General features: G+C 40.5%; 2 protein-coding genes and 1 long non-coding RNA gene across 4 annotated transcripts; 1 reads left to right on the top strand and 2 right to left on the bottom strand.

The window, feature by feature from the left end:
- Positions 1-16847: 16847 nt before the first annotated feature.
- LOC148851657 (uncharacterized) lies at positions 16848-18162 on the top strand. Its single transcript, XR_016099596.1, has 2 exons — positions 16848-16976; positions 17888-18162. It is a non-coding gene; the product is annotated as an uncharacterized LOC148851657 (long non-coding RNA).
- Positions 18163-40203: 22041 nt separating this feature from the next.
- Positions 40204-47204, bottom strand: LOC148851656 (putative Histone-lysine N-methyltransferase ATXR5). Its single transcript, XM_088947888.1, has 6 exons — positions 46560-47204; positions 46364-46450; positions 41418-41647; positions 41198-41298; positions 40899-41111; positions 40204-40704 (listed from the first exon to the last, which is right to left on the bottom strand). The coding sequence occupies exons 1-6, from the start codon at positions 46993-46995 to the stop codon at positions 40545-40547; spliced, it is 1227 nt and encodes a 408-aa protein (XP_088804014.1). The 5' UTR covers positions 46996-47204; the 3' UTR covers positions 40204-40544.
- A 2148-nt stretch (positions 47205-49352) lies between these two features.
- On the bottom strand, positions 49353-55779 carry LOC148851655 (ABC transporter G family member 22-like). 2 transcript variants are annotated; one of them, XM_088943073.1, is made up of 11 exons: positions 55618-55779; positions 54897-55366; positions 54600-54703; positions 54234-54472; positions 53676-53831; positions 52115-52298; positions 51719-52027; positions 51333-51618; positions 50916-51196; positions 50720-50827; positions 49353-50618 (listed from the first exon to the last, which is right to left on the bottom strand). In XM_088943073.1, exons 2-11 carry the CDS (start codon positions 55351-55353, stop codon positions 50361-50363), a joined length of 2382 nt encoding a protein of 793 aa, XP_088799199.1. In that variant the 5' UTR covers positions 55354-55366; positions 55618-55779; the 3' UTR covers positions 49353-50360. The 2 variants fall into 2 exon arrangements, with proteins under 2 accessions (XP_088799199.1, XP_088799198.1); XM_088943072.1 differs by having other exon boundaries at positions 50916-51224; positions 51337-51618; positions 55618-55754.
- Positions 55780-72089: the final 16310 nt, after the last annotated feature.

The following is a 72089-nucleotide window of genomic DNA, read 5'->3' as shown; positions in this document are numbered from 1 at the left end:
GGCCTGACCTACCAAGGTCTTCATCAATTCAGTGTTTTTAGCCCTTAGGCTCTGGGAGCGACTTACAGTCCACTCTCCTTGGTTTTGTCTATGCCAAAGAGGTGACTTGGTCTTGTAGTATTTTAGCCCTTAGGCTTTTAGGAGTGCCTCGAATTTCACTCCTGGATTTTACCCATGCCGAAGAGGCGACTGGGTCTTATAGTGTTTTTAGCCCTTAGGCTCTAGGAGTGACTTAAGGTCCACTCTCCTTGGTTTTACCCATGCCGAAAAGGTGACTGGGTCTTGTAGTATTTTAGTCTATAGGCTTTTGGGAGCGACTCGAAGTCAACTCTTGGATTTTGCCAATATCGAAGAGGCGACTAGGTCTTATAGTGTTTTTAGCCCTTAGGCTCTGGGAGTAACTTAAGGTCCACTCTCCTTGGTTTTCTAGGAGTGACTCTCAGTCTGCTCCCCTAGTTTGACGATTACTGGTAGTATCGTCTTAAATTACTGATTTTCCAAGCCCGAGGTACCTATTCTCCCTCTAACATTTTGAGCTCGTACATACCTTCCCGGGTGCCCACTTCACTCGGTAGGGACCTTCCCAGTTTGGTCCGAGCCTACCCACACCAGGCTCAGGTACCATAACTTTCTGAAGGACCATGTCTCCGACATGAAAGTGTTTTTTTTTACCCGTGTGTTATAGTACCGAGCTACTCTTTGCTGGTACGCTGCAATCCGAATATATGCAAAGTCCCGTACTTCTTCTACCAAGTTTAGGTTGGTACAGAGCTCGTCATCATTTTCTTCTCCATCGTATGCCTCTAAGCATAATGTAGGTACTTCAATTTCGGCTGGAAATACTGCTTCCATGCCGTAGGTGAGGTTAAAGGGGGTTTCACCTATGGTGGTCTTGATAGTAGATCGATAGGCCCGTAGCACACTGGGCAGCTCATCTATGCATAGACCCTTAGCTTGGGATAAGTGAGCTTTTAGTCCTCAAAGTATAGCTCTGTTCATGACTTCTGCCTACCCATTTGTTTGGGGGTGCGCTACTGAAGTAAAGTTCTGTTGTATCCCTATCTCGGCACACCACTTTTGAAATTTGATATCTTCAAACTGCTTACCGTTGTCGGAGATGAGGACTCTAGGTAGGCTGAAGCAACATACTATACTTTTTCAAAAGAATTTTTTTACACTTCGAGTTGTGATTGTTGCCAGGGTTTCCGCCTCCACCCACTTTGTGAAGCAATCCACCGCTACTACCAGAAATTTCCTCTGTCTTGTCACTGGCAGGAATGGTCTAAGAATGTCGATTCCCCAATGTGTGAAGGGCCATGGGCTAGTGAGGTACTTCAGGTTGGTAGCAGGTTGATGATGGATGTTGGCATGTCTCTGGCATTTATCGCACTTCTTGATGAGCTCGAGTGCATCTACTTTCATTGTGGGCCAGTATTACCCCTTCCGTAGTGCTTTCTCAGCGAGAGCCCTGCTCCCTAAGTATGCGCCGCATAGGCCTTCATGAGTGTCACAAAGTGCAACCTACGTCTAAATACATCTTATTTTTCATTCATTCAGATCTCAACCGATTATATAAATACATCTTATTTTTCATTCATTCATGTTTCACAAGTGCAACCTACGTCTAACAAGATACTAGTGGAAAGTTCTATAGGTCCATACTAAGCATGGGCAAAAGAGAAACCGATAAGCATTGGTGGATTATTTAAATTTGATTATCTAAATTGACTATCACTATTATGATATCAACGGTCATCATACACCACTATTTGCATGAAGAAGAATCCATTCACCACAAATGCCATCATTATTATGGCCCCGTTTGGCATATCCTTTCATATGAACTGTCAGTTTTTTAGAAGTTTGGAATTCTACAATTTTGTCTTTTTCTATTTGGTTGAGGGAAGATTTAAACGTCAAAAGACATTATGCCAAAAAGATGTAAGTAGCCTGTTTTCAATGATTTTTGAGAAGCTTTAAATGGTGTTGTTTAGTTTTTATCAGCTCATTTTTGCATGGAAAGACAAGACTTAACCAAACAATTTTCAAACTATCAAGTTCTAAAGCAAAAGCTCACTATATCTTTTGATTGCCACAGCTTCAAGGAGATCTTTCAAAAATAACTTGCCAAAGGACCCCATATTGTGGTCAAATTCCATGAACACTATCATAACTACTCTTGATTGATTTGATTGGCTGAATTGTGATCAGGCCCCTAGTTGGTTCAATCATGCCCTAAAATTTGAAGCTCAAGGGGTGGTTCATTGGTATGTTAACTGGTTTGTTCGAGCATTGACTCAAAATTAGGAAAAAAGAAGGGCTATTAATGTTGCTGGCATGAAATACCAATAAAAGTTCAAAAGTATGGAATTAAAAGATAGAATGAATATATAACAGGTTTTGGGCTTTGTTCCACACTTTTGGGTTTTATATTAGGGTTGGGCTCTCAGGCTCAAGAATTGGCCCAATGATTAGGCCAACCTTGGATTTGGCCCTTATAAGAATGGTAATTTAATTTACATGGCATAGTACATCACTCTTTATGTAGCAACATTATATTTTTTCTGAAAGATGGATTTGGGCGGTAATTCAATTTACATAAGCCACCACTCGGTTGACATTTATGACAATTCAGGATTTGGTTTTGAGAATGATATATATATATATATATATGTGAAAAAAGCATGGACATAATTCATAAGGTCCACCCATACCTGCTCGTGAATTGACATCAATTATATAGAGACACAGAGATTTTCAGAAGGTCCACCCATACTTGTTCGTGAATTGACATCAATTATATAGAGACACATAAATTTTCAGAAGGTCCACGCATACCTGCTCGTGAATTGACATCAATTATATAGAGACAGAGATTTTCAGAAGGTCCACCCGTATCTGCTTGTGAATTGACGTCAATTATATAGACAGGGAGATGGATACATCTTTTCAAACGTCAAACTTTAGATCAACATAAAAATGACACTTTGGTCAGGTCTTTTCTATTTTTTTCTCTCTCTCTATTTTACTTGAACAAATATTTTTTATTTCTCTCTCTCTATTGTAATTTTTTTCTTTCTTGACTTGTATTGACTACAGAAAAATTACATGTAATTCTTGTGGCATGAATTGAACATATAATAATATCGAATATTGAATGGAGCTCTCATTATTCTTCAAGTTATTTGATGAATATTGAATTATTTAGTTCCACGTAGAATGTTTGCCTTGCCTCCTTTTTAATTATCTAATTTATCAAAACAATAAATTTTTGGATGATCTTAGTACTGTATATAGATTTGCTAGAGGAATATGGCTTTTACATCCCCCCATCCCTTAGGCTAATACAAGAAAAAGGAAGGGAAAGATTAAAAATAAAAAAAAAATAAAAAATAAAAAAACTTTACAAATCTTGTATAGGTTTATCTGATTTTCCCTTCCTTTCCCTACCTTTTCCTTTAAACCAAACATAGCTTTAGTGATTAGTGATGGAATTAAAATTCTAGTTCAGAGTATTGCTCATGCAGCACTCTTCCAACCAATCATCTGGACTCATGTCAATTAGACTAGTAGTTAGCCTAGAATTGCAGCTGGGACACCTTGGTCCTAGAACCACAGGACATTGAATTCGCATCAACGGTTTATACTACAAGATTTGCAAAACTTGTTCCATTTTTAGTTTTGTGTGGTAAAACCCAGTTCTGGTGCATCTCATATAAATACTACTTTGTCTTTTGCACAAGAAGTAATCTTGTATCTTGACCAAGAAAGAGAGTACACAGGTGTGTGAATTATAGAGAGAGAGAGGGAGATTCAGATTTATTGGGAGCAAGACAAGTGTATGTTGGGAATAAGCCTGCTACCTCACAATAGCCAAATAACACTTAATCTAAACTGAAGTAAAGTAATTCTCATTCTCTCTTTGTGCAATTAAATGAGAATGCAAGGCAAACAATATCAACCAAATAGAAAGTGTATGCAATAAGAAGAACACAATCCACACATAAAGACACAAGATTTTAACGTGTAAAACCCTCCAAAACAAAGGAAAAAACCACGGGCTACTAGCCACATAAAACTTCCACTAATAAATTTAATGGGATACAACAAAGTTCTTCTCTAGCAGTAAATCTTGAGGATATCAGCATCAACTACCCACCCAAGAAATGGTGGATTTCATCATATATTACCAAATAACTCAGAGACAAAAAAATAAATCTCACCAAAATGATAATAGAGGAGAGGAATAACAAATCAAACCAGTAAATATGCAGCTTGAGGCGCCATTGACAGCATACTAAAATCCCAAGACGATTGGAGAAAGGATCACTATGCAAGTTCATATTCTTCACCCATGAGAACTCAAAACTTCTCTTCTTCTTTCCCCTCACTCTCTCTCTCTCTCTCTCTCTCTCTCTCTCTCTCTTTTGTTTTTGGTGATTGATTTCACCGAACAGGTTCAGTTCGCCCAAGTTCTTTTCCTGGATTAGAGAGAAAGCGACTAACAAAACCAACAACATGAACTATATCTGGCCTTGTACATATCATAGCATACATCAAACTACCAACTACGGATGCATAAGGCACATCCTTCATTTCTTCCTTCTCATTCTCACTTGTAGGACATTGCTTGAAGTTAAGCTTGAAATGACCTGCAAGTGGAGATAAAACCGGTTTTGCTTTGCTCATATTGAATCTCTCTAAAGCCTTTTCAATGTACTTTTTTTGGGATAACCAAAGCTTCTTGTTCTTTCTATCACGGATGATTTTCATGCCAATGATCTGTTTAGCTGGACCCAAATCCTTCATGCAAAAGCTTTACTGAGTTCTTTCTTCAACTTGTTGATTTTAGCAACATCATGAACAACAATCAACATATCATCCACATAAAACAGGAGAATAACAAAATCATCATCAGAGAATTTCTTTACAAACACACAATAATCAGAAGTTGTCTTGCTATACCCATTAGCTTCCATAAAGGAGTCAAACTTTTTGTACCACTGTCTGGGTGCCTGCTTGAGCCCATATAAACTCTTTCTCAACTTACAAACAAGATCTTCTTTACCTTGTCACACAAAGCCTTCAGGTTGCTCCATGTAAATCTCCTCCTCTAAGTTATCATGGAGAAAGGCAGTCTTCACATTAAGTTGTTTAATTTCCAAGTTTAAGTTGGCAGCCAATCCCAAAACAACTTTGATGGACGACATCTTCACAACAGGTGAGAAAATTTCTTCAAAGTCAACACCCTTTTTTTGATTAAATCCCTTCACAACCAATCTTGCCTTGTACCGTGGTTGTGAGCAATTTTTTTCACTCTTCAATCTGAAAACTCATTTATTCTTCAAGGCCCTCTTACCCTTTGGTAGCTTTACCAAATCATAAGTATGGTTGTCATGCAAGAATTTCATCTCATCTTGCATGGCTTTTAACCATTCTTGTTTCTTCTCATGAGACAAAACCTCCTAATAATTCTCTAGTTCTCCCCCATCAGTAATCATTACATACTTAGTAGGGGAGTATCTTATAGAAGGTTGACGCACTTTGGTAGACCTTCTCAACTGAGGCTTTTCTGGTGGCTCTGAGTTATTCTGTTCATCTGCTTGCTCTTCTTCATTTACTGGCTCATTATCCACTAGAGAAGTATTTTCATCTTGATCTTCTTGTACATGTCTTCTAATTCCATTATTTGCAACTGGTGGACCAACCATACCTAGGTCAACTGGTTCATGAGTTGTAGACTTTGGCTTATCTGGCCTTTCAAAGTCTGCAATAGTTTGATCCTCAAGGAACACTGCATCTCTGCTTCTGATGAGTTTCTTGTTAACTGGATTTCAAAACCTATATCCAAATTCCTCATGACCATACCCAAGAAAGATACAATTCTTCATTCTGCTGTCAAGTTTGGATCTCTCATCTCTAGGAACATGCACAAATGCCCTGCAGTTAAAAACTTTCAAATAATCATAAGATACATCTCTTCCTTTTCAAACTTTTTCAGGAACATCACCATTCAAAGGAACCGAAGGAGAAAGATTTATCAAGTCAACTATTGTTCTCATTGCCTCCCCCCAAAAAGACTTAGGCAGTTTTGCATGAGAGAGCATACATCTAATTCTGTCATTAATAGTATGGTTCATTCTCTCTGCAATACCCTAGAACTTGCATTGCCTTCTCAAACTTGATCCCATGAGTTCTACAATATTCTATAAATGACCCTCTGTATTCCCCATCATTATCTGCATGGACACATTTCAACTTCCTTCCAGTTTCCCTCTCAACTACACATGAAAATACTTGAAGACATCTAAAGCTTGATCTTTAGTTTTCAAATAATAAGCCCAGACCTTTATGTATTGATCATCAATAAAGGTAATATAATAGTGAGCATCTCCAAGACTCAAAGAGTCCATAGAGTAAACATCAGTATGGGCCAAATCTAGAACATTTGCTCTTCTAGAAGGAGAGAAATTTTTAAATGTGATTCTGTGTTGTTTACCTACCAAGCAATGAGAGCATGACTTCAAGTCAGAAAAGTTCAAACCTGGAACATTATGCTTATTTGAAAGAATCCGCAAATCATTCTGACTCAAGTGACCCAACCGTGTATGCCAAAGTCCAATGGAAGAGTCTTCAACTGCATTTACCTCTCCCCCACAAGATTTTTCCTTTGTCACATAGAGAGATATGCACTTGATTCCCCAAGCTACCACCAAGGATCCTTTAGTGAGCTTCCATTTTCCTTCACCAAGCATCCCAGTGGAAATCAAACTAAAGCGTATCTCTGGAACATGTCTCACATTCTTCAAGAGCAATTTGCAAGCAATATTTGCGTTCAAGCATACATCTCCTATACCGACAATTTTGCATTCTCTATCATTCCCCATCTTCAAATGACCAAATTGACCGCTAGAATATGAAGAGAAAACATCACGACAAGAAGTGATATGATATGAAGCACCAGAGTCAACAACCCATTGTGAATCCTGACATGTGAGATTGACACTACCACCATCGCATATAAAACAAACATCATCACTAACTGCAGCTGCTACAGTGTTAGCTCCTTCTGGGCATTAGTCTCATTAGCAACATGCTGATACACAATATTATCCACCCATTGCCTGATTTTTCCAATTGCCTTTCTGTTTAGTTTTTGCCAATCTTTATCAAACATACCCTTTGGCTTGCCTTCATCACCTAATATGGTGTCTTCAAAGTCATAACAACAGAGCAAATCCATCATTATAGACTTTCATATCGAATAGTTTGAATTAGTGAGCCTAATCATAGTGCCACTGTTGTTACTAGTCGAATCCTCCATTTAATTAGCACAAGAAATTCCTCAAAGGAACTTGGCTCTAGTACCACTTTCTATTTGGTTGATATTGTTTGGCTTGCATGCTCAAAGGAACCTGGCTCTGCTATCTCACAATAGCCAAATAACACTGAATTTGAACTGAAGCAAAGTAATTCTCATTCCCTTTTTGTGCAATTAAATGAGCATGCAAGCCAAACAATATCAACCAAATAAAAAGTGAATGCAATAACAAGAACACAATTCACACATAAAGACACAAGATTTTAACTTGAAAAACCCTCCAAAACGAAGGGAAAAACCACGGGCAACTAGCCACATAAAACTTTCACTAATAAATGTAATGGGATACAACAAAGTTCTTCTCTAGCAGTAAATCTAGAGGATATTGATGAACTTACAATTTATCTATAATTTTTGAGGACTTTAGCATGGATTTTTATGCCGCTTTTATTAATTTTTGCCTTAATTTAGCTTAATGCTAAGAATAAGTTCAGGGATAATCAATCCAAGAAAATGAAGGAAAAAGGCAAGAAAAGAAGGTTCAAAAAGACCAATTTCAGTCCAGCCCGGTCGTGGAAGCAAGAGAGAGCACTTCGGCCCCAAAAGAGCAAGTGAATTCCTTGAGAAAACCCAAGAAAATAAAGCCTAGCTATGAGTAGAATTCGGCCCAGCAAGGACGGCCCATTTTTAGCCCAAATAACAGCCTAGAGTGTATCCCACATGAGCTCAAAAGCAAGCTAAGTTGTAGCCCAAATAGCAGCCCAAAGGGAGCTAGGGGCGGCAACTTCTAGGAGTTTCTTGAAGAGAAGGAGGGAGCACTCTAGAAGGTTCATGAGGGGTGTAATACACCCCATTCTAGAGGCTTCAAAAAGGGGCAAGAGCCCCCTTGAAAAACTATATAAGGAGGCCTCTAGGAGGGGAGAAAGTTGTTTAATTGCTTGAGAGGAAGGCTCTCCCACTCTTAGAGGTTCGGCCACCTTGAGAGAAGAGAAGAGAAGAAGGCTAGGCGCAAGGAAGAAGAAGAAGAAGGGCTGAAGGAAGTTCAAGACAAGCAAGCTAGAAGAAGAAGGTGAGTTCGAATTGAGAGTTTGTGATTCAAAGATCTTCTGTAATAAATCATTTGTAGTTTCATTCTCTTTTGATTTGAATTCAGTTTCTTAGTTATATGTTCTTTCTTCTTTTTCCTTGTTTCCATTCTTCCTTGATGTATTTCAGCTTGTAAAATTTCAGTTCAGCAATCTAATTCTTTTTGATTCATTCAAATGGTCATGCATTGTATTTGAAGTTTCTTGAATAAGGGTGTGATTGTAGATTAATTCGGCCAACTAACCTTCAAAACTCAGATCTGAATTCTCAGATCTGAGATTGCAAGATCTGAATTGCTTGAAAGAGAATTCAGATCTGCAATTTTCAGATTGGGCGAATTAATCTACAGCTTGGAATTCCTAGAGTGCTTGAGAGAGACTCTAGGAATTCAGATCTACTATTCAAGAACTGAATTGAGTGCAAGGTTAGAGATAACTTGCACAATTCAGTTGGTGATCAATTCAGATTTGAATTGATGCCTTAGAATAGAAGTGTTTGAAGAAATGCATGCATGGAGATTAGATTCTTGCTAGAGATAGAAGAACCGTCACTCATGCATAGGATGAACATGCGCTTGAGAGAGGCTGTTCATGACCTTGGGGTTTCACCAAACCAAGGCTCAATCATGATTTATTCGAATGATCCAAATTGATAGATTGCTGAATTCTGAGATTGACATTTACTGGTTACTCTTCTAACCTGAATTGAAGGCAATTGGACCAATGATTTAGATAGATTTTAATTTAGGATTTCTTAGCTTTCATTAGAGTTTTGATTTATTTGTTGATCAGATAAGAAGTGTTCAATTTAGTATTGGTAATTGTTTCCTAAATCCTCGTGGGAACGATACTTCACTCACTACTTTATTACTTGAACGGCTAGTGCACTTGCTAGTGTCACAATGAGCCACACATTAGATATCAGCATCAACTACTCACCCAAGAAAGGGTGGATTTCATCACATATTACCAAATAACTTAGAGATAAAAAATAAATCTCACCAAAATGATAATAGAGGAGAGGAATAACAAATCAAACTAGTAGATATGTAGCTTGAGGCGCCATTGACTGCATACTGAAATCCCAAGACGATTGGAGAAAAGATCACTGTGCAAGTTCGTATTCTTCACCCATGAGAACTCAAAACTTCTCTTTTTCTTTCCCCTCACTCTCTCTCTTTCTCTCTCTTTCTCTTTTGTTTTCGGTGGTAGACTTCACCGAACAGGTTCAGTTCGCCCAAGTTCTTTTTTTTTTCTTTAACATTCCTCCATTTCTTTTCTGCATGTGAAGTCGAAGAGGCTACTTCTATGAGTCTCTTCAACTTCCAACTCCCTGCCTCCATTTTTGTTTTATTTTTTTGTGGTCCCTCCACGTGGGAAGAGAGCCCAACCAACAATCTCCCCCTTCACTTCTCACGTGGAGGGTGGCAGTCCCATACCAGCGGCCTTCCTATAAATAACAAGCTTTTCCTTTGAGAAAGTCTTGGTCATCATATGTGAGCCATTATCACCAGTATGAACTTTCTCAAGTTGTAGCAGCTTCATCTCCAGCAAATATCGAATCCAATGATACCTCACATCTATATGCTTAGAACGTGAGTGGAGAGTAGAGTTCTTACTAAGGTGGATTACACTTATGGTTGTCACAGTATAGAGCAAACTTTTCTTGCTTATGGCCCAACTCTTGTAGGAACTTCTTCATGCACAAGATTTCTTTGCAGCCCTTTATAATGGCAATTTACTCAGCCTCAGTAGTGGACAAAGCAACACACATTTGCAGTTTTGATTGCCACGAAACAGCTCCCCCTACAAAGGTAATCAAGAACCCTAATGTAGACTTTCTAGAGTCAATGTCACCAGCCATGTCTGCATCTGTATAACCATCTAGCATTGGCTTGTTACTTCCAAAGCACAAACAAACTCTAGAAGTACCTCTGAGATATCTGAAAATCCATTTCACAGCTGCCCAATGTTCTTTTCCCTTCATTTTAGAGGATTTTCCACGTTAAAATCTTGTGTCTTTATGTGTGGATTGTGTTCTTCTTATTGCATACACTCTCTATTTGGTTGATATTGTTTGGCTTGGATGCTCATTTAATTAAACAAAGAGGGAATGAGAATTACCTTGCTTCAGTTCAGATTAAGTGTTATTTGGCTATTGTGAGATAGCAGGCTTATTCCCAACAATGTATGTGAAATATCGTCCCCAATCACATTTGGTCGGAGATTAAAGCAATTTTCAATCCTATCAAAGAAAAAGATGATTGGGGTTGTCGATAGATATCAACGAGCTCAGACGATGCAGGTGATGAAATCAGCATGCACCACCCAGGTGACAGGTGACTAAAAATATAAGGTTGCTATTCCGGACCCATATAGTCCTCCTCCCCTTGCGGGTTTGAAAACTCTTGCTCTAAATTATGCTCATTCTGTTCATCGATCAAATTCATCTTGTCCTAATTGTTCCTCACAGTACTCTTCCATATGGACCAACATTAACCTTTAAGCAGAGCAAGCCACAGTGACAAGCTCATCATAATCGATGTGAAGTCCAAAAGCCTCTATGTGTATGTATTTAGCTCTATCAACAATTTTCAAGACAAAATATCTGGTAGAGTATTTGCCAACCCAATTTCATAATTTAAGTCTAAACACCCATTATAGCTCCTCCTTTCTCCATGAAAGCCTAGTCCTCCACTACCTTTCTGCTATGTTTGGTTTGAAGGAAGATGTAGACGAAAGAAAGGAAAATGAGTAAAACCTTTATAAACCTTATATAGATTTTTCTATTTTTCCTTTCCTTTCCTTTCCTACCTCTTTTCCTTCAAATCAAATATGGCCTTAGCTTAACAAATTATGACCCTCAAGTTAGATATAGCCACCAAGTGTCTAACATGAGCATTGGGGAATAAAGAAATCCATGAACCTATTACTAATACCACATCCAGTCTTTCATAAGGCTGTGTTTGGTTGCAATGCAAATAAATCTGCACTGATGCAAAACTATGGCAGTGCAAATGATTTGAGTGTAAATTCTATTCTATTTTTGTTTTAAATTTTAGTTTATTTTGTTTGATTACGGTATAAGTGAAGCAAATTAAGGCACGAAACAAAATAAAGTAAAATCCAAAATAAAATTAAACAAGAATTTGCATTTTTTACATTTGTACCCCCATGCTTTTATACTAGTACAAATAAATTAGCACTGCAGCTAAGCACAGCCTAAATAAATGGGTTGATGACCTTCCATTGCGGTAGAGCTATGGTGGTAAATTTGATCCCATAGGATAGCTGGGACAAAAGAGTTGGAACATCTATACACACAAAAATGATACTAACTATTTGGGTTATGGTTGAATTGGCCTTGAATGCCACATGTCACTTCTGTGGCTGCTTTATCACCTCAGCCACATCAGCACCACATCATCAGAATAGTACGGTCAGGATAGGAGATCGTCCTATGGATAAGGAAGATAACTCCACCGGGGATTAAGTCTTATCCTGAAGACCTCGGTGGACAACCTCTTCCCGTCAACCCCAGAAGCCTCATTCGAATCGTACATGGATCTTCGGCTATAAGTATGTAATCCCCGCTTGAGATAAGGGACTTTTTGTCTCTTCGGCCTCCATATTGTTACTTTGCTCGGACTAACATTGTTCTCTCAATTGCTCAGCACGACCACCCATCGTTCTTAACTAACTTGAGAATCGGAGTACCTACCCGGGGAATAACTCCTCGAGCCTCTGACCACTTTCTTAGTTTCAGATCTTGGAGCATAGCTTCGTCCTTCCACCTCAGCCTCATCCGGTTGGTAGGACTATTTGATTGCGACCTCGGTTTAAGAAACACCTCGGATCGAGCAGCATCAGATTGGCGCCGTTTGTGGGAATCGCATAAAAATCCATTCCAAATTCTCTTTTTACGCAATCAAGAAAGATGTGAAGAAACGTAACCAACCGCTCTACAGGCCGATTCCCATCTTGGGGATTCCACTCTCACCACAATCGACAATGTGAATCTCAACAACAACTTCATTCATAGGCCATGGTTGACCAAGTCCAGTTTCAAGCGATGCAATAAAAAGTCGACCAGATCTTGATGATGATGCAGACGCTGGGCTTTGCAGCGCAACCTCCTGAGGCTGTCCCTCCTCCTGCCTCGACACAAAAAAAATTGGCCGGGCAAGAAAAAGGCATGGTCTGACCAAGAAAAACAACAGACATCAAGAAGACCGGGCTCCTCAGCCCGATCTCATGAATGTGATAACCGCAGCCGAACACACCAACTTTAATTTTCTGATTTAGATACATCGTAGTGCTGGAGCACGTCTTGTGAGGTCACGTATGACTATTCTGAGTAATATGCTAGAAGCTCGAGGGCTAGGCCATTTTCACAATAATGAAATTGAAGTTGATTTGCTTTAATTTTTATTTTTTTTCTTTTCTTTTCTTTCACGATTTGTCCTGACTAGAACTGATTCATCAAAATCAATTAAAGATGAATTGAGTAGAGCAGATTCACCAAAATCAGTTAAACATGAAACAGTTGGATCAAAGATGGAAGACCAAAACAAGTAAAGAACCAATTGGAAGAAGGATGGAAAGTGAGAAAGGAAATGAAAAAAAAAAAAAAAAAGCTACGGACATGAGTAATTTTAATGTGGTCATTCCGCCTAAAGTATGAGATTAATAAGAAAAACATAAATCATCTTGTTTGTAGAATTTAACAAGGATGATGACATTGGCATATGAATATCTGCAAATCTTATGGCATGAATAGAACATAATAAATAACTCTTAATACAGTTATTTGATAGCCACTTTTTGTTGTACATGGAACTTTCATAGAGAGAAAGAGGCTAATCAAGTGGCTGATGGGCTTTCAAAAAGTAGGGAACAATCAACATAAAATTTTATAACTCATTTCATCAATTACCCACTAAAGCCCAAAGGCTTTTGAAGAATGATGGCTATGGGATTCCCTTTTTATTATGAGTTACTTAAATGTTTATTTATTTTTTAGATCATCTTTATCCTTTTTATTTGTATATGTTTTAGAGTTTGGATGACCTCGGTCTAAATAGATTTTCTAGAAAAGTAAGGCTTTTACATCCCCCAATCCCTTATACGACTTTTTTGTATTGTTAATAAAATTTAGGGTAAATTGCAAAGAACCCCATATTATGGGGTCTGTGATAAGGACCCATGTACTTTGTTTTGCGATAAAGACCTCCTTGTATTATGATCATGAGACAAAGACCCCCTTTCGTTAGCCTTACGACCTATAATATTTTTTAATCCTCATACTAACCTTGTAATAGCTATTCTGACTAGAAAATTACTGTTCATCTCCCACAACTTCACATTTCCCCTCCTGTCTCTCTCTCCCCCAATCTCTCTTCTTTCCCTTGCCCTTAACAACGTCGAGATTGAACCCATTTTCACAAGTCTGCTAAAGTTGAGAGCCGGGGATGAATCTCACTTCAGCAAAGTCGGGGGTTTAGGGCTTTAGGTTTAGTTTGAAAGGAGTATATATATATATAATGCAAATATATATAAAATAAAACAAAATATAAGGTTTTGCACTTTATATATTTGAAAAGAGTATAAATATAAATATATAAAAAATAATATAAAATGCAATGTTTTATACTCTACGAATTTGCATTTTGTATTCCTTCCAAACTGAGCCTTAGGGGAGAGGATCACAAGTCACTCCCCATTGGCCAAATGAAAATGCATAGGTCAGTATGTTTTTTCTTTTTTTTTTTGGCTACATTTGATTTGACAGAAAGCAAGAAAATAAAAAAGTTGAGGGAAGATTTTTAAGAAAATTCACAACAATTCCTAAGAATTCCCCTCAACTTGTGGATGGCAGATTCACAATCGTAGCCTTACGGACGGATTGGGTTTGGAGGCCTACCATGCATTGTGGTAAGTCTTCCTCAAACATCTAGATGTTTTTTTGAAGACCAAATTAAGTCTGATTCGTTAAACAATACACTTTATCTTGAAGAGTGGGATTACCTACATATATGTGATGCCTTAAATGCCTCTGATCCAGACGGTTGGATCATTTGACCTGAAAATTGTTCACGCAACCGGTTCGAACGAACCAATCTAGAATACCTGAAGAGTGGTCATTTCTTATTTTTTATTTTTTTAACTTTTTTTGTTAGAACGAACCATCCATTCGAACCAAATGATTAAACCATTAACCCAAAAACCAATGACCAGAATAGTGATCTCCTAATGTTAGGCAAACTATGCAAGCTAGGGAGATTGGGTGTGTGTGGTGGGGGAGAGGTATTCTACATTGGTCCCACTCGGACATTTTGTCCAATAGGTGTGGATCATCCATTTTCCTTAAAAATATAGTTTAGTTAGCAAAACTTAGATCTATATTAGCTGAGAAAAGAAGGGCAAAGTAGAACTCTTAAAGATATTAAACTGCTCAAGTAATGTTTTATGTTAACGGGTTTTTAACATTTTTATATTTTATAACGGAGGGTATGTTTCATCTGGGTCATCCACAATTAATTTAGTTTTAAAGTCCTAGTGTAGATAGGCTCTTAGAAAGTGCTAGCGAGGTGGAGGGTGCTGCTATCCCTATTGGGGAGGTAAGCTCTCGGTAGGGTGCCTCCCCTCTTTAGTCTTTAGAGGGAACCTCTATCCTTGAGGTCGAGCCACCACAGCTCGGGGAGATCGAAGCTCAGGAAGTGGGTCCGTCCTCCAGATCGGGGACCCCATCTTCTTCCCGAGGTCAGGATCCCGATGAGTTCAGTCCTTCCACCTTAACTTCTGACAGGTAATGTACTTAGTGTTCCGTTACCACCTTCTAAACAACTTAGTTTTTAGTCTTCCTCTAGGTCAATTTACTTGGGCTCACGATCACCATGAGATCGCCATTTTTGAGGAGCAGCTCGTGGCAGGGCTGTGCTTCCCTCTTCATCCTTTTCTGATAGAAATAGTTAGGTTTTACAACATCACTATTTACCAACTTCATCTGAACTCTATTTGGAAGATAGTTGGCTTTATTTCTTTGTTCCACGCTTATAACCGATGTTTAACCCTTGACATCTTCAGCTTGATCTGTGTGCTCAAGTGAAACTCAGCCTGTTGTGCAAAAACATAAGACAGAGCTATTACATATCTCCCAGGCCCAAATTCAAAATCTTGTCTGACTGCCCAAACAAGTTCCGACATGGAAAAGGCGGTATCTCATCGTCCGTATTCCAAAAGGGTAGTCTTTCACAACCCACTGGAGGGTGGCTACCAAGGACCTTGGGGTGAGCTTGGATGCAGAGTCCAGGGTGGTGATTAATTCTTGGAGGGACATCAACCTCGAGATGAAAAGCTTCTTGGCCGAGGAGGCGCTGGTGCAAGCTGGTTTGAGCCCTCCCGATAGGTTTCTTTTTTGGGTAATTATTTAAAATATATTTTAAGCTTCTTGACTAACTATCTTATTTTTTGCAGCCACAGTGGCAGAGGTCGATGCAGAGAGTCTCTTGAAGAGTTCCCATTAGAAGAAACGAAGGGCCGCAAAGAGACCTCACCAGGAAGTCGGCTCTACACCCTTTGGCCCAACCAAGGTTCTAGCTTTGGAATCGATCTCCACTAAGCCACCCAAGGAGGAGGCCCCATCAGCGTTCCCTAAAGCGGTCGTGGGCAAGGACCGTGAGAGGGAAGCTCGTCCCCAGAAGCGAGGAGGCTTGTCTATGCCTGAGGAGGCAGATGCCGAACCGAAGAGCGCTCTCGCAAGCACACAAGAAATTATAATGGATCACACGCTTGCGGTGCACAAGAGCCGGGATGTCGTTTTTTATGATGAGGTCACGAAATGTGCGGACATGCCTTCAACTCGGCTCTTGGGGCTAGCCGCTAGCCACTGTATGGAGGTAAGTATCCTGCCTTCAATTCTTTTTTTTTTTTTTTTTTACTGACCTTGGTCTTCTTTTGCTAGGCCAACTCTAGTATTCACACATCGGCTTGCCAATCTACGATCCATTCAAAGTAACCTCAGGATGCCAAGGTGGAGTTGCAAAAGCTTCACCACGAGCTGGACCTAGTTTGGGGCAAAGCACTTCAAGTCAAAAAGGGAGCTGAGGGCCACAAGCAACTGATCCTGGTCCAGGCAGGGTAGATCTCTGCACTAACTGAATATCACCACGAGCTGGACCTCGTTTGGGGCAAAGCACTTCAAGTCAAATATGGAGATGAGGGCCACAAGCAACTGATCCTGGTCCAGGAAGGACCCGAGTTTCCAGAATGCAGTACTCCTAAGACTAATTCAACTCTGTAAAGGGTGTTAGGTAGGGCAGGGGCTGAAGTGGAAGCCAGGGCGGCCAGGCATGCCTTACTCCTTCCTGGAAGTTACCCATATTGATGATGTTATCTCCCCCCCCTACCACTATAAATTTGGGTGAGTTATCAGCTCAAAGCACGCAGTGAGTGAGTTCCCAAAATGGCTTTCTCTAGAGCCTTTCAGGTCTTACTGGTTCTCAGTTTTCTAGCCATCATGCTTCTCTTCTCCTCCAACGTTGCTATCGCTAGTAGTCTGCATGTCCTCGGTGCGTATTCTTCCTCTCTTCTTTCTTTTCACTATTGTTGCAACAAATCCTGGTGTTTATTTAAATTCAGAACACCGGTGATTCTCCTTTTGGTTGGGTATTATTAGCTTGTTCATGCATAATCAATTAATCCAATTAATTCCAAGGCTCAACTGTCTTTTTGTTTTGGGTTTAATAAATAAATGGGTAAACAGTTCAACCATCTGCATTGGATTGATGTGCTGTTGTCCTGATCAACGTTTTAAAAAATGATTTGGAAACAGATTCGTTCTGGCCACTGGTTTATGGGTCAATGGTTTGAACGGTCGATTAATAAAATTAAAAAAAATAAAAAAATAAAAAATGATCAAAAACTGTTGAATGAGTCAACCATCCAGATTATTGATTTGTTGATTTTTTCAATGGTTTTTTATCAAATTCCAGGTTTGAGATAAAACAGAATTGATTGCCTAAATGGTTCCCCGGTCAAATGATCCGACCATCCGGATCAACCACGATTCAAAAATGTTGGTCCTGATCAACAGTTTTTTTTTAATTAATTGTACGTAACATGGTGGGGATCAGAGGTTGAATCAAACCGAAATTGTGACGAGTGACCATGAATCAGTCAGGCCACATGGCGGGTCAATGATGGAATGTTGAAAAACAGTGTTTTATTGAATGAGTTCAAACCAATCCCTAACAAGATTGCCCCCCACAACGTCCCACATCACATCCCTGCTGTGTACTAAAAACATCACCCCGATAATGATATCATCATTTCTGAGATTATCATTGAAAGGTATTTCTAATACACCGCAGGGATGTGCCATAGAAGGTTGTGGGAGGCTGATTAGGTCTCTTATTGAATGGGCACTGTACAAATAAAATAATGATTATTTCTAAACTCGTAAATTATTTCTTGTTGGCAGGAAGGAGGATGCTCCAATACAGTACTGACCCTGGGGGAGTATTTTACCCTCCTAACCCACCTAACCCATAATCAGAACTCTAGAAGATGGAGAAATCCGGTTTACATGTGTGTATCCGTACTTTTCCGTTATTTATATATTGAAGTATTGGTGCATGTGTTCAATTTCAAAAGGTACATTATATATAGAGTTCAACAACGGTGCATTTACTCATATTGGCTGTAGTTAAATTCTGATCTCAACCGATTATATAAATACATCTTATTTTTCATTCATTCATATTTCACAAGTGTATCCTACGTCCATACTAAGTATGGGCAAAAGAGAACCCGATAAGCGTTGGTGGATTATTTAAATTTGATTATTTAAATTGACTACCACTATTATGATATCAACGGTCATGGTGCACCACTATATACTCTATTCACCACAAATGACGTCAATATTATGGCCCCGTTTGGTGTATCTTTTTATGTGAACTGTTGGTTTTTAAGAAGTTTAGAATTCTGTAATTTTGTCTTTTCCTATTTGGTTAAGAGAAGATTTAACCATCAAAAGACATTATGCCAAAAAGATGTATGAAGCCTGTTTTGAATAATTTTTTAGAAGTTTTAAATGGAATTCTTTAGTTTTTATCAACTCGTTTTCGCATGGAAAGACACAACTTAACTAAACAATTTTCAAACTATCAAGTTCTTAATGCAAAAGCTCACTATATCTTTTGATTGCCAGAGCTTCAAGGAGATCTTTCAAAAATAACTTGCCAAAGGACCCCATATTGTGGTCAAATTCCATGAACACTATCATAACTACTCTTGATTGATTTGATTGGCTGAATTGTGATCGGGCCCCTAGTTGGTTCAATCATGCCCTAAATTTTGAAACTCAAGGGGTGGTTCATTGATATGTTAACTGGTTTGTTCGAGCATTGACTGAAAATTTGGAAAAAAGAGGGGCTATTAATGTTGCAGGCATCAAATACCAAAAAAAGTTCAAAAGTATGGAATTAAAAGATAGAATGAATATATACCAGGTTTTGGGCTTGGTTCCACACTTTTGGGTTTTATATTAGGGTTGGGCTCTCAGGCTAAAGAATTGGCCCAATAATTAGGCCATCCTTGGATTTGCCCCTTATAAGAATGGTAATTTAATTTACATGGCATAGCATAGTACCTCACTCTTTATGTAGCAACATTATACTTTTTCTGAAAGATGGATTTGGGTCATAATTCAATTTACATAAGCCACCACTCGGTTGACATTTATGACAATTCAGGATATATATATATATATATACAGGCCTAATGCATATTTTTTATTCTCATGATAAAGTTATAAACATTCAGTCCACCCATATCTGCTCGTGAATTGACATCAATTATATAAAGACAGATTTTCAGAAGGTCCACCCATACCTGCCTCTGAATTGACATCAATTATATCGAGACAGAGATTTTCAGAAGGTCCACCCATACCTGCCTGGGAATTGACATCAATTATATAGAGACACCGATTTTCAGAAAAACTAGGGGAAGATTTTATATTTTACCCGTAATCTAAACGATATATTAGATTCAAGAGAAATTGAGAGTACAGCAGATCCAATAAACAAATCTTATGCAACTATTATATTTTAATTACCAATCAATTATTTTCTACTTTCTTGTTTTATTTTTGTGTATTACAAATTAATACATCAACCTAATATTAAACCATTAAATGTTATGTATATAATATTTTTATTTTTAAAATACATCAGATTCATTAGAAATATTTCTAAAATACATATCATATGCAAATTTATAAATCTTAATTACTACAATAAATATTCTGTTTTCATATTTTAATTTATTTATGTAAATTACTAAAAATTAAAATTTATATTTTAATAAGGATTGCAGGATTTGACAGATCATTCATTTCATTAATGTTCATAAAATAACAATCCTAATATCTTTTTTTTCCTATTTTTGGTCCATTATTCATATATAACATTAGTTATTTGAATTAAATGTAGCCCCCAAGTTATATAAAACATATATTATATTAACTATTTGTATAACACTGGAAGATGGTCTATTGATACCAGAACCCTGATTTGGAATGCTTTTGTGTTCAAATTCTTACTTTTTCTTCCCTTTATTTTTTGATGAAAGTCAGAAGCCAGATGAACTCATTCATTATCATTTAAGGCTACTTTGGACTGAGTACAAATACAAATATGTACGGCGTAAATATATGCAAAATAATATAAAATACAAGATTTTACACTCTATAAATTTGTATTTATACTCTTTCATGCTTGGTTTGGAATAAGTAACAGTGTAAATACATACAAAATAACACAAAGTACAAGGTTTTGCGCTCTATAAATTTGTATTTATACTCTTCCAAACTGAGCCTAAATGCATCGGTTACAAGTCAATAATTTTTTAGAATGGAAAAAAGAAAAGAAGACAAGAATACCAAGTGATCCAGTAACACAATCACCTTGACAAGGAACGAGAGAACTGAAGGTCGTGAAATTGAACCCTAGCTAACTGCCAGACCACCTAAAGATTGATCTATTCCGATGCTTCCAACTATGGAGCCCTTAGGCTCAGTTTGGAAGGAGTACATGCAAATACAAATTTGTAGAGTGCAAAACTTTGTATTTTATATGTATTTGTACAGTACATATTTGTATTTGTATTCCTACCAAACTGAACCTTAGTAAAAATATGAAGCCAGGAACATAGAGATCTCTATCCCTTGATTACCATTAATTCTTTCAACCAGTCCTCAAATCTCCACTTAGGCAAGTAGCATTGCAAATTGTAATACATTCCACCCAGCATTGAATCAAATCATACTACCCTCGATACAAATCCTCAAAGTTTAAAAACATCCTCAATATATGGAATTTTTTGTCGCATTAATAGCACCAACTGGTAGAGCATTTTCTAAACATTACCAGAGGAAGCACAATATACACAAAGAAGGATATGGTTTCATTTCCAGAAAGTGCACCATGAAACAATTCCAAAAGCGAGTCCAACTTTCTTGGGCAAAGCCAGTTTGAACAGTCTTTTCAGTCTTAGATTGAGAATATCTCCCTATTTATGTGCTTTATTTCATGGGAAGATATTCCCAATGTAAGGTTGTAGAAGGGGGTTGCAATGGTGTGGGCATGGGCTTGCCCTGATGGAAGCCTCCCCAAATCAACGTATGCAAAAGGCAGTTGGAAAGCTGTAGGCATGGACTTGCCCTGACGGAAGCCAATCTCTCTATAAAAGCAACAAATGACGTTATGATCTCCCTACCCCAATTCATGGGAGCTCGGATCTCCTACCCACAGGACAGTACAGATATACATTGGGAACGTCTTTCACGTTTACATAAAAATGACCGACGATCAACGGCAATGTTATTAAAGTTACAAACCTCTTTCTATGCTTCGATTGTAACAAAACCTCCTCTATGCTTTGGTGTTGGGACTCCAACACCAACATCACAAAATGGGAAATGGGCAGATTGGATTCGTTATCCTTAACGAAACCCTCACCCAGTGGCAGACTTTTCTTGGTTTCTGGCATCAAATTGGTCATGCCAACCTTAGTGTTTCCATGCCTCCAGTTCCCTTCAAATGGGATCCTTATTACATCACTAGTTCAAGGGTGTTGTTGCCAATTCGCACATAGGGTTATCAGTTATCAAGAAATAGAGAAATATTTAGAGAGAAATTCTGCTGTAAATTGCATCTTATGGTGGGGCGTATTATACTGTTTCAGTACTTTTTTTTGTTTTTTATTTTTTATTTTTAATCTAGATCATTGCACATATGATTTTAAGGCACTTGTATCAACAATCCAAACCCCATGTCCATATAAATCAAATGTGTTCAAAGCAAAAGTAAGATCAAAATTTAAACCTGCATAATCTTCATAAATAGCAAGGCTAGCATAGTTACTGTTGATAATCATCTTCCCAATGAGCAGCTTTGCAATTTCTTGCTAAATGAACCTGGATAGTTGTTCTGTATTTTTCTCAGTCTTGTCAGTCAACAAATCAAGTGTTGACTCAGTAGAATTAGCTGCATTAACTCTCTCAATTGCTCTCTGATCCTTCAGGGGTTTATTCCAATCAGGATAGCCATGTATTTTGAAGCTACTCTCCCTTGTGTGTCCATTCCCGTTGTAATGATCATAAAACTGGCTTTGGTTTTCTTTCTTGCTAAAATCAGTCTTCTTGTGACTTCCTCTCCCTGCACTTGACTTTCGTGCATCTTTCTTGTAGTTCAGATTTCCCTGAGGCTTTGCAAATAAGGTTGTGCTCATTATTATCAATAAATGTCATTTGGATTGCTCTATATTTCTCTACCTTCTATAGCATAGAATATGCTTTGTTAACAGATGGTAATGGCTCTATGAGAAGAATCTGGTCCTTTGCATTGTCAAAACTATCATTAAGCCCCATCAGAAACTGCAATAGCCTATTTGATGCAGTAATATCTGACATAAACATTGCTGCACCACATTTACAATGAGGATTAGGCTGTAAGCAGTTCAATTCATCCCAAAATCTTTTCAAGGAAAGTTTGGTCGCTTTAAGCCCAATTCTTTAGGTTAGTACCCTCAGGTAGGGCAAAACCCTAAACTTTGGAATGACCCTAACTAGATAGATACCGGTTCCATGAATTTGGAACTATACCCTACTTGATAACAGATTGGGTAGGGCTGGAGTTCATATTACCAAAAATTCTGCTTTAGCCAAGATAAAGACTAGTCAAAACTTTGGTTGCATTTTTGTTGCCTTGTGAAGGTTAAATTGTGGCATAATTTGGTGAAATCATTCAGTCCATCACCAGCTTTTAGTTTTTTTTATTTTTATTTTTTGTTACCCCAAAATTGTGGCATAATTTGATGAACACCCTAAAATTTTATTAACCATTATAAAGACTACGTACTATAATGCGAAAGGAAATTGACCACAACATTGAACCGATTATCTATCTTTAAGAAGGATGTGTCGCAGGTGGCTTGTATTGTGGTAAGAAACAAGTGAGTTACCAATAAAATTAAAACTATATAATATTTGCCTTACACCAAAACAACCGTGATAAAAGGCTCCATTAATTTTAATTTTAAATAGCTCTATAATTAAGGAATTATTAATTAATTCAATAGTCATGAAGTTGACTGGCCTTTGTATTTTTATTTCTCTCTCTATTGTAATTTTTTTCTTTCTTGACTTGTATTGACTACAGAAAAATTACATGTAATTCTTGTGGCATGAATTGAACACATAATAATATTGAATATTGAATGGAGCTCTCATTGTTCTTCAAGGTATTTGATGAATATTGAATTAATTAATTCCACGTAGAATGTTTGCCTTGCCTCCTTTTTAATTATCTAATTTATCAAAACAATAAAGGTAGCTGATGAAGGTTCCATATATGATTTATAATTTTTGGATGATCTTAGTACTGTATATAGATTTTCTAGAGGAATATAGCTTTTACATCCCCCCATCCCTTAGGCTAATACAAGAAAAGGAAGGGAAAGGTAAAAAAAAAAAAAAACTTTACAAATCTTATATAAGTTTATCTGATTTTCCCTTACTTTCCCTATCTTTTCCTTTAAACCAAACATAGCTTTAGTGATTAGTGATGGAATTAAAATTCTAGTTCAGAGTATTGCTCATGCAGCACTCTTCCAACCAATCATCTGGACTCATGTCAATTAGACTAGTAGTTAGCCTAGAATTGCAGCTGGGACACCTTGGTCCTAGAACCACAGGACATTGAATTCGCATCAACGGTTGATACTACAAGATTTGCAAAACTTGTTCCATTTTTAGTTTTGTGTGGTAAAACCCAGTTCGGGTGCATCTCATATAAATACTACTTTGTCTTTTGTACAAGAAGTAATCTTGTATCTTGACCAAGAAAGAGAGTACATAGGTGTGTGAATTATAGAGAGAGAGAGGGGGAAATTCAGATGTTGCACAACCCATCATTAGTCCATCATAAGGTCCCTGACTGGGAAGTTAGAGAAAGAATCTGTCACTGAGTAGAAATTAATTGGTTGTACAATCTCAAAGGGGATTCAAAATCTCCATCCTCTAATTGGTGGATGATTGTATTATTTTTGCAAAAACCTTAATAAATAATTGGTTTAAAATTAAGGATATTTTGAACATGTTTATTGTAGCCTCAGGCCAAGCACCAAATTAATTTTGCCAAATTCATGATCAACTTTTCAACAAAAAATCCCAGTAGGCTCCAGAAAATAATGACTAGTATCCTAAAAATTCCTCTTCCTCTTGATCTGAAAAGTAACAAATATTTGGGAGTCCCAATCATATCCAAATACCTTTTCAAATTTGTGAAGATGATATGTCCTTTAGAGATTGATGGAACCGTATCAGTAATTTAGTTGATCCTCACCAACTTGTTAGAGAAATATTGGTAATATTCCTTTGGTTCATCCGAAAAAAACAGAAACGAAAGACAATTCAATAACACAACACAGAGGGCAGCTGCTCCAATATTGCTTGCATTGCATGAGATCACCTCAGGTCAATTCTTGATGTCAATGCCCACAGTATCGGTTTTTCATCCATCAACCTCGCTGAAACATGGGCCGTATGGAAAGCTATCCACGTTGCTATTAACTTCAGGGAATACCCAGTCATCTTAGAGGGAGAATCAAAGATCCCATTGACTGCTTCAATATTTCCTTTCTTCCTTCCATCCCTTCTAATTGGTTCTTGACTTTTTAGGTCTTTTATTTTGTTTTTCTGATTTAGATACATCGTAGTGCTGGAGCACGTCTTGTGAGGTCACGTATGACTATTCTGAGTAATATGCTAGAAGCTCGAGGGCTAGGCCATTTTCACAATAATGAAATTGAAGTTGATTTGCTTTAATTTTTATTTTTTTTCTTTTCTTTTCTTTCACGATTTGTCCTGACTAGAACTGATTCATCAAAATCAATTAAAGATGAATTGAGTAGAGCAGATTCACCAAAATCAGTTAAACATGAAACAGTTGGATCAAAGATGGAAGACCAAAACAAGTAAAGAACCAATTGGAAGAAGGATGGAAAGTGAGAAAGGAAATGAAAAAAAAAAAAAAAAGCTACGGACATGAGTAATTTTAATGTGGTCATTCCGCCTAAAGTTTGAGATTAATAAGAAAAACAAAAATCATCTTGTTTGTAGAATTTAACAAGGATGATGACATTGGCATATGAATATCTGCAAATCTTATGGCATGAATAGAACATAATAAATAACTCTTAATACAGTTATTTGATAGCCACTTTTTGTTGTACATGGAACTTTGATAGAGAGAAAGAGGCTAATCAAGTGGCTGATGGGCTTTCAAAAAGTAGGGAACAATCAACATAAAATTTTATAACTCATTTCATCAATTACCCACTAAAGCCCAAAGGCTTTTGAAGAATGATGGCTATGGGATTCCCTTTTTATTATGAGTTACTTAAATGTTTATTTATTTTTTAGATCATCTTTATCCTTTTTATTTGTATATGTTTTAGAGTTTGGATGACCTCGGTCTAAATAGATTTTCTAGAAAAGTAAGGCTTTTACATCCCCCAATCCCTTATACGACTTTTTTGTATTGTTAATAAAATTTAGGGTAAATTGCAAAGAACCCCATATTATGGGGTCTGTGATAAGGACCCATGTACTTTGTTTTGCGATAAAGACCTCCTTGTATTATGATCATGAGACAAAGACCCCCTTTCGTTAGCCTTACGACCTATAATATTTTTTAATCCTCATACTAACCTTGTAATAACTATTCTGACTAGAAAATTACTGTTCATCTCCCACAACTTCACATTTCCCCTCCTCTCTCTCTCTCCCCCAATCTCTCTTCTTTCCCTTGCCCTTAACAACGTCGAGATTGAACCCATTTTCACAAGTCTGCTAAAGTTGAGAGCCGGGGATGAATCTCACTTCAGCAAAGTCGGGGGTTTAGGGCTTTAGGTTTAGTTTGAAAGGAGTATATATATATAATGCAAATATATATAAAATAAAACAAAATATAAGGTTTTGCACTTTATATATTTGAAAAGAGTATAAATATAAATATATACAAAATAATATAAAATGCAAGGTTTTATACTCTACGAATTTGCATTTTGTATTCCTTCCAAACTGAGCCTTAGGGGAGAGGATCACAAGTCACTCCCCATTGGCCAAATGAAAATGCATAGGTCAGTATGTTTTTTCTTTTTTTTTTTTGGCTACATTTGATTTGACAGAAAGCAAGAAAATAAAAAAGTTGAGGGAAGATTTTTAAGAAAATTCACAACAATTCCTAAGAATTCCCCTCAACTTGTGGATGGCAGATTCACAATCGTAGCCTTAGGGACGGATTGGGTTTGGAGGCCTACCATGCATTGTGGTAAGTCTTCCTCAAACATCTAGATGTTTTTTTGAAGACCAAATTAAGTCTGACTCGTTAAACAATACACTTTATCTTGAAGAGTGGGATTACCTACATATATGTGATGCCTTAAATGCCTCTGATCCAGACGGTTGGATCATTTGACCTGAAAATTGTTCACGCAACTGGTTCGAACGAACCAATCTAGAATACCTGAAGAGTGGTCATTTCTTATTTTTTATTTTTTTAATTTTTTTTGTTAGAACGAACCATCCATTCGAACCAAATGATTAAACCATTAACCCAAAAACCAATGACCAGAATAGTGATCTCCTAATGTTAGGCAAACTATGCAAGCTAGGGAGATTGGGTGTGTGTGGTGGGGGAGAGGTATTCTACATTGGTCCCACTCAGACATTTTTTCCAATAGGTGTGGATCATCCATTTTCCTTAAAACTATAGTTTAGTTAGCAAAACTTTGATCTATATTAGCTGAGAAAAGAAGGGCAAAGTAGAACTCTTAAAGATATTAAACTGCTCAAGTAATGTTTTATGTTAACGGGTTTTTAACATTTTTATATTTTATAACGGAGGGTATGTTTCATCTGGGTCATCCACAATTAATTTAGTTTTAAAGTCCTAGTGTAGATAGGCTCTTAGATAGTGCTAGCGAGGTGGAGGGTGCTGCTATCCCTACTGGGGAGGTAAGCTCTCGGTAGGGTGCCTCCCCTCTTTAGTCTTTAGAGGGAACCTCTATCCTTGAAGTCAAACCACCTCAACTCGGGGAGATCGAAGCTCAGGAAGTGGGTCCGTCCTCCAGATCGGGGACCTAGTCGGTTGAACCCTTTGAACCATCTCAATTTGATTGTAACCAGAATAAGCATCCATAAAGCTCAACAGCTCGAACCCCAAGGTTGTATCTAATAGGCGGTTTATCATAGAGAATGGGAAGTTGTCCTTTGAATAGACTATTAAAATTGATGTAGTCAATGCACATACACCTAGTCTCAATCCCTTAAGTCTCGATCTCTCGTACATGTGCAAGGCACATGCACCACTCGTGCTGGTTTTCAAATGGTTTGCCGAGGATTGTCACGTGAACGAATAGAAAAGAATTAAGGGAGAAAAGAGAAATGAGAGAATTGTTGAAATTGTCCAAATAAAATACTTTAATACTTGCATGTGATGGTTGTTTTCGTAAATGGCATCATACAGTTTTTTATTTAGACTTTTCTTCGGCCCCATCGACCATTGGTATGTAATGTAATGTAAATATGTAATTATGGGATAACCGGCACCCGATGAGGTATGAGGTATAGCTGATGACTGATGCCCTTTAACGGCGTCGCTTCATCGAGGCTTTGATTTGGTTGTTGTTGCTGGACCTGGTTAATGACGTTAGGTAAAACACAAGCTTTGACTTCACTTTTACTAAGTTCATTGCTCAGGCTAAAATAGAAGAAGAAAATCGTGGCCTTCGGCAGCGACCCAATGAGCATTGTTGGTGGGGTCATGACCTTGATTTACTTGTTTCGGCGCAAAATGCAGCCTTACTCCATTAAAAGTTAAAACCAACCTGATCCATTAAAGACCACTAATTTATTACCTTTCCTTATCCATTGCAAGATACACACACAATTAACAAAATTCAATTAATGTAGGTTATAATTTTATACACGTATACGTACGGCATGTTAATATAAGTATTAAAACAAATGGCAATTCTGGGGATTAAAAGGTAATTGATGGAGGGTGATTTGGCCCGACCTCGTAGTTCAGGTACACGTAGACGAGATCTAGCTCAAACGGTGACTCAGAAAAACGGACAAGAGCACAACTCGGTGGGGAATTCAGCGTGGCAGCTTGGCAAGTAAACTACTCGCCGGAATCCGCCTCGCCCGTACTTCCTCCCCGGGGTCAAGGGAGTTCGGGGGTCCCGAGCTCCGGGGCGCCCTGACCCCTTCCGAGACCCGAGCTCCTCCCAATGGACTTTGGGTCACCCCCAAGCCGGAATGCACCGATTCCTCTTCGAACGCCCCGAGGCACAAAGACCTCGGGTCGGCTAGCTCGGCACAACCAGCAACAGGCGGCCCATCACTTAAGGGATAGCCCAGCTCAGGGCAATCCGCAAGAGGGCAGCTCGGCATTCCGTAGGTTGGCTTCTTGCCCGACTGCCGTACTTGACAAGCCTACAAATTGCAAGCATGTCCCCTCGGCGCACTTGCCACCTTTAGGAAGGCGTCCCACCCCTGGTAGACACGTACCGTACACAACGGCCCCGCACGTGCCACCTCACCCTTGCCTGTAGTGGCTACGTCAGACTGACAGTGCCGGTTATACCTGCCCTGTCAGAAGACAGAGGGCTGGGAGCAATGGAATTCTGCTATAAGGAGCTCAGCCTCGAGGAACAAGGTATCTGGAATTACCAGCGCAACTTGCACTCTTAGCTTTCACTTTCTTTCAGCTTCCTACACACAATACTAACTTAAGCATCGGAGCGTTCCCACTGAGAAACCCCCCGGGAGTTCTTCATCTCTCATTCAGTTTCAGGTACCCCTCAGGAGCCACTCGAGCGCCAGCTAGGAGTGACCGGAATGTGCTACATCATTTGGTGTCATCTGTGGGAACCGCTTCAAAAAAGCCTTTCTCCCTAAACTTTTTTTGGTTCCTTCTTCTTCCTTGAAACAATCCAAGGACAGTTTATCGTCCTCCTCTTAGCAGACAGAATCCCCAGTTTAAGCGTGCCTCTCACAATGGCACATGTCGTTGCCCCGCTTCCAGCTACAGTCGAGGCAACGTTCACCGAACCCTCGGTTGTGCCCCTAGCGGCCAGCCCGAACCAACTGGAAGACCTACTGCAGTGCATGAGGGCCATGCAGGCCCAAATGCAACAGTTCCAACAGCTCCAGCTCTATCAACAGCACGTAATGCACCAGGTCTCCCAGTACCAGTATCAGCAGCAGTTCCCTCAGCTGCCCCAACCTCAGCTCCAACAGCCTTAGCTCCAGCCTCAGCACAGAGCCTCGCAGCAAGCCAAGTCTCGTAGTCAGAACGAGCGCTCCGGCCGAGGAGAGTTCCCCCAAAATCTCCCAAAAAACCAAACCTCCCCCCACGATAGACAGAAGAGACCGGCTACCCCGATCTCGCCGCAGGCGGACAGGTCAAGAGGGCCCCGGCTCGGTAGATCTGCGTCGCCCCAACAGTCAAAGTTCGGAACCCATATCCTCGAAAACCGGTTTGAGATCCTGGCAACAAATTCCAAGCAGGAACCTTCTGTTTGTAGCCGTCACCAGCGGACCGAGCTACCCCCGGCGCAAACTGTTTTGGATGGTGTGGAAGTGAGCAGCACAAACGCCGAGCCCATCAAGAAGCAGAGGCGTCGACGTCGAGCTCGCCGATCTGCCACCCGCAATTTGCCCGAGCTCTTGGGCAAACAAGAGGTAAGCTCGGCCGAAGCTAAAGCTCCCCTTCTCTTAGTTTTGTCCCCCCTATCTTCCGAACTCCTGGCGGTCCCGATGCCCAAGGATTTCAAGCTCCCCCCTCTGGATAAGTATGACAGGTCGTTCGACTCGAATGATCATGTAGACGCCTTTCAGTCACAGATCTACCTAGCGCGAGCTAGCAAGTCGTGCATGTGTGTGGCCTTCTCCACTACTTTTAGAGGAGCAGCCCGCACGTGGTACCAGGACTTGGCGCCTGGATCAATAAAAAGTTGGGCACAGTACACGCAAGCTTTCACATCCCATTTCGTCACCTACAAACGCTGCCCGCGAACTGAAGAAAGCATCTTCAACATAGCGCAAAGGGAAGGAGAGTCCATCAGGAGTTATATCAAGCGGTTCAATGATGCTTGTATGCAGATATCGCGCCTGGATCCCGTTGTGCGCCTTGCAGCGGCCAAGAAGGGCGTAAATCACAAAGAGTTCAAGTGGCATATGATCATCAACCAACCCGCGACCATAACTAGGTTTCTAAAAATTGCAGATAAGTTCATAGCCACTGAAGAGGAGATCAACCAAAATGGTGAGGGCACAACTGAAAAAAGAAAAAGAGAAGAGCCTTCCAGTCAAGAGGACACCCGAAGAAAAAAGGAAACAACTCGGGGTCCGAAGCCCGATCAATTGTTCCGATCCTGCACCGGACTGAGCTGATTATACCCCACTGAATGCGAAGCGGGCTGAAATCCTGATGGCAATCAAGGATGCCTCATACGTGAAGTGGCCACCCCGTTTGAAGGGGAATCCCAATGAAAGAAATAAGAGCTTGTATTGTAGTTTTCACAAAGACCACGGTCACAACACCGAGAACTGTAAAAACCTCCACGACGAGATAGAAGAGCTTATTCGTCGCGGATATTTGAGAAATTTTGTACAGAATAATTATAATAATAATAATAATGGTAATAGAACAAGTCGACAAGGGGAGCATGGTAGAGACACTCCAGAGTCCAGTAGCAGGCAGGCTGAACAACCGCAGAGGTAGCCTCCGAAGGAGAGGCCAGTTCGAGGGACCATCCACATGATAGTGGGAGGTTCAATCGTTGCAGGTTGCACCTTAGCAGAAGCTCGGACGTCAGGCCGCCCGAGAAGAGTAGAACCCCCCAAAGCGGCTAAAGATGGGAGATCCTATTTTCTTCACGGAAGACGATGTGCGAGGAGTTCACTATCCCCATGATGACGCACTCGTGATAAAGCTGAGGATCAATGATTTCGAGGTCAGGCGCGTACTCGTAGACTCAGGCAGCTCAGCCGATATCCTCTTCAATGCTGCGTTTCACCAGCTTCAATTGCAGAGAAGCGATCTGAAGCCTACAGACACCCCTTTAGTGGGCTTCAACGGAGAGGAAGTCCGCCCCCTTGGAAAAATATCAGTACATGTAGAGATCGACACATGGCCTTGTGTTGTCAGACTCGAACATAGCTTCCTGGTGGTGGCGGCCCCCTCTCCCCACAATGCCATAATAGGTCGACCGATCACCCATGTCCTACGGGCGGTGGTCTCCACATACCACCTCGCTATGAAGTCACAACGGATTTCGGTGTGGGAATTGCGCGGGGCGACCATCTTGAATCCCGTAAGTGTTACGTTGCCGCCCTAAAAGGGAAAACCAAGGTGGTCGATAAGCGTTGGTGGATTATTTAAATTTGATTATTTAAATTGACTACCACTATTATGATATCAACGGTCATGGTGCACCACTATATACATGAACAAGACTCTATTCACCACAAATGACGTCAATATTATGGCCCCGTTTGGTGTATCTTTTTATGTGAACTGTTGGTTTTTAAGAAATTTAGAATTCTGTAATTTTGTTTTTTCCTATTTGGTTAAGAGAAGATTTAACCATCAAAAGACATTATGCCAAAAAGATGTATGAAGCCTGTTTTGAATAATTTTTTAGAAGTTTTAAATGGAATTCTTTAGTTTTTATCAACTCATTTTCGCATGGAAAGACACAACTTAACTAAACAATTTTCAAACTATCAAGTTCTTAATGCAAAAGCTCACTATATCTTTTGATTGCCAGAGCTTCAAGGAGATCTTTCAAAAATAACTTGCCAAAGGACCCCATATTGTGGTCAAATTCCATGAACACTATCATAACTACTCTTGATTGATTTGATTGGCTGAATTGTGATCGGGCCCCTAGTTGGTTCAATCATGCCCTAAATTTTGAAACTCAAGGGGTGGTTCATTGATATGTTAACTGGTTTGTTCGAGCATTGACTGAAAATTTGGAAAAAAGAGGGGCTATTAATGTTGCAGGCATCAAATACCAAAAAAAGTTCAAAAGTATGGAATTAAAAGATAGAATGAATATATACCAGGTTTTGGGCTTGGTTCCACACTTTTGGGTTTTATATTAGGGTTGGGCTCTCAGGCTAAAGAATTGGCCCAATAATTAGGCCATCCTTGGATTTGCCCCTTATAAGAATGGTAATTTAATTTACATGGCATAGCATAGTACCTCACTCTTTATGTAGCAACATTATACTTTTTCTGAAAGATGGATTTGGGTCATAATTCAATTTACATAAGCCACCACTCGGTTGACATTTATGACAATTCAGGATTTATATATATATATACAGGCCTAATGCATATTTTTTATTCTCATGATAAAGTTATAAACATTCAGTCCACCCATATCTGCTCGTGAATTGACATCAATTATATAAAGACAGATTTTCAGAAGGTCCACCCATACCTGCCTCTGAATTGACATCAATTATATGGAGACAGATTTTCAGAAGGTCCACCCATACCTGCCTGTGAATTGACATCAATTATATAGAGAGACAGATTTTCAGAAAAACTAGGGGAGGATTTTATATTTTACCCGTAATCTAAACGATATATTAGATTCAAGAGAAATTGAGAGTACAGCAGATCCAATAAACAAATCTTATGAAACTATTATATTTTAATTACCAATCAATTATTTTCTACTTTCTTGTTTTATTTTTGTGTATTACAAATTAATACATCAACCTAATATTAAACCATTAAATGTTATGTATATAATATTTTTATTTTTAAAATACATCAGATTCATTAGAAATATTTCTAAAATACATATCATATGCAAATTTATAAATCTTAATTACTACAATAAATATTCTGTTTTCATATTTTAATTTATTTATGTAAATTACTAAAAATTAAAATTTATATTTTAATAAGGATTGCAGGATTTGACAGATCATTCATTTCATTAATGTTCATAAAATAACAATCCTAATATCTTTTTTTTTTCCTATTTTTGGTCCATTATTCATATATAACATTAGTTATTTGAATTACATGTAGCCCCCAAGTTATATAAAACATATATTATTTTAACTATTTGTATAACACTGGAAGATGGTCTATTGATACCAGAACCCTGATTTGGAATACTTTTGTGTTCAAATTCTTACTTTTTCTTCCCTTTATTTTTTGATGAAAGTCAGAAGCCAGATGAACTCATTCATTATCATTTAAGGCTACTTTGGACTGAGTACAAATACAAATATGTACGGCGTAAATATATGCAAAATAATATAAAATACAAGATTTTACACTCTATAAATTTGTATTTATACTCTTTCATGCTCGGTTTGGAATAAGTAACAGTGTAAATACATACAAAATAACACAAAGTACAAGGTTTTGCGCTCTATAAATTTGTATTTATACTCTTCCAAACTGAGCCTAAATGCATCGGTTACAAGTCAATAATTTTTTAGAATGGAAAAAAGAAAAGAAGACAAGAATACCAAGTGATCCAGTAACACAATCACCTTGACAAGGAACGAGAGAACTGAAGGTCGTGAAATTGAACCCTAGCTAACTGCCAGACCACCTATAGATTGATCTATTCCGATGCTTCCAAATATGGAGCCCTTAGGCTCAGTTTGGAAGGAGTACATGCAAATACAAATTTGTAGAGTGCAAAACTTTGTATTTTATATGTATTTGTACAGTACATATTTGTATTTGTATTCCTACCAAACTGAACCTTAGTAAAAATATGAAGCCAGGAACATAGAGATCTCTATCCCTTGATTACCATTAATTCTTTCAACCAGTCCTCAAATCTCCACTTAGGCAAGTAGCATTGCAAATTGTAATACATTCCACCCAGCATTGAATCAAATCATACTACCCTCGATACAAATCCTCAAAGTTTAAAAACATCCTCAATATATGGAATTTTTTGTCGCATTAATAGCACCAACTGGTAGAGCATTTTCTAAACATTACCAGAGGAAGCACAATATACACAAAGAAGGATATGGTTTCATTTCCAGAAAGTGCACCATGAAACAATTCCAAAAGCGAGTCCAACTTTCTTGGGCAAAGCCAGTTTGAACAGTCTTTACAGTCTTAGATTGAGAATATCTCCGTATTTATGTGCTTTATTTCATGGGAAGATATTCCCAATGTAAGGTTGCAGAAGGGGGTTGCAATGGTGTGGGCATGGGCTTGCCCTGATGGAAGCCTCCCCAAATCAACGTATGCAAAAGGCAGTTGGAAAGCTGTAGGCATGGACTTGCCCTGACGGAAGCCAATCTCTCTATAAAAGCAACAAATGACGTTATGATCTCCCTACCCCAATTCATGGGAGCTCGGATCTCCTACCCACAGGACACTACAGATATACATTGGGAACGTCTTTCATGTTTACATGCTAGCATTCATGGGGAGATATTCTCAATATACAGCTGAACATCTGTTAATAGCTCGGTCTAGCAGTATTCATGGGTGGTAAGAGACGTAATAGATCTGAGTTCCTGTTAATATACATGTGTGACACTTTGACAGAACAGCTTTAACCAATCAAATCACCCTTTGAATTATCAAGAATACCACATGATTGGTCACTCACCTCTTTTATGATAATAGTTCATTGTTTGCCCGATATCATGTCTTTTCGGTATCACAGTTGAACAGACATATTCTCGGATGCTTGTTTTTCTAAAACAAAGTGAAATCTTTTTTAGTTTATTTAAGGAAAGCACCCCTGTTTCTGAAACAAAGATGAGCATTTTTTAAAATGTTTTCATATCCAAGCAGCTGACATGGGCTCTGCTATTGTGTCACACGCTCCCCTCACCCCAAAATATCTTATACACATCTTACAATTATGAACCACAACAGTTTAGCCTCCTCTCAAGTTTGATGACAATCCTTGCACTTCTGATTTGTTTAGCATTAGGTTTTGAATGAATTAGGCAAGTTTATATTGAATAATTAATAATTAGATTTTCATACCTGATTTTAAATATTTAAAAATTTTGATTTCTAATTTATTTTCTATTATTTCCTTATAGATTGAACATGCTAAAGGATATGCTTCACACGTGGGGATGGAGACAAATATTTTCATTTTGATGTTATACATTGCTTCTTTTCGTTTTTATATTTTCTAGTGCATTAAAATGCAAAAGCTTCTCAAGTTTTTTGTCATTTTTCATACTATATTATTGATGTGGGACCCACATGATTCTAAGATATATATATATATTTCTATATCTATATATGTTATTATTTTAATTAATGAAAAAAAACAAATATAAATGAATTTTGTAACCAGACCAAACAGGCTACAAATTTTACTCTCGTTCTTGCTGTAAAAAGGTTCATTTTTTTTGAGAAAAAAAGCATTTGATCCGTAGCAATGTTTTCTAATTTTTCTTATTTTTATTCTTTTTTTTTTCCATCTTAAAATTTCATTTTGAACAAGGATGAGAAAGAATGACAATTGAACTAAACATGACCCAGGTATCTGACATGAGCAATGGGGAATAACGAAATCCAAGAAGTTGTAACTAAACTTTCATTTGCAATAAAGACTCTTTGAACTTTCAGATTTCATTTGCAATCCGGTTAGGGACGAATTTCGCCTGCTTCGAGGGAGACAGGAGATGTCCAATAAAAACCAAACGGTTTTAAGGAAAATTCTTCAATTAGTAAGCTTTGAAAGAGCAAAGGAAGTATAAATACAGACTCATACAAATACCCATAACCCGTTAACACTCTCCCACTACTGACCCCAAAATTCTTCTAATTTAAACCACATTCAATAAGTGGGACCACTAATGGCCTATTAGTGGGTATGTGACATTCCCACCCCCTTAAAATGGACCATGTCCTCAAGGTCCAAGCTTCAACGAAACAAACGCAGCCTTATAATGCATGTGACTCCTCCATGTTCTTCCCACGATTGTGGTTGAATCCAATCAGCTGTTTTTGTAAATAACTTCAGGTGGGGTCCTCGATCCATGCTTGTAGATCTCTTATGTATCCCAGCAGCCGTGCAAGAGTCCTCTACTTGGTTTCCCAGTACAAGAGCTAGGCAGTTCCGGGTCATCTCATAGGCTTCGGAAAAGTGAAGCTGCTCAAACTTCCCATTATGGAGCGTAGGCGAATACTCCAAGACGTTCCACAAAGCTCCATATAGGGATTGTAGATGCCTTTCGAGAACAAGAAACCAAGAGCTTGATTCTATTGTTCTCTCAGCAAATAATGGAAGAAGAGCAATAGCACAATCACTGTTAAGAATGCCGGTGCAAATTCCCCCGCCATCGTATGTAGAAATATTATAAGGTGGAGGTTTGGATCTCTCTGTGCTTCTGTTTCAGTGTCCTCAATTGACCTCGAGCAGCAATTGCTAGACAACGTTGTTGCCCTCTGTAATGGAACAATCTTAAGCTAGTTTGTCCAAGTGGAACTATGCAGAGCGTGATGGACTAATGGAGACGTGTTGACGAAGCTGGCAATCGCCCCCATCATTTTCTTCTACCCACCAGGATCGAGTAAATTCTTTGATTTGGACTTCAGAATTCCCCATCGTTTTGGCTTTAACTGATCCGCTAAATCATCAATCTTCTCCCAATATTGATTTCGCCATAGTATCTGAAAGTGAGCGATCCAGTGGAAGGAGGAGAAAACCTCCAAAGGTTCCGACTCTTCTTAGGTCATCAATCGTGGTCATTGTTGTCTTTCTGCTCTTGTGACCATTCATATTGCAAAACTCCACAACAGAAGCCTGACTGAACTCTTGAAAGCTAGTTGGAGTCGCATTGGTTGCCTTGAACTTGACCGTAGAAGATGCCTTTGCTCCTCCAATCTTTAACCGGTGGATAGATGTGACCACATAGTAGGAATCCAAAAGTCTGAGTGATGAGATGTTAAGCGACATGGGTGCCGAGTCCGATGGTGGGGACATGAATTTCAGCCCATCTTTTGGAAGGAAGAATTCCAGTTTTGACAGAGTGGTGATCGGTCATACAACTGAAGCAAACACAGACGTCTTTGGACAATGTCGGGGTGGCACTCGTAGCTGCTCCAGTGTGCGAGGAAACTTCACCGTCGTGAAGTATCACCAACGAGAGTCCAAGGAGGGACATGAGCGACCGGATTTTCTTGGATTCCTTCTCCAATCAACTTCCTCGTAATTGCCTTTTTTCCAGCATACTCTTTTGTGAGCCACCTGGTGCGTTGAGAGTTCATAATATTAACATCCATGGAAAAACTCATTGCCGGAAGTGAACAAATAGGGGATGATGCAACCGAAAGACTACACTGTACTGCTTGACCATCCTTGACAATGGCATGGACCACGTCTTCTTCATCTAGGTTGCCAGAACCAGCAGGCCTAGAATTGGTTGTAGGAACTTCAAGGGCAGAATTAGAATAGGTGGTGATTGCAGCTTTATTCTTTCCAGCATCGTCGTTGTGGTTAACGTGGTTGAGATCATATTTAACTATCAGAGACAAATAGAAATCATCAAAAGTGAATGCTTGTTTCTCACTCTCTGCGATGCCATCAAGCACAGCGTCAATGGTGTCATGGAGAAAACCGGGGTACAAATGAATGGAGATTGAACGGTTTCCCATTGTCCAAGGTGGGTCCCAGGGAATGCTCCCTTCCCCCATCATCTTAGCTTGATAGCGCAGAACTAAGTTCTTGTCCCTACAAACTTCATTCCGTTCCCTGTTTCGAAAGTTTTGGAGATGATCACGCCAGCTCTATGTTCATTTTCGTCTCCGGTGATGATGTTGGCATTTAAAAATTTGATAAGCTCTCGTTGTAGATCAATGCCTTGGTTCATGTGGTAGTGATAGGAGATGTCGAACCTGATTGTGGCTTCATAAGGGTCGGTTCCTTCATAGGACTGAGCTGAAACCCAAGCAGAATTCTCCAACTCACAGAGCTTACTGCTTATGGAATTACTACTCCCTTGGGAGATTTCTTCAGATAAGAAGGGAGAGAGGGGAGGTGAACGTTCTGGTCTTGAGCTCCACCGATTGCTGGTAATCATTGTAGTAGCATCTCCTTTAGTTGTCATGGCAGAAACTAAAAGTGGTCTAATCTTACTGACAGGCCTTCGAACATGTGATTCATGGTGGAAAAGGTGAAAGAACGAGGATCAATAGGTACCATTTGAAACGACAAAGTAGTGTTAGAGTTAGGTTTCTGATGGCAACGAAGCGATGCGCGATGCAGATGGTAAAGATCGAGATGGAACACTATGGAACTTCTGAATCGGGGTTGATGAGCGAATGACTAAGGAGTCACGAGGATGACGAGTAGACTTTGGAGCCTGGAGTACTCCTTTTCCGAAAATCAGAGGAGAAAGAAGTGACCTCCACAATGGTTTCTTCTTCTTTGCCGAAGACAGCTTCCAATTGATCAAAACGAGCCATGAGGGAATCAGACATCTGTCTGAAACATTCCATCATTTGCTGTTGGCCAGCAACCAACAATCGAACCTTTGAATGTAGTTGAGAAAGCCTGCGCTCAAAACCGGGATCCATGCCTGTCTCTGATACCAATTGTTACGAACCCGGTTAGGGGCGTAACGTGAGTTTCGTCTGCTTCGAGGGAGACGAGAGACCTTCAATAAAAACCGAATGGTTGTAAGGAAAATTCTTCAATTGATAAGCTTTCAAAGAGCAAGGAAGTATAAATACAGACTCCTCTATCAGATTCATCCAACTGCCCATAACCCATTATCTTATGTGACTAACCATGACACTCTCCCACTACTAACTGACCCCAAAAATAAGAACCAAGTTACCAACAAATTTCACAGCTGGGCCACATGGCTCTCCACTACTTGCATAGCCCAACAACTAACAGAAAAGCACGCACTACATAATTCTTCTAATTGAAACCACATTCAATAAGTGGGCCCACTAATGACCCATTAGCAGGTATGTGACATCTCCATTTCCCTCTCCCTGTTAACTGGATTGACAACATGCCATTTCAAGATTCATTCATGTGAGCGAAAAGACAATATTTTAAAATGGTAAAAATGGGCAAGGAAAGCATATGATTGAGGGAAAAATAATCCAAGAAAAAAGGTCGTTTGGAAATTTAAAAAGTTTAACAAGCACATGAAGTTCACATGAGAACCACTTTTTAAGTTAACTAGTGGAATGCCAACGGAAGGGGCGAAGTGTTGGAATCTGAAAATTCAGGGAAATCTTTGTCCCAAATGGAAGTTTAGGGGCTAAACATTAGTACCCCCAAAGTACAGTGGTAATGTTGAATGTTAAAAGTGTATGTATGGCTTTAAAACTAATGAAACACGACAAAGCAAGCATTTTAATATTTAAGACCGTAACGTACCACATACCTCCGACATTTCGGTGGCTTCACTCTAGGAAGCTCTCACTTCAATAGCAAGTAGTAAGTAGCCCTCTCCAGTCCACCACATCTCACTCTACGATGAATGTAAACTTCTCCATGATTTGAATTTGAGATGTGGGGGAAGGCTTTTATATAATTTGTTACGTGTTTGACCAATACACCTAAAGACTTTATGCATGCCTGTATCCAGGCTTTAGTTTCGAGCCTGAAACCTGGGTCACAATGCAAAGCACAGCCCAGCTGATCAAACCCCATGGCCATGGGCGAATATGGAAAATAAGTTGGCATTTAGAAGGCATAAATGGGCATATTTCTCCCCCAACACCTCCAAAATAGTGCTAAGATTCCACTAGACATGTCGGCCTGTGTTGTTCATTTACAGCATCACCGGTATCAGATGCTTGGCCAGAAATTGCCCTGTATTAGCACAGATCATCTGTACTTGTTATAGAGATCTTTACAACAGTGCTCTGGATATAGATAACACCATGACCATGCATCAAATCCTTATCTCAATATGGGAAGCCAAGCTTTTCTTTTTTTTTTTCAAGCGGTTACATGGAAGACCATATTTTGCCTCCAAAATAGCTGCACTGCAATGAATGGCAACATGAATGAAATGTAATAATCCCAAAGAGTGACAACAATCAACAACCGTGACACCGCATTGAAAAGACATTTTCAATCTGCTTCTCTCATGACCACAATGGGCCAGCCATTTCATATTAGGCATATCCAATAAAAAATAATAATAGAAGATAATACTGACTACAAATTACAAGTAGTAAAACCATTGATTTGGAAAAGCATTTTCTTACACCAACAATTCCAAACAATTAATTCATGAAATTCTGAATAACAATCTTCTTGTAAACCCTTTCTTTTTTCTCATGGCCATGAAATGGGCCAGATTTACATATTAAATGTACAGTACTTGTTTCAAGTTGAAATAATTAGAGAGGGCATGATGCTGATTTCAGCAGAAACAATATTGAGTAAGCTGTGTAAGAATCATCAGGAAACCTAGACCAAAAAACATCCTTTAAAATCTAGATTTTTGGTATCAATTTCAGATTCATTTGGTAAAATTGTAGTCATAAGCAAACTCAGATAAAATGATGAGTCGGGTATTCCTGCTCGTATCCATTGTAGTCATAGTATAGCCTTTCGCCCTTGGCAATATCACGAATGGCAACCAGTAGGACTCGGCATTCACCATTTACATTATACCTGACGCATTTTAGATTCTGCTTCTTCCTACCTTCCCTGCAACAAATTGATAAATAGAATAATTTTGAAATCTTCAAATGGAAATAAATAAATTTTTAAATCAGATAAACATTGGATAATAATTTAGGGTTTCCTTTATTTTTATGGATCTACCACAAGGATTCCATAGAATGTCAAAGACTGTATATAAAAGAAAATACATAGAATAACACTAAATGGGGTACACTTACGGTGTATGATTATTGATGCCATTAATGAAGCGGGCAATGTTTCCCCGTTTATCAGGGCAGATAACAAGGCTATTTGATGGATTTTTTGCTAAGAGGAGGGTCATCATGCTATCACAATCATCATTTTCACGGTTCTTAATGTAATCAACATCACCGGTATATTCCGTAATAAGTGTCATATCCTTTATATGACTATCAGCCTCCACTGTGAAACTGCATCAAAATATATACATTTGCTTAGTTAGCTATATTAGAGTAGCTAAATAACCAACAAAACAGCAGTAGAATATTGGAAATACCCTTCACACGAATCAAAAACCACTAAAAGGGGAGGCCATTCTCCTCTTCGACACATTGCTCTGCAATGCTCTAATGTTTCTATATCCTCCTTAGAGAGAACCTAATGCAAAAAACTTCCCCAGTGTAATTAACATTCTAAACTGGAAAAAGAAAATATTGACAAAGTTTCTTGCAAATCTTAAGCCATAAAAAATTCCAAGAAAAAGCATTAGTATGAACCTGCATGCCACCATCTTCAAACCTGGCCTGGTTGGCTGATTTTGGGGCCATGCCGGGCATGTATGTTAGGTCATTGCTGAACTCCATGTGCAATGTCATTGAAGCATTAGCAAGGGAACTCATTTGTTCTAGCCTCCGCTCTGGATCTTCTGTGGGATTAAATGGCAATAGTCTCCTCCTTTTCTTATACATTACTAAAGGTACAGAACGTCTCCTGCGCTTCCTAGAATCTGAAAATCAAGCAAGAGGATGAAAAGATGTAATAAAATAGAAAACATAGGGGGAAATGCAAGTTAAACCAAACAAATTAAACATCTTAAAATATTGAACCAGAATAAAAATGAACTTAAAATCTAGAATGATTTCAAGATAGATCTGAAACAAAAAGACAAGAAAAAATAATGTCTAAAACAACAAATGCCAACTGAACAAAACCTCATCCAAACCATCTGGGGTAGGATAAGAAAATCCGCCCCCCCCCCCCCCAAATATTCCATCCAGGGCTATATCATCTCCATTAAGCTATGAGCTCCCCAATTCTTTTCTTGCTATCTCAACCCATGTCCTTTATATTCTTCCCATAAGTCCCTTAAACCCACTACTTGCATCATATTACTCCTTAGTGATGAAATGGGTGGTTTTCTATGCACATAACCAGACCATCTTAAGTCTATTTTCTCTCATTCTATTAGCTATTTGGAGACTTGGAGCTACTAATAAAAAATGCACTTATTTCTGATTTTGTCCTTTCTAGTCCTTTTATTCATCCATCTCAGTGCCTGTATCTCTGCTACATTCATTTTATGGACTTAGTAATCCTTTAATGCCAAAGAATATGCTCCTCAAGTTGATTTGTAATTTTATCCCTTCTAGCCTTGCCAATCCATCTCAACATCCTGAACTTCATCGCACTTATCTATGGATATATTACTTATTAATTTCCCCAAACCTTGCTCCATACAACTTATTGGCTTTATATTGTATCAGTAGTATAAATTTCGTTACCTTTTCTCAAAAATGCAATATTACATATTTTAAATTATTTTATGTGCATTCTATCAAATACCCCAGAGTACCTTCACTTAAATCCCAACAACCTAACCTCCTCTATGGTCATTATAAAATATTGAAGTGCCTGGCAAGGAGACAATACTCATTCTGAAGTGTCTGCATGCTCCTAATATCCCATTTCTATGAATATTATTATCAAGGTCGTAACACATGCATATTATCTTTTTCTTTTTCTCTCTGTTTTTTTTTGTCTTTGAAAAGTGATGTGTGTATTCATGCATCAAAAAAAGTGATGTATGTAATATTACTATAAACAGGAAGCCCCCTCAATGCATAAAAAGTATGGCAGAGTATATTCTGTAAGCCATGTACAAGATAAACATCTTTTAAATACCCAAAAAAAGAGAAACCTAGACTCCATCAAGAATAATAGATGAACAGTTTGAACTAAGCTGATCAAAGCTCGAACCATGAAAGCTATGAAAGAGCCCAAGCCCAGCAGAACAATAGCCTCTCAGTTTTACTCTAGATATCCAGAACTGAAGATGCCTTAGAGTAAAAAACCCTGCTATTTCATTGCTTCCATAAAATCCGGCACACAGCAAAAGGAGCAGCTTCCATAAGCTTACACCTCTATGACTAAACCCATTAAAATCCCAAGCTTGTAGGGGACTTTGTAAATCTGCTGCTACCTAACACTGGATGAAGATGTGGCTTCTCAATTCCTTGTTGAACCCATAAAGACAGCACACATTAGGAATGTATATTCCCTTATGGTTCAAATGATCAATGGTAAGGATTATGTCATATGTGGCCGTCCATATGAAGAAACTGAGTTTAGTTAGAACCTTGACTTTGTTTTTATAAGCAACAGAAAAATTATATAATAAAAATGGAACGTTGACTTTCCAAATCCATCTCTATGAGATAGGATGTGACCAAGGACTCACCAACAAGGAGCATCCCACTCCCAATCCTGCAAATTAAATTCAAACAAAGGAAACCAATCTGTTCCTCTGATATTTCAAAACAACCAGCCACCATGGCTTCTATACTGGATGCAATTGAGCAAAGTCTACAAAAAGCATCAGAGAAGAAGGGTTGATCCCCATACCACAAAGTCCTTCCAAAAGAGGGTACGCTTCCCGTTGCTCAGAACCAGATTGATAAATCTTAAGAAAATCTCTCTGTGCTGCATGATTCCTTTCCAAATAGATGAGCCATACGTCTCATTTGGAGGCAATGATGCCCAATTCATAGGCACAGTCCCACATTTCCCCCTAATCACCTGGCTCCGCAGATGTTCCTTTTCAATAACATACCACTACAACCATTTGCACAGCAAAGCCTCACTCATTTTCTTTCCCAGGCCCCATTCTTCTTATGTTCACACATTAGGTCCCAAGATACCAAATAAAACTTCTCCTTATTTGGACCCTCCCAAAATTTCCAAAGGAGCTTCTCCAAAGCATTGGCAACTGAACTGGGGATGGAGAATTTGGAGGAAATAAGTTGGCAAGTTTGACAATGCCGATTGAATTAAGACCAGTTTGTCCCCTTTTGACAAACAGCTGTGCTTCCAACTAGCCAATTTCCACTGGAACCTCTCTATAATAGGTTCCCAAACTGTTGTTGATTTGAAATTGGTCCCCAGAGGGAGTCCTGAAAACTTGGATGAAAACACACCCACCCTACAGCCCAACATTATAGTTAGACCAGCAATATCTGGTAAATATACTACAGGTATCAGCTCATCTCTTGTGAGGTTAATCGTCAAACCAGAGGCTGCTTCAAAACAGATAAGAAGGCATGTTAAAAAGAAAAAAATGCTCCTTTAAAATATACATATATTATCTTACTTCAATTTACAAACCTTTAGTTGCATAGAAGTGTGAAAGCTTTCGTTTTCTGATTAGTGGTAACAAAGGTTTCATCAAAATACAGCTGTATGAACATGCATCTTAGGGTGTGGGTGGGATTGAGTAATACTTCACAGTGAAAATGTCAACTAGTTGCCAACTAGTCACTTGAGAGCCATACTAAAGGCAGTATTAACTAGTCAGTCAATAAACATGATGTGGTTGCCCAGGATGACTAAGCATTGACTGGGACTACATCAACTACCAACAGGGCAGCCGAATTGGCCTAGTAAACCACAAAGCTATTTATCTCTAACTACTTCAAATAATACTATGCATGCCTTTTTTTCTATGTGGTTATCTGAAACTGTTTAAAATAATGTAATATACATATTTATTTTGTAACATGCATAATAGATACTTTAAGCATTTGCAGTGGCATGTCACTGAGTGAGAATCACAAAATAAAAGAACAAAAATGGAGGAAAAGTTCTATTAGGTCTTCTTCCAATTAGTGGCATCCTGATAACGAAGCTGCCACAAACAAGGAGATACCAGTCTTTTTTTTTCCTGATCAGTAACAATCAAATTTTATTTATTAATAAAGAGAGATAAAATCCAAGCATATATATGAGTGTTCATTTTAGAGATAGGGAGTCTTATCTCTACCCCTTTTCATTTCCTTCAGATTTTACAAATATGCTCCAAATATGAGTTCCATCTCCACCCAAACCATTTGATTTACAAATGTATCCAGTCTCTCTTTTTTTTCATGTTTGTGAAATGAGGACTGCATACTAAATGTTCAATATCATCTCTTTTGTTGTATATGTGTATTAACTTATATATGAAATTGCATCAAGATCTTAAATTTAAAACATATCCTTTATATGGTCAAGGTCAACTAGTGAGTGCTAAGGCACCAACTGATCACCACTTGACCTGAGGAGGCCACAATGACTAGTCAACAATGTTGACAACTCTGATTCTTTGAACCCTTCTAAAGGAAGACATCTGGCTAATGCAGCCATCCAATGTAAAGGCCTGACATGTGGATGGCACTATGGAAAATATACAACCTACAAGTCAATTCAGAAAAGGAAGCATTCAGTACAAATTACTCCTCAAACAAAACTCTAAACCCATCTAACAAGTGGTGCTTTCTGGGTACCAAGGATTTGGCATCTCTAATATAATGCATCAATCTCCAAGGCCCACAAGATCCATCTCTAATCCACCCAATGTGCACATAAAATTTTCCATCAACCATAGTCTCTTGAATCTGACAGGAGACCAGAATAGGCCCTGAAGCAGGTCCAAGATCTCAACTCCAAAGGATCAGAGAATAATTGAACCTCCACACTCATTGTTTTACAAATTCCATCAAAACCAGATAGTCGTACATGATCCAATATCTTTCAAATTATAATAACACTTAAGGGAAGGAAAAGACCTCTACTATCTCCATTCAATAGGGGAATAAACTCCAGAACTAACACACTGCTCTCTGTTTACAGAGTCCACTTACATGCCTTTGAACTCCATGAGAGTCAGGGTTCAATAAACAATTCTAATTGTGAATAGTTCAATGAGCTCCAAACAGAGTGTGATCTATCTCCAAGAAGATCAAAACACTCTCCTTGGCTCCTCCTAAATGCTCCATAAAAAAAAAAATATATATATATATATATATATATATATATATATATATATATATTTCACATGATTTTTGCAATAACAATCCTCAAGAGACCTCACTTCATGCATAAACTATTAATAGATGTGCAGCAAGTGGTTCACCTAGACTAGAAACTCATTTAAACTTCCTTGCAACAATTCATTCTGGCGCCAATTGGTACTCTCTTGTACACATCCAAATGATACAAATAGCCAATGACTTGTCATTCCGTCCATGAATTATATAAAGTTTCTCAAAAGAAACGTAATATGATCATCATCAGAACCATTAAAAAACCAACCAAGAAATAAGAAGAAGCTACATTAGCAAAGAAAATGGTGATTTTACAAAACTAACAGTACAATGTTGACATCAACGATAATTAGGATGATAACCACCTTGAGGTGAAGAACATTTCTCGGGTGTATCGAGACATATTTGAATCCGAAAAAAGTCTATAATCTTTGTCTGCTTTAGCGGAAAACCTGAAGCAGCGCATGTAAAACCATTACTGCATTTGTTCCAAAAATTGAAATCAATCCTCAACCAAAAATGGAAACACCGAAAAGCATAAAAGTGAATGAAAATCCCTACTTCTTACGCTTCTCTCCCCAGAGCAGCTAGGGCAAAACCAGGAGCCAATCGGGACACGAACAACGATCGGTCTCAAACAACACATGTGAAACCCCTTATCGCATTTATCGCAAAGAAGCATCTCGTCCGCTCGATCACCAGACCCGCATTCCTCGCACCTCACATCATCGTAATCACTGTCGAGAACCCTGTGCTCAGCCGTTTTCATTATCTCCTTCAACGATTTGTATTTCTTCGGCGGCGGGGGTAACGGCGAGCTGGGGCATCTCGGCGCCTCTGTTCGTTTTCCGATGGAGCTTTTGAATTGGAAGAGCTTTTGCTCTGGCGCATTCGATGATGGAACCATGGTTACTCCGGCGTAGGGGGGCAGAATGGAAATTTCCGAGGTTGAGTTAGGGTGGATTAGTAATTTTGGAGGCGGGAAATTTTCCAGCATAGGTTAACCAGTTTTGTTGCAGAAAACGAACGACGAGAGAGAGAGAGAGAGAGAGAGAAGATTGATAAATGAAGAAATGGTCAGAAGCAAGGCGACGGAGGAGGCAGCCGCTGACTGCATTTTGCATGCTTAGCTGAGGTGGCCTTATGCTACCTGCTACCGTGCGCCTGTAGTGCGAAGGCAATATTTGCCCATGAAAGAAGTTGATTGGGTCAACTTGTACGTTTAGGGCATTTTGAAAATTTCGGACTTTCGTCGAGTCTTCGGTTTATGCCCATATCCGAATGTAAAATTTGTTCATTATGTCATTAGGGCTGTTCATAAGAATGCCCAACCGATCAAATCGACTAACCCGGACCAACCCAATCCAAGTCGGTCGTATAAATCGATATATCTGGTCAGTTTCGGTTTTCTTGTGTGAAAATCAAAACCAACCCAACCCGAACCGAACTAGAAGACTAGTTCGGTAGTTTCTAGTTTGAGTAATTTCCTATTTAACTATAACTAATCTTCTACTAGAATTAGAAAGCCCATTAGACAATTACAATTAGAATAGGCAATCTATCATAGTTTCTAACTTTCTATAATCTTTTACACCAAATAGGCAACCCATTAAGTAATTACAATTAGAATTCAATTAGGTGTCATTTTGTATAGGAGCAAAACAGAAACCGACTCAACCTGACTCAAACCGATTAAGTCAATTTGGCCTATCAGTGATCAGTTTTGGTTTCCACCTCAGATAACCCGATCAAGTTGGGTCAATTAGGAAAACCCCAATAAACCGACCCAACCCAACCCGTGAACACTACCTGTCATTCAAGAGCTATCTGTATAAAATTTTGTTCATCCCGTCGTTCAAGAGCTGTCTGTATGGGCCGGGTCTGGTTCGGGAGAGACTGCACTCAGTCTCGAACCTATTATTAATATGTGATAGATCCAGAATTGTCCCAATTCTTAATCGGGAGAATCAGATCAGACCAGAGTAGACCCGATTATACTTGAGATTTATAATTATCATATAACTTAATACTTTATTTTTGACAAAATGCGTTGATAAAACGAATCTGGATTCAATACTTACACAGTAGTTAGGCTCAAGTACAAATGTGCAAAATCTTATATTTTGTATTATTTTATATGAATTTATATTGTATATATTTATATTTATACTCCTTACAAACAATTTAGAGATGACAATTTGATCCATCTCCATTGGATCCATTGATTCTAGGAAACCCAAGATTAGGGATTGGAGACGAGTGGAGTTGGTATTTGTCCACCCCACCTTCACCCCGGCCCCAAATTCGCCCCCAACTATATTATGTAACATAATATATAAAACTATTAATACATGCTATATTATATTATATTATACTATATTATATAACATAATAAATATAAAATAGTTTTAGGTTGGTTTTAAAAAAATAAAAAATAAATAAATTTGTAAGTATACAAGTAAGAATGATTGAGGCAGATAGGGGTGTAAATGGATCGAATTCAAATTGGATTAGATAATATTTGAATTTGAATTTGATTCGATATTCGACAGATATTGAAAATTAATATTTGAATTTGAATCAGATTAAATATTCGAATATTCTATTTGATTCAATTTGAATTTGAATCTGATTAGCTATTTGGTATGAATAAGATATCTGAATTCGACCATTTAGATATTTGAATTATCTGAATTCGATTCGATTATAACAAATCTCAAATTTGAAATCGGATTTTCAAATACCATCTAGAGGCGGGACAAGACAAATTCAGGGATCTTGTTCCCCACAGGGATAGAGATGAATTAGGATTTTTAGCTCCACCAAGGTTTGAGATGGGGATGGGTGGGGCATTTAAGTTCGGGACTGAGGATGGAACAGGCAAAACCTGGCCCTACCCCACCCTCTTACCATTCCTACAATACTTGTATAGGTTCTAACCTTGCATTGGGAACATCTCCTCATGGATGAAAAAAATAAGTTCAGAAATGTTTCAAATGCATGGTTGTATCATGTATGTGTTGTTAGAATCATGTGAAGACAAAATTTGTGAACATTGAATCCAGTCTCTAATAAAACAAGTGTTTTTAACTAAAATTATCATAAAACCTCTCCTGTATTTTATGATAGTTGCGGTTCAATACCTTACTTTATACCAATAGTAATGTCCTTCCTGAACGTTTTGACATTGTTGATTTACAGCCCTCCATTAATTGAACGTTAGAATATTAACCAAAATTTCTAATGTATCAAGATTGCCCTTGGCCGAACACGAAGTGGATAACTTGCTTGCCATAGCAAGAACACAGGGAAATGGGATCAGAAAAAAGAGAGCCATCGAAAGGCAATATTAGATGAAGGATAATCAATAAAGCTAATTGGGATTTGACATTTAATAAAGCAAAGCAATGTTATACAAATTGGAATAAAAAAGGGAATAATTCCCACCCAAAATGATAAGATAGGGAGAAGGAGAGTGACCCCAACCAAGTTAATCCCTTCAATAATATGATTAAGGATTGTAATCTCTTAGAGATGGAGTGGAGGAAATAATTACACGTGGAGAGAAATAACTGGATATATGAAAAACTACATAGAGCTGTTATCAACGTAGGGTGGGTTACCATTTACCCAGGTGCCTACATTGAAATCCTCCCTTTCTTAAATTTGGACCATATTCCCCTTCTAATTAACAACGAAAATGCAACCAATTCTTCTTCAGTTTGAACTAATATGGGGGAGAATGCGGATATCAAAACCATTATTGAACAAGACTAGAACCAAATGGCACATAACCCAGGTAATAGGTAGGGAACTAGTTCGAAAGGAGATGGCAATTCAAAAGAAACTAAACAACCTGATTGAGGATATCTCTTCCCAACAAGGCCTTGAACCAAATGGCACAAATGCTTACTTTTTCACAAAATACACTGGAATATCATTGGACCAGTAGGATGATCCTCTCTCACCGTACATTTTTGTGTTGTTTGGACTTTGGAGAGGCCTTGAAGATACAAAGAATCACCATCTTGGGACCAGGGTCTCGACAAGTGGACCAAATATGGAGATGGACCCTTCAAACCAAGGTGTTATTAAAGAAAGGATTAGGATAGAAAAATAGGAGATGAATTATAGAGGATAATACAAATAATTTGGAGACCAAACCCAAAGGGTAAGTTTATGAGCAAAAGCGCTTATGCCTTGGAAACTGAAAATATGAGTATCAATTTGAGTTATTCAAACAAACAAATCTGGAAACTAAACAACCCACCCAAGGTCATTTTCTTCCTATATCCACAATTTCAATCCCCTAGAGGTTGGCTTGCAGATATTAATGCCTTTGTTAATTTGTTTATGAGTGTTCTATGCTGTTTTCCTAAGTTTCATTCCTCGTAGGAAGATATATGCCAATAATCTGTACCCAAAAATCATTGCAATCATGGCGCCCACTTCCTTTCCACCATTATCAGTTTTAATTTGTCTAATGAAGGGAGAATCAAATGACTCTGATCTACGATCTGAACCTGAGCAGGAGCAACCATACTGAATCTTAAGTAGTAGTCTGTATGTGTGGTAGTTGAAAGAGATGTAGCGTATCCACAACATGAAAGATGGAACCTTCTGCATCCATATTTGAAGAAAAATGGGTGAAAAGTTCAATATAGTATCCCAAATTTTGTTAAAATAGATCTTTCAGCTTGTACAGGTTAGGAGCTTATTACCTGCACAAAGAATCCTCCAGCCAACATGAAGGTCATAATAAGAACTGAAGCCAGTGTTGTTGCTTTCTTTACATCCATGAAAGCTGCACCAATGGCCAATCCCAGACCCTGCATATAACCAGTGGTCAATTGCAATGTCTACAGCTTCACTCTGGTACAGAATCTAGGTAGACTACCATCTTTTTTGCAATGGTACCTGAGCTGCTACAACGCTGAGGAAAACTGTCAGCATGCTCAAGGAAAAAGCAGAAATGCTATGCTTTAATCCCACCATAAAGTAGACTATCACCATAAAGACAATAGGAAGAATGAGATCTAAAGGAAGATCACTTGCGTTTCTTGCTATGAAGTATGCGCTGAGCTTATACATTCCCACTGCTCTCTCTTTTGCTAGCATGGCTTTTTCTTGTGGGAATGCGAAGATGGATGTTAATACAGGAAAGAAACCCCAGAACACTGAAATGAAGAACAACAGCCCTGCCTGCATTTTTTTTCTCCTTGTATTCTAATCAAATGAATGACTTCAAAAGATAGTAAAACTTGGATAAAACTATGCTAGGAAGGAAATTTAACCATGTATCCTAGTTAACTAAAACAATGAAGATTGCGATACTTGCCTGATCTTGTAGCCCTTTGGGGGATGCAGCATCAGAGTTCCACCAGAGCAATCCTACTATTATTGCAGTTGATATTACTTGGGTCACTCTCACACAGCTTAAATATTCATGGCGTCTCTCCTTCAGGCCTCTCCTGAAAAGAATTGAAAACTGCTCCCACCAAGATGCCCCCCATTCTCTTGAATTTGACCTACTCTCTATCTCACCATCAACCGCCGCATGCTTTAGAAGCATCCTCTTCTCTTTTCTTGCAACCCTTGTTTCATAAGCATCTACAAGATACTGCAAAGAAAATGAAGTGCAAAAATATTTCAAGGCATTGTATGCAAAGGAATACATAATCAAATAAACAACATGAAGGCCATCATTATTAGCTAAGAACCTGATGGACATCAGTGGGGGAAAGCCTTCCATTCTGCTTTTCAGAGTTTCTGTGGCGGAGTAACACTTTGTCCTCCAATAAAGATGGAACTGATTTGTCATTTACGTTCCCATTTGCAAGATCAATCAGGAACTCTGCTGGGTTCATAGCTATGAGAGGAGAGCAACCAATTGAGGAGAAATATTGCATAGCTTCAGATGCTTTTCCAAAGTACAATGTATTGCCTCTACCCAAGAGAATTAACTTATCGAACTTATTGAACAGTCTGCTTGATGGCTGATGAATTGTAGTCACTACTGTTTTTCCAGCCTATGATACCACATTATGAGTTTTGGCTATGATGCCTTTCTAAATTACAGAAAGTTAAACAGTTCCATGGTTTTTTTTTTTTTTTACCTTTGCAATGCTTTGTAGCATTTGAACTATTCTGAGTGCTGTTGTTGAGTCCAGACCTGATGTTGGTTCATCTAAGAAAAGAAGTGATGGGTTAAGCAGGATTTCATTGCCAATACAGACCCTTTTTCTTTCACCACCTGAAATCCCCCTAACAAATGCCCCTCCAATTATTGTATTCTGGCACCTGTAACAAAATTTCAATAATTGTTTTGCTTTACAACTGATGGTTAAAAACTGCATTAAACTACCTATGCTGATTTCTGCATGCCTAATAGATCCTCATGTCCCCATTATATATAATTAATTAAATTTCAGCACAAGGTATGGGTGGGGCTGTGCTTGTCCACACTTCAAGCCCAATGGTTTTTTTTTTGTGTGAGGAGTGTGTTAGAGAATAAAAATCTATTCAGTGACCTTACCTAACAGCTTAAGCTTTTAGGTTGAATGGTTATTCTTTGTACATTCCCTTTCCTGTTCCCCCTGAGTTTTTGTTTTTCTTTCCTTGCGTACCTTTCACTTGGCTGTGTTTGGACGGATTAATAAGACATATTGAATTGGACCAGCCCAGACTTAATGGTCCAAAAGTATTTATTGGATTGGACTGGGCCTAGTCCATCCGTAATAGATTTATATTGGATTGGGTCGGATTGAACCAATGTCAATGGACCAGATTTGGGCTGGAAGTTGGAGCCAATCTAAATTAAAACCAATTTGAACAGATGGGAGGTCCAGAGACATTGAATTGGATTGGTCCAAAATGGTCCAAAGTATTCATAGGATTGGACTGGACCTGGTACATCTGTAATGGACCGAATTGGATAAGACCAAATCTGGTCCAATTGACTCTGCTTCCCTTCCTTTTCCTACATTTTCTTTCAAACCAGTGAAAATGGTATTCCATCCTGTCTGCCGTGAGAAACAGGCAAGCTAAGTTAAGCATTGATGTGGATCTAACAGTATGTACATATGCAAAATCCTTGTCTTCACATGGAAAAGAAAAACTACTGCCTTTTGGATGGTTTTTGGAACTTCATTGCTAAAAGAACAGATGGGAATAACCCAACTTATCAGGGCATCAAATCATATTTTTGTTGCATCTCAGTGTCAATAAACCAGGTAAAAGGATGAAGCCTGTAGCCATATTCATGCAATATTGGAGTTACTACTAACTAACTAAACTTCCCTTTCATTGACCTATTTTGGCTACAACTTCATTTTTGTGCCTCAATAATATAAACATTTATAAGCAACACTTGACATCTTTCTCTGTAGTTTGCAGTCTAAACCTACTTACTATACAACAATATCACAAAAATGACTTTGTGAGCGGATAATAGGATTATACCATGAATCAGAAGCCTAAATATTACATTATTAGTGTGATATGAAAATTGGTATGTAGTATTAGGACTTGGGAGTCAATGAGTCATTGAAACTCTTGAATGTGGTTCCCTAGGTTTATTTGGATGAAATTGATTTGTGGTAGCTTCTGATAATCTGTCATGGTTTACCTAATATATATCACAATAATCTGAACAGACACAGAAGTTGAGAAAGTCACCTTTCAAGGTCGAGTTCTCTTAGAACATTCATGACTCTTTCTTCTTTCTGTTGTTTGGTAAGTGTTTTGGGAAGACGTAGAAGAGCAGCATATGTAAGAGTCTCTTTTACCGTGAGGTGAGGAAAAACAACATCATCTTGCATCACAAAACCAATCCTGTGATCATATATACCATTCAATCTCTTAGTAATCACTTGATTGTGACTTGGCGATATAGAAATAGTATTAAAGTCTCAAACAGACTCTTTTCTCATTTCAGGTTCTACTTTCTCCTTTACTGCATGATTTTGTCCTTAGCATCTCATCGATCTCATATATAGTTTGACACGCACCATATATGGATGAATATATATATATATATATATATATATATATATATATATATATACATACATATATGGATACATTAAATTCCATGATTGTCTGGTCAGGCTCTTTTATCACTTTGCATGCATCCCATGTAGGCATGACTACTAGAAATCAATGCATGCATCCATCCTTGCATACGTGTATGTATGGTTTTTTACATATCGAAACTAAGCATATACATACGTATACCTTCGCTTTAGTAACTTGGAATATGGTTGATCGTTGTAAGTAATGCTACTGGCGGCATCACTCGTTGTCACCCTTCCACTGAGGAGATTAAGTAAAGTCGTTTTACCACCACCTGAGGGTCCCATCAGAGCAAGGACCTCTCCCGGTTGTACTGAACCCGTAATCCCATGGAGTATGTAATTCTGAGCATCGGAGCTTCTTCTCTTGTTCAGAACTACCTTGTATTTGACATCCTGGAACTGCAGACAATAGCCATGGAAGTTAAACCGTTTCTTATTACACCCTAGAGCTACAGAATTTGTGAAAACTTGAAAATTTTCAACTAAAGGAGCCCATCTCCATCTCTAGTATAGCATTCAACATTACCTTCAGAAATATGGGCAAAGTAGGTACTGTCTCAATTTTCTTCCAACCGCAGGACTTTTTATCCTCCTCAAAAGATGAAGGGAAGTCATCTACAGCATTCCCATCTGGTATTGAAGGCAATTTTCAGTGCAAATTGGCTTCCAGTAAAAGTATCTCCGTTGGAAAAGAAAAAAGAAAGGAAAATAGTATATAGTAGTGGAAGCACTAGAATTAACTGAACACTTGGCCCAGTTTCTTATTGTTCAATTCAAATTATGTTAGCTTGCACAGTATGTTAATTAAGAAGATAGTACTTACTGCGTTTAGTGTTGTTCAATCTCCGAATATCTGAGATATCATCTGAGAGTATAGTGTCTCCAGTGATTGAAAAGAAGCCTAAGTGGTTGCTAGAAGCAGTACGACTGTGCATGGAACTCATCTCGCTAAAGCTTCCAGTGGCATTACCAACAAGTTCATCTATATCTACATTGATCTGGGCGCTAGATGATCTCGTTTTATGGGCAAGTTTTAGGCTTGGTGATTCCATTTTTATTCCAAGGTTTCTCTTCTTTCCTGTGTTACTTCCATCCTCATCAGGTTCACCATCTACCAGTCCAATTATGCTCCAACTTTTGTTGCTAGCTTTATTTGAGGATATGGGGATAGATTCTTGCATCATCGTCGGTCTTGATACAGTCTCACCGCCAGTATCAGTACTGAAATCCTGCGACTGCTCAGATTTTGTCACTGCAGCAGATCCTTGCTTCACCTCCATATATATGTGAGTTCTATTAACAGTAGACAGAAGAATCAAAATGCTAAATAAATTAAATATAACTAATTATCATAAACAAAATGAACTTTCAAGCTCAAACTATAACAGAAGAGGTACAAAAATAATATAAACAAGAACAAGTGCTAGCCAAAGTCATGCAAGCTGCACTCTGGTTAATTTAATGATCATCATCATCATGGATTGTGGTAAAGAAGGAGAAAATAAGAAAGGAATAAAACAAATTAAGGATATATAGGAGATCACCTGAACTAGTGAGAATTGAAAGATCTCCAAAGTGCACAACTCCTAGTGAGAAAGACCTTCAAAGTTGTGATCACTTTGAAATATTTCGCAACTTAATTGGGTGACTCTAAGTTTGTATGGCGGGATGAATATATGCCCCATGAGTCACTACTACTTTTATCCTTTCTGATAGCAATGGACTTTTGTGCTTGGTCCACTGTTACTTTTTACTTTTTTATAACTTTTTGGAGTAAAAGCCCTTCTTTGTTCCTTTCTGGGAACAGTGAGTCAATCCACCATGTGCCCGGGTTTGTTGCCTCATGTTATTTTCCCCTTTCAATTTGAGTTAATTAAACATAATGTATGCTTTTCAAGGTAGACATCTTCAGAGTAAGAGGGTCATTTAGATGAATCCATTTCAGTTGGATTGAAGTGGGTGTCTGCATAATATTGGATTTAGAATCAAGGATTAATGCTCTGAGTAAATTAACCTAACTAACAGTAAGGAAAATAGTATAGAAGCACTTTTTCAAAAAGAAAAGCTAGTTGTTGGATTTCCTGGCATGGAAGGCAAGGTCAGGTCCAATGCGTTTCGGTACCTGATAACTGATCAAAACCACGAAAAGTTGTCAAACAGCCAACAAATCTAACGTGGGATGTTAGGAGATGTCCACTGTATTATTTGCTACTGTGAGAACAGGAAAAGCTATGTATCCGAAAGGACCAAACATAACCTAAAATCTTTCCTTAAGTGTTGTTTGAAACCCGTGACGTCATCTTTGAGCATTAACGACAGATTCCTCTAGAAGAGTGGTTTCTTCATTGGCTTAAATAAAGATAATTAATGCTAATAATCTCAATCCTACTTGATTAAGACTGAAGCTTCATTATGGAGGATCAGGCTTCACCCTCATTTTTCTGTAGCTGATAGGAATAATAGCTAGATGCCTGAGTGTCTGAGACATGCGGAAATACCACAACCAATTCATGCAGAAAGTGATCATGAAAGCCCAGAATACACATTGGGTTTACTGATCGAAGAGAGTATTTACGTAACTGTTCTTCATGTATATAGATATTAACTAAATACAGATTGGAGTTTATTTTGACTGCATGATTTCCACAATGACTTCGTATTTCTGGAATGCTTTGGAGCTAAAATCTTCAGAAATAACAAGTCATAATCAAAACATGACCAATCAAGCAATAGGTTTGTCCTTTGCTTTCTAGTGAAAGAAACTCAGGATCTGGTCCATCGCTATCCACAGTGACCAGCTTGGGCGGTGCCCTGAGTGCCAAGGCAGAACGTGAGTCTCAAATAATCTTTCATCTTTTAATTAGACCATATAATAGTTAAAATTTAAAAGTGGTCTAATCGTCATCTTGAATGAAACTTGAGAGAAGGGTAGTCCAATATTACCACATGCAATGTAGCTCGTGGTTATGGATAGACTTGGTGACCCATCAGTGCTGCCAATAGGCTGGGTCTAGTCTGTATAGGGTGATCATAAAAATTCGACGAATCCATCGATTTGGTTTCAGTTAGTCAGTATTAAAAAATTAACGGTTAATCGAATCAATGAGTATATATATATATATCAGTTATTTTTTATAATATATTATAAAAAATCAAAAAAAACTGAAAAACCAACTAACTGAACCGAAAGTTAATTAAACCGATCAACCGGTTAAATGATCGATGGACTTTGGTTCTGTTTCGATTACTAATTTTTCAAAAATTAATACTAATGGTTTTTCAAAAAATCGGATAGTACTGGTTCAATTTCGATTATTGATTTTCCAAAAACCGGTAACTCAATGCTTGATGCAATAAGTAAATGTGCAGAAACAGTTTCAGACCAGACCCTACAGTTTTGTGGGGTCTGACCAGTGAAGACCCAACTATAATTGACACAGCTATATATCTTTCTATCTGTAATTTGACTAAAAACCTACTTATTTATTAAATTGACACATTTCGACACCATAATATTTAATATTACAAGTTTTATCATGAGAAGAATGGGGATATATGTTTGTAGTATACCAATTTGCATATAAACTTATCTCAACCCAATTACAATAAGGACACATAATGAAGACGTAGGCCCTATATAATTGGGCCGACTCAATTTTGGGTCAATCGGATGTGCCTAACTCATGGGCAGCCGATGTAATCCATGGTTGTAATGAGCAGTTAAACTTTGTTTAGAGAAAAACCAGTGTGATGAGGGAAGCAAGAAGATTCAAACAACATAGAAAAAGGTTATAATCGTTTCTTATTCTTGCATTATGTGTTGCTGTGGTTTGTTCTGGCACATCCAAACAACCAACCAAACAATGACTGCTCTAGATTCTGATGTGCCATTTCCTTCAGAGTTGATATATATGTGGACCTTGTCTCTGTAAATCGTTTTCCAGATGAAATTTACCTTTCATCGATCATCTAACACAAAGAAAGATGTGATCCCACGCGCAAACTGAGATATCTCCTATTTCTTGTTCATCATGTTGAATGTACTTGTGTTATATAAGGGTTTCTTAAAACAAACCACAGTTTACAGGCCCGAAGCTACTTCTTCATTATCAGAAAGCACTTCAACGATACCCAAAGATCTTGCCTCGCCCTCGGAATCTGGCTCATCATCAGTAGCGTTGGCCATCTCCTGAGTTATGCATAAAGTGGATATGGCGCTGATATCGAGCTCGGGGTACGTGTTCCAGATCATCCACCGGCTCAGTTTAAAACCCCTTCTGTACGAGTCCACCATCAAGTCATCAAAGCGCGGCGAGGCGATGTACTCATCGACGGCCTTCTTCTTGGTATTTTCGATGCCTTGAGAAAAGATCTGCGTCCTCTCCCTAATGTCCTCCTGAAAAAATTCAACCAGATGCTGCAGATCCAGCCTCAGGTCCGCCATGTGCTTCACAACAACCCCCATGGCCTCAGCATCTCTCTGAGACCTCGCCTGCTTGGCCATAACAGTGCGAGCATCCTCCTCAAAAGCACGAGCAGCTGCCTCAATAGCTCGGGAAATCGCCTCGGTAGCACAAAAAGCCTCTTCAACAACTCGCGCCTGCCTCGAGCTCCTCTCCACCTGAGCCGCTAAGGCATGGAAAGAAGAGTTCACCTACCAAAAGGAAAGAACAAGTGATTAAGAGAACGACAGCAAGAGGGATAAAAGCAAAGAAGCCCGATAAGAAATCTGACTCACCACCATAGTAGGAGTTGTAGCACGATAGGCGACCTGGTTCAAAGGAAGATCGGTCCACGCCACGATCTCCTCGGGGAAGGTGGCCTCCCTACTCTTCTGAAGATCGTAGTTCGGCGACAGTACGCTCCTCAATTCCCCTTGGGCTCTCGAGCCTGAGGGCCCAGCTCGCGTATAAGTGGACCCAGAGTAAGCGGGAGCACTAGAGTAGGCGGGAGCTCCCGTGTGAGTAGTCTGGCATAAGGGGCCCCTACCGCTTCTTGCATTGGAGGAGCCACCTCGGGCTCCTTGGGTGGATCCTCTGACAGGTAGTCTGGTACCTGAGGCTCCACATCCTGGGGCAGCTCGGCACGAGTTCGCTTGGCGATTCGCCTCCTCCTCTTCATGCCTTGAAACAGGTGCCCACCGCGAGTCCTTTCTGAGTCCACCACACCTACAAAAAAAAAAAGAGTTTGACATCAGAAAAAAATGAAAGAACAAAGAAAAACAAGAAACCTCTGAGCAAGGAACCTACTCGAACTCAGGCCAGCCATAATGAGCTTGGCCTCCATCAGATACTGATGGCATTTTAACCCTAGCCATGCCCAATGCCGGAGGCCTTTCACCGTCTCTTTATCAAGCGTAACATCGGAGTCAGGGGCGGTCATCCCCCATCCGGTCTGAAACAACCACCCTAGTACACTTCGCACCCCTAAGTAGTCCCGCTTCCACGCCGGGACCTTGTTAGGAAGTTCGTGCAAGAGCTTAAAACCCAAGCAAGGAGATAGGTAATACGCCCGCCTACGCCCGGGAAGGGGACCCGCTTGTCCCCACCAAGTCTAAAGGAAAGCCCTGTTCGCAAAATAGGGAGATTGTCCCCACCAAGTTACGAATGGAGTTCGGGTGAAGCTGGCCGACAGTAACGCCGAAGTGATTCATGACCTCAACAAGAAGGGGGTGAAAAGGCAGTCGCAGTCCCGCAGCGAGCTACTCCCAGAATATCACAATCTCTTCAGGACTGTGTTCCCAAGGAAAGCTACCCGAAGGTATGAAATAGGCGTACTCCCCAGGCAAGTTGTAATAGGTAATAAGGGATTGGATCCCCTCAGGCGTCATGGTCGAGGGACCAAACCTGTCTAACATCCGACCTCGATGAGAGGTAGACGCCAAACTGCCCGAAGTGGCTCGGCCTACGGGCTCAAACTCTTCCTCAAGTTCTACCTTAGGTTCGCTAAGGTTGTCAGGGGATGCAACTCAGTTTGTAGAACTTGCATCAGACCCACTTGAAGAACCGACTGAGCTATCCGAGCTAGATATCGAGGAGAAAAGATGGATTCTAGGAAAGTACTCACCTGGGAAAAGGTTTAAACAGACTACGGAAACTGGAACGAGCAAAAAACTTGAAGGCGAACTAAAAGCCTGGACGCCAACTAAGAGCCTGGATGCGAGTTGAAACAGGGACACGAGCTCAAGAAGCAAAGTGCAGAAGTGACAAAGCGACTGGGGTCCCCCACTATTTATACCCACAGTAACCGAGAACCAATAGTGCAAATCAAAGCCAATCGGACGGTCCGTAGTCGCGCTGACCGCACGTCCCCTGAGACCGAGACGTGATTGGCGCACATCTTTCTAAAACTGACGAAACACCAGCAAACGTCTTCCTGAAACTGACAGAACGTCGGCGCACATCTTTTTGAAACTGGTAGAATGCTAGCGCACATCTCCTCACATTAAAAACGGTAGCGGCGTGTTTTTTCAAACTCCAAAAGACCCGTTGTCACGTCTCCTAGTGGCACACTTTTTTGAAATTTAAAATAAGCACGCGCCGCCACGTCTGTCAGCATTTGTAGGCAGGTCTGTGCGTTTCCCATCTTTTGGGCGCTCGAGAAACCCAAGGAACCCTGAAAACGCACCTCGCACTATCAAAATTCAAAGTACGGAACAAATCTACCTGCCACCTCGCGAACTCCCCGCGCCAGGGCAAGACCCTTAGCACGAGGAGTGGAGGGCAATTGATGAAGGAAGATTTGGCCCGACCTCGTAATTACACAACACGTGGGAAGGGCAACAACTCGACATAACAGCGTGCCCAAAGCGCGAGCACCAAAGGGAGGAACTAGCAGTCCGAACTCCCTACCAGCAGTCCAAACTCCCTATTAGGAGCCCAAACTCTCACTTAGGCCCCAAGCCACACAAAGGGCAATAACCTAAACTGCCATGGGACCCGAACTGGCCTGCCCCATGGCAGTTCGAAACACACCTCTATCCGAACTCAAGATTTCACCTCGCTCACCACTCTAGCACTTCGCCTCAAGGAAGTTCGTATCCAGGGGCGGCGCACCTGACTGATTGGGGATCTGACGCTTGACAGTCGCACTTCAAACGGCCACCTGCCACCGCCATCTCCAGTTACAGAGACAGCTCCGACAAGGAGCAGTGGCGGTTCTGTCCCAACAGAGGGGATGACACCCGGACTAGCAGAGCACAGAAGTAATCATACCCGACCTAACAGAAGCCTCGGAGTGAGTGCGCGAAGTGGTTATAAAAGGCTTCCTACCCCCCCCCCCCCAAGAACAAGATATGTGAACTTTGCGCCATCTGGTTTTATCTCAATCTCATCGGGTTCCCCCTGAGTTCCCTCATCTTCTCCGTTTCAGGCTCCCTATTGCTCCAGTCAGAGGCAAGGTCATTGACAGCTAAGACCAGCCGGATTGCACACCATCAATTGGCACCATCTATGGGAAATGCTTCTAAACGCCTCCCTCTAGAACTCTCATAACCTCTTCTTCTTCCAAAAAACTCCAACACCCATGGCTTCTTCCAACAATGTCGGACGTGGCACAGAAACGAACACCACCGGGGAACAACTCCAAGTCCCCGTGGTGTGCATCGGACAGTTCACCATCCCCATTCCGGTGGATGGGTTCCCCAACTTGAATGCGCCACAAGCAGTGGCGCCCCTAAACCTTCCTGCCCTGAACATCCCTCTTCCACTCCCTATCGAATCAACTTTTGTTGAACCAACTGTTGTCCCCCTGGCAACTCGCCAGAACCAGTTTGACAACCTAATGCAATGCATGCGGACAATGCAAGCCCAAATGCAACAATTCCAGCAGCATCAACTCCAGCAACAGCAAGTACTACACCACCTCTCTCAACACCACTATCAGCAACAGTTCCCCCAACTACCCCTAAACCAGTCACTGCTTCCACCTCGGCACCCTGCTCTGAAGCCGGTTAAGGCCTCATCGAGGAGAAGCCTCCCAACTCCAGAACCCCCCTAATAGTCAGGCCTCATCCCTAGGCCGAAGGGAAAGGAAAATCACCCCCGCCTCATAGCTCGCAGGCGGGTCGGGAACCTCGCCCGCAAAGTCAGCACCTCGGCGCTCCAAGCCTGAGTTCCCTCTCACAGAGAACCGGTTCAGCACCCTAGCAGCAGACTATCGACATTCCGGGCCCATCGAGCTCGGCAACACAGAGGCCAGCAGCGCCAGTACCAGTCCCGCTCAACAACGAAGGCGCCGACGAATTCGTTGAACTACCACCCGTGTCCTGCCCGAGCTAAGAGGTAAGGAAGAGACGAGCTTGGACGAGGTAAAAGCGACCCTAATTCTCTCAGTTCCTTCCCCCTTGCATCAGAATTCCTGGCAAACCCCATGCCCAGAGACTTCAAACTCCCACCTTCGGACAAGTATGATGGGTCCTTTGATCCCAACGACCACGTCAATGCTTTCAAGTCCCAAATGCACCTCGCTAGGACCAGTGAATCATTGATAAGACTGAAAAGAACCCTATTTTTATCCCCTAATTTTCATCATTTTATACTACCTTAGCACTTAAATGCACTCATTACTCTTGTATTTCGATTCAGGGCAATAAAGAAGGCAATTGGAAGGAAACAAGCAAATTCAGGTGATTTTGCATAGTTTCGGCGACAGTTAGTGATCAGGGCCTAACTCACAATTCCGGACTCCGAATTGGGAAATTCAAAAAGCATTAGAAAGAAGAAAGAAAGGGCAATAACTTTTATGTTTTTGGTTTTGACTGATTCGGTCCGCATCGAGTACGAAACCGGGCCCAAAGTTGGAGCAAGTTCGTAGTCAGGCCCATTTAACAGCTGAAGCCCAACTCGTAGAAGAACTTGGAAGCAGCCCAAGTAGCAGAGAAGCCCAACTCGGATGCAAGAGTCTAGAGTCCTAATTCAAATGTAATATCCCAAGAGGGAGAGAGTCTTATTAGATCTAAACTTTGAATGTAATCCTATAAGGATAAGAAGGTTGGGGATTAGATAAGAGATAGGATAGGATCAAGACTCCCTAAAGATAAGATGATCTCCTAGAAGGAGTTGGAAAACAGCCCTCTCCTTTGGCTATATAAAGAGGGGGGCGAACCGGCTCTAGAATCACTCACTCCAAGATCCAAGAGATCATCAAGAAGAGGCCAAGAAGCTCAAGAAAGCAGCTCGGCTATGAAGAAGAAAGGCATGGAGATTGTGCAAATCATGAGTAGCTAAGCTTCTTTTTCTGGTTCAAGGGGGGAGGTTCGATTGTATCATTGTGAGGTTCTGTAGTTAATTTACTTTCTTGCTTTTTAATTCAAGTATTCATTGATTCTTGTGCATATTTTTATTGGATGTTGATGTTAATTAGTTTGACAAACTGAATTAATGTTGATCTTCCTACTGCTGTCCATGACTTCGGTGATCCGTAATTGTCATGAATAATGGTGCAAGTAGCAATTAGGTTGATTTCTTTTTGGGTCAATTGTTCGTGACATTCTTTGACCAATGTTTTAACATGATTCAACCTAAAGAAATCGATGGAACAAGATTCAGTAATTGCAGCTATCTCAATTATTGTTATTTTGGTTTAACTATTTTCACAAATCTTAATGCTATCACTGTTTAACATGGAACGCTATCGTACCCAGTTGAGTGGTGATAAGTGTTGATCGAATGTTGGGTTTGGTCAACTGAATTAGGAAAGCACAAGGTTTATTATGGCTATCCTAATAAATCTAAGGTTAAATGCTTGAAATGTACCTAGGATCAAAGGCCAATCGATTCAACCCGAACCCTTGAACTAGAATTCGGTAAGACCGATTTTCTCTTGTTTATTTAGTTTGTTATTATTTTAATTTTAGTTATTAAATTTCTCCACTCAATTATAATATCCATTCGGCTAAGAGATTACTGATTTGCTCCCTGTGGGATTCAACCTAGCACCACTTTTACTACAAATATCTTATTGTGGGACTAGTACTAATTTTGAGGGCTTCGACAACCTGTCAATCATGCATGTGTGTGGGCTTCACCACCACCTTCAGGGGGGTGGCCCGCACCTGATACAGGAACCTAGCCCCCGAGACAATAAGAAGCTGGACCCAATTCGTGCTGGTCTTCATTGCACACTTCGTTACCAGCAAGCGGTGCCCCAGAACCGAGGAAAGCATCTTCGGAGTAGTCCAGAGGGAAGGAGAAACCATCCAAGGTTACATCAAGCGGTTCAATGAAGCATGCTTGCAGATACCGTGATTAGACCCTGTGGTACAGCTTGCGGCGGCCAAGAGAGGAGTAACGCACAAGGAGTTCAAATGGCACATGGTAGCCAGCCAGCCCACAACCGTGACCGAATTTCTCAAGCTCGCGGACAAGTTCATGAGAACAAAGGAAGAAATCAACCAAAGAACAGAAGGCGGGGTCGAGAAAAGAAAAATAGAAGGTGAGCCCTCCAACCCAAGCGACAGAAGAAACCCGACCTGGGAGGCAAAGCCAAACCAGCCGTCCCGAGCTCCCTTAGCAGTTCGGACGGATTACACACCGTTAAACACAAGGCGTACCAAGATCTTGATGACGATCAAAGACGCCCTGTATGTAAAGTGGCCACCTCGCCTAAAGAGTAATCCAAACGAGAGAAATAAAATTTTGTACTGTAGTTTTCATAGAGACCACGGTCATAGTACCGAACAGTGTAATAGTCTCTGGGATGAGATAGAGGGACTCATCCATCGCGGATACTTGAGAAATTTTGTACAGCATAATGATAATAATAATAAGGCAGGTCGGCAAGGGGAACACGGAAAGGATGCCCCCGAATCTAGCAACATACTGACCGAAGCGTTGCAGCGACAGCCCCTAGAAGAGAGGCCAGTTCGGGGAACCATCCATGTGATAGTGGGAGGTTCCGTGGTGGCATAATGTGCTTCGATAGCAGCCCCGACGTTAGTTCGCGAGGCAGCCCGAGAAGAACAGAACCCTCCAAAGAGACCGAAGACAGAAGAATCGATCATTTTCATGGAAGACGACGCGTGAGGTGTCCACTACCCCCACGATGACGCGCTTGTCATAAAACTAAGGATCAGCAACTTCGAAGTCAGGTGCGTACTTGTGGATTCAGGTAGTTCGACGGACATCGTCTTCAAGTCAGAATTTGACCAGCTACAGTTGTAGAGAAGCGAGCTGAAGCCCACAAACACTCCTTTGGTGGGCTTCAGCGGAGAGGAGGTTAGGCCCCTCGGGAAGATAACAGTACCTGTGGAAGTCGACACATGGCCTTGCGTGGTCAGACTCAACCACGATTTCCTGGTGGTCGCGACCCCCTCCTCATACAATGCCATAATAGGGCAGCCAATTACGCATATTCTGCGGGCAGTGGTCTCCACCTACTATCTGGCAATGAAATTCCCCATAGACTTCGGCATGTGGGTAGCACGGGGTGACCACCTTGAGTCCCACAAGTGTTATGTTGCCGCCCTGAAGGAAAAAACTAAAGCAGCCGACGACCTCGAACTGGAGGGGCCTACGGAGCAGGGCGAGGAACGAGCTTCACCCACAAAGGAAACAGTTAGGATCCCGACCTCGGCTCTCGAATGCTACAGATTGGTGCTTTCATCAAGGAGCCTCTACAAACCGAACTGGTGAGTTTCTTACTTCAAAACTTAGATATTTTCGCATGGTCCACAGCCGATATGCCCGTTATTGACCTTGGCCTTATAACTTACAAACTTAACACTAACCCTGTAGTCAGACCAATTAGACAAAAGAAACGCAACTTAGCCCCAGAGCGCTGGAGGGCGGTCGCCGAGGAGGTCGAAAAGCTCCTCGCAATGGACTTCATAAGGGAAGTTCATTACCCGAGCTAGGTAGCCAACTTAGTACTGGTGAAAAAGGCAAATGGCAAGTGGCGCATGTGCGTCGACTACACCGACCTGAACCGAGCTTGCCCAAAAGACTGCTTCCCCCTCCCCAGAATTGACCGCCTAGTGAATGCGACCTCGGGACATGAGTTGCTAAGCTTCTTGGATGCCTACGCAGGCTACAACCAAATCAGGATGGACCAATCCGATGAGGAAAATACCAGCTTCATAACCGAGTTCGACCTGTACTGCTACAAGGTCATGCCCTTTGGACTAAAGAATGCTGGGGCGACCTTCCAAAGACTTGTAAATAAGCTATTTCGGCCCTTAATTGGCACGAAAAGAGAATGTTATGTAGACGACAGGGTCGTCAAGACGCAGTTCTCACAGGAATTAATACAAGACTTAGATTCTGTCTTCCAAATTCTGCGTCAATTTAGTATGAAATTGAACCCCAACAAATGTGTCTTCGGTGTTACCTCGGGTAAGTTCCTAGGGTACATTGTCAACCGGCGTGGTATTGAGGCCAACCCGGACAAGATAAAGGCCATCCTAGATATGAGACCACCCCAAAAAGTAAAAGAAGTTCAGAGGCTAAATGGTCGCATAGCCACTCTGAGCCGCTTCATATCCAAATCAGCAGACCGTTGTCTGCGTTTCTTTAAGGCAAACAAAGGAAAAGGGTTCAAATGGACCCGAGATTTCCAGCTCACGTTCGACGAGCTAAAGAGCTACCTCACTACTGTGCCAACCTTAGCCAGGCCCGAGGAGGGCAAGGTCTTAGAACTGTACCTCTCGGCAAGCGACGAGGTGGTCAGTTTGGTACTAATAAAAGAAGTAGATCGGGTCTAGCGGCCCATCTATTATGTTAGTAAAATTCTACAGGGAGCAAAGATGAGATACCCGCAGATAGAAAAGTTAGAATATGCACTAGTAATTGCAGCTCGGAAACTCCGTCCATATTTCCAGGCTCACACCATCATCGTCTTGACTGACAAACCCCTGAGGCAAGTCTTACTCAAGCTCGAGGTTTTCGGTCAGCTAACAAAGTGGGCCATCGAGCTCAGCGAGTACGACCTCCAGTATAAGCCATGAACTGCCATTAAGGCCCAAGCCTTAGCAGATTTTATTGTCGAGTTCACGTTCAGCCTCGAAGCCCCTGGGCTGGTTGAGCCCGAAATCCCCAATTCGGGTGAACCTGGTGCTCCCAAACCAATAGAGTCCGAACCCCGTGAAGTAGCAGCCAGTGTGGCATCTCTCCTAGTTAGGCCAAGCACGAACTGGAATGAGGAGCACTGGATCCTTCACGTAGATGGCTCCTCGAACCAACAGGGCAGCAGGGCTGGAATAGTCATACGCAGCCCGGGTGGCATGAAATTGGAATACGCACTACGCTTTGAGTTCGCGGCATCCAACAACGAGGCGGAATGCGAGGCACTGATAGCCGGACTGAAACTAGCGCAAAAGGTAAGAGCAAAGCACATAGTTATCTGTAGTGATTCCTAGCTCGTGGTCAACCAGGTTACGGGTGAATACAAAGCACACGAGCTCTCTATGATTGCATACTTGGCAAAAGTAAAGGAGGTTCTACTCAACTTTCAGTCACACTTCATCAGGCAAATTGCGAGGTCAGAGAACACTAAGGTCGACGCCCTGTCCCGGTTAGCCAGCACGAGTCACAACACCATGAGAACCGTGTACATAGAGGACTTACCTCGGCCTAGCATTCTTGGTGGGGCAGAGGAGGTCGCTCCCGTCCTTGAAGCATAGCCGAGCTGGATCGACCCACTCACGAGCTTCTTGCTAGATGAAACCCTCCCTGTGGACCGCAATGCAGCCAAGAGGGTGCAGCGCCAGGCAGCCAAATACATCATAATAGACGAACAGTTGTACCAACGGTCCTACATGCTCCCCTACCTGCGCTACTTGTGACCTGCCGAAGCCGAGCTCGTACTCTATGACACTCATGAAGGTCTGCGCGGTGGACACCTAGGGGGCAAAGCCCTCGCCCAAAAGGCACTTCGACAAGGATACTACTCGCCAACGATGAAGGCAGAAGCTGTCAAGCTTGTCAGAAAATGCGACAAGTGTCAGAAGCACGCCAATATCCACCATCAACCTGCTTCCGACCTCAAATACCTCACCAGCCCATGGCCCTTTGCGCAATGGGGCATCGACCTCCTAGGGCCATTCCCACCAGCAACAGGTGGGAGAAAGTTCCTAGTGGTGGCAGTAGATTACTTCACAAAATGGATAGAAGTTGAACCTCTGGCAACGGTTACAGCCCGAAACATACAGAACTTCTTTTGGAAGAATATAGTATGTTGCTTCGGGCTACCTCAGGTACTGATCTCCGACAACGGCAAGTAGTTCGAGGATATCAAGTTCCAAGAATGGTGCCAAAATATGGGAATTCGTCAGAACTTCACATCGGTCACACACCCGCAGGAAAATGGTCAGACAGAAGTAATGAACAGAGCCATCCTCCGTGGACTGAAAGCACGACTAGACCGAGCTAAAGGGTTGTGGGCAGACGAGTTACCAAGTGTTCTATGGGCTCACCGAACTACGAAAAAAACCACCACGAGAGAGACCCCCTTTAACCTCACCTATGGCACTGAAGCGGTAATCCCAGTGGAAATCAAAATACCTACACTACGACTAGAAGCAAATGACGAACAGATAAACGAAGACGAGTTACATACCAACCTCGACCTACTGGATGAGGTAAGAGACCTTACGCACATCCGGACAGCGGCCTACCAGCAAAAAGCAGCTTGGTACTACAATGCCAAAGTAAAGAAGCGGAGCTTCCGAGTCGGTGACCTAGTTCTCCATAAGATCATGGTGCCCGAACCCGACGTAGGCAAACTTTGACCAAATTGGGAAGGGCCCTACAGATTAAAGAGAGCGCTCGATGGGGCATACAAGCTTGAAACCTTAGAGGGCAAACAAGTACCCCGAGCGGGGAACATCGTCAACTTAAGGCAATACTACCTATAGACCGCCAAGCGAAATGGACGAAATTGCTACCAGAGCCCAAGGGCCAGGATGCCGAGCTAACGAAGGAACCTCGGCATAGGCAAGCAAAGAAAAGTCAGCCAAAGGCTTAGGTGAAGTGGAGACACAAGTATTAAACATCAAAACAGGTCATGTGAGTGTAGTAACCCAGGCAAGAAATAGATCTGGTATATGATCAGTTCGGCAAATACGGTCAACTTGGGAGAGAACAACCAACACTTAACCAAAAGAAAAGTCATTCAATTTCAATATAAGGGAATGTACATTTCAAAAAAAAAAGTACATTTTATAGGCCCGGAGATACTTCTTCATTATCAAAAGGCACTTCAACGATACCCCAAGGTCCTGCCTCGCCTTCGGAATCTGGCTCACCATCAGCAGCGTTGGCCATCTCCTGAGTTATGCGTGAAGTGGATATGGCGTTGATATCGAGCTTGGGGTACGTGTTCCAGATCATCCACCGGCTCAGTTTAAAACCCCTTCTGTACGATGCCACCATCAGGTCATCAAAGCGCAGCGAGGCGATGTACTCATTGGCGGCCTTCTTCTTGGCATCTTTGATGCCTTGAGAAAAGATATGCGTCATCTCCCTAATGTCCTCATGAAGGTATTCAACCTGATGCTGCAGATCCAACCTCAAGTCCGCCATGTGCTTCACAACAACCCCCATGGCCTCGACATCTCTCTGAGACCTCGCCTGCCTGGCCATAGCAGCGCGAGCAGCTTCCCTAGTAGCACGAGCAGCTACCTCAGCATCTTGGGAAGTCGCCTCGACAGCACGGAAAGCCTCTTCGGCAGTTCGCGCCTGCCTCGAGCTCCTCTCCACCTGGGTCGCCAAGGCATGGATAGAAGAATTCACCTACCAAAAGGAAAGAACAAGTGATTAAGAGAACGACAACAAGAGCGATAAAAGAAAAGAAGCCCGACAAGAAATCTGACTCACCACCATAGCATGAGTAGCAGCACAACAGGGAAGATCGGTCCACGCCGTGATCTCCTCGGGAAAGGTGGCCTCCCTACTCTTCTAAAGATCGTAGTTCGGCGACAGCACATTCCTGAATTCCCCTTGGGCTCCCAAGCCTGAGGGCCCAGCTCGCATATAAGCAGACCCAGAGTAAGCGGGAGCACTAGAGTAGGTGGGAGCTCCCATGTGAGTAGTCTCGGCATAAGGAGCCCCTGCCGCTTCTTGCATAGGAGGAGCCACCTCGGGCTCCCTGGGCGGATCCTCTAACAGGTAGTCCGGTACCTGAGGCTCCGCATCTTGGGGCAGCTTGGCACAAGTTCGCTTGACGACTCGCTTCCTCCTCTTCATGCCTTGAAACAGGTGCCCACCGCGAGTCCTTTCTGAGTCCATCACACCTACAAAAAAAAGAGTTAAAAAAATGAAAGAACAAAGCAAAACAAGAAACCTCTAAGCAAGGAACCTACCCGAACTCAGGTCGGCCGCAATGAGCTTGGCCTCTGCCAGATACTGATGGCATTTTATCCCTAGCCGAGCCCATTGCCAGAGGCCCTTCACCGTCTCTTTATCAAGTGTAACACCGGAGTCAGGAGCGGCCATCCCCCACTCGGTTTGAAACGGCCACCCTAGTACACTTTGCACCTTGAAGTAGTCTCGCTTCCACGCTGGGACCTTGTTGGAAAGTTCGTGCAAGAGCTTAAAACCCATGCGAGGAGACATGTAATACACCCTTCTATGCCCGAGAAGGGGACCCGCTTGTTTCTTAAGCATTAAAATAGAAGAAAATATCTCCAAGTCTAAAGGAAAGTCCTATTCGCAAAATAGGGAGATTGTCCCTGCCAAGTTACGAATGGAGTTCGGGTGAAGCTAGCCGACAGTAACACCGAAGTGAATCATGACCTCAACAAGAAGGGGGTGGAAAGGCAATCGCAGCCCCGCAGCGAGCTGCTCCTGGAATATCACGATCTCTTCAGGACCGTGTTCCCAAGGAAAGCTACCCGAAGGTATGAAGTAGGTGTGCTCCCCAAGCAAGTTGTAATAGGTAATAAGGGATTAGAGCCCCTCAGGCGTCATGGTGGAGGGACCAAACCTGTCTAAGATCCGACTTCAATGAGAGGTAGATGCCAAACTGCCCAAAGCGGCTCGGCCTACGAGCTCAAACTCTTCCTCAAGTTATACCTTAGGTTCGCTAAGGCCGTCGAGGGATGCAACTCGATTTGTAGAACCTGCATCAGACCCACTTGAAGAACCGTCTAAGCTATCCGAGCTAGACATCGAAGAGAAAAGATGGATTCCAGGAAAGTACTCACCCGAGAAAAGGTTTGAACAGACTACAGGAACTGGAACAAGCAAAAAACTTGAAGGCGAACTAAAAGCCTGGACGCGAACTAAAAGCCTGGATGCGAGCTGAAACTGGAAAGTGAGCTCAAGAAGCAAAGCACAGAAGTGACAAAGCGACTAGGGTCCCCCACTATTTATACCCATAGTGACCGAGAACCAATAGTGTAGATCAAAGCCAATCGGACGGCTTGCAGTCGCGCTGACTGCACGTCCCCTGAGACCGAGACGTGATTGGCACATGTCTTTTTGAAACTGGCAAAATGCCGGTGCACGTCTTCCTGAAATTGACAGAACGGCGGTGAACGTCTTTCTGAAACTGACAGAATGCCATCGCACGTCTCCTCGCATTAAAAACGGCAGCGGCGCGTTTTTTCAAATTTGAAAAGACCTGCTGTCACATCTCCCAGTGGCACACTTTTTTGAAATTTAAAATAAGTGTGTGCCGCCACGTTTGTCAGCATTTGTAGGCAGGTCAGTGCATTTCCCATCTTTTGGGCACTCGAGAAACCTAAGGAACCCTGACAACGCACCTCGCACTATCAAAATTCAAAGTACGAGACAAATCCACCTGCCACCTCACAAACTCCCCGCGCCAGGGCAAGATCCTTAGCACGAGGAGTGGGGGGCAATTGATGAAGGAAGATTTGGCCCGACCTCGTAATTACGCAACACGTGGCAAGGGCAATAGCTCGGCACAACTACGCGAGCACCAAAGGGAGGAACCAGTGGTCCGAACTCCCTACCAGCAATCCGATCTCCCTATTAGGAGCCCGAACTCTCCCTTAGGCCCCGAGCCACACAAAGGGCAATAACCTGAACTGGCCTGCCCCATGGCAGTTCGAGAC

This window comes from Nelumbo lutea, chromosome 5 (assembly GCF_056320005.1).
Source record: "Nelumbo lutea isolate HS-2025 chromosome 5, American lotus-T2T, whole genome shotgun sequence".
Classification (NCBI taxonomy): domain Eukaryota; kingdom Viridiplantae; phylum Streptophyta; class Magnoliopsida; order Proteales; family Nelumbonaceae; genus Nelumbo; species Nelumbo lutea.
This window is presented reverse-complemented; position numbering and strand designations above follow the sequence as displayed.

Coding starts and splice junctions, on each gene's coding strand:
- LOC148851656 (XM_088947888.1), bottom strand. CDS start 46,995: ATGCTGGAAAATTTCCCGCCTCCAAAATTACTAATCCACCCTAACTCA. Junction 41,112..41,197: donor GTTTTTGATTCGTGTGAAGG/GTATTTCCAATA, acceptor ATTTTGATGCAG/TTTCACAGTGGAGGCTGATA. Junction 40,705..40,898: donor GGCATCAATAATCATACACC/GTAAGTGTACCC, acceptor AATTTGTTGCAG/GGAAGGTAGGAAGAAGCAGA.
- LOC148851655 (XM_088943072.1), bottom strand. CDS start 55,353: ATGGAGGTGAAGCAAGGATCTGCTGCAGTGACAAAATCTGAGCAGTCG. Junction 52,299..53,675: donor AGAGAACTCGACCTTGAAAG/GTGACTTTCTCA, acceptor ATTTTGTTACAG/GTGCCAGAATACAATAATTG. Junction 50,828..50,915: donor TCAGCGTTGTAGCAGCTCAG/GTACCATTGCAA, acceptor GGTTATATGCAG/GGTCTGGGATTGGCCATTGG.